Source organism: Trachemys scripta, chromosome 7, assembly GCF_013100865.1.
Source record: "Trachemys scripta elegans isolate TJP31775 chromosome 7, CAS_Tse_1.0, whole genome shotgun sequence".
NCBI classification, from domain to species: domain Eukaryota; kingdom Metazoa; phylum Chordata; order Testudines; family Emydidae; genus Trachemys; species Trachemys scripta.
Window position 1 is genome coordinate 14,700,366 of NC_048304.1, and position 72,089 is coordinate 14,772,454.

At 41.1% G+C, this 72,089-nt stretch overlaps 1 protein-coding gene and 1 long non-coding RNA gene across 4 annotated transcripts in view; one reads left to right on the forward strand and one right to left on the reverse strand.

Moving 5' to 3' along the window:
- Positions 1-22,381: 22,381 nt before the first annotated feature.
- LRRN1 (leucine rich repeat neuronal 1) lies at positions 22,382-56,876 on the forward strand. Of its 3 annotated transcripts, none has more exons than XM_034776391.1 (2): positions 22,382-22,726; positions 52,671-56,876. In XM_034776391.1, exon 2 carries the CDS (start codon positions 52,904-52,906, stop codon positions 55,052-55,054), a length of 2,151 nt encoding a protein of 716 aa, XP_034632282.1. In that variant the 5' UTR covers positions 22,382-22,726; positions 52,671-52,903; the 3' UTR covers positions 55,055-56,876. The 3 variants fall into 3 exon arrangements, with proteins under 3 accessions (XP_034632282.1, XP_034632285.1, XP_034632284.1); XM_034776394.1 differs by lacking the exon at positions 22,382-22,726 and adding an exon at positions 23,963-23,981; XM_034776393.1 differs by lacking the exon at positions 22,382-22,726 and adding an exon at positions 31,116-31,349.
- Positions 56,877-67,747: 10,871 nt separating this feature from the next.
- LOC117880496 overlaps positions 67,748-72,089 on the reverse strand; it is an 80,412-nt gene continuing 76,070 nt past the window's right edge. Inside the window, exon 3 of the long non-coding RNA XR_004646544.1 lies at positions 67,748-67,967. This is a non-coding gene — a long non-coding RNA (uncharacterized LOC117880496). The remainder of the gene's footprint in view (positions 67,968-72,089) is intronic.

Genomic DNA, 72,089 nt, shown 5'->3' on the forward strand with positions numbered 1-72,089 from the left:
TCATAAAAGCATCTTATGATTCCCTAGGAGGGATATAATTTTCTGTTAAATGGCTAAAAAAAAAAATGACTATAGAAAAGTTAGCATTTTGGCTAATTCTATAGAACTTTGCTATGACCCATACATGGGTTTTGGATATGGTTACAAAGATTCCAGTGAAGCCAATGGAACCCCCTGCACAGGGCCACCCAGAGGATTCAGGGGGCCTGGGGCAAAGCAATTTTGGGGGCCCCTTCCATTAAAAAAAGTTGCAATACTATAGTAACATCTATTTGGAAATGTAAAAAATAACCAGTGAAATACATTCAAAAATTAATTTTTAATCATTTGAAGATACACTAAATACATTATTTAAAAACATTAAATGCTTTAATGGTATGTATACATTTGCAATTACATAATGGGCTGTCGCTGGGTGATGGTTGGTGCCAATGGGCTGTCGCTGCCTGGGGGTGGCGCTGCTCTTGCCCAGGGCTGGGTGAGGAGCTAGGCTCTGGATCGGAGGTGCCTGGCTCACAGGGGCTGTGCTCAGAGCTGGGGGTCAGGGCTATGGGGGATGGGGTTGGGGGGTGCCCAGCTCAGAGGGGCTGGGCTCGGAGCTGGGGGTCAGGGCTGTGGGGGGGGAGATCAGGAGGGGGGTCCGGCTCAGAGGGGCTTACCGTGCTGCTTACTCCCGCCTCCCCCCTCTCCCGGAGCCTCAGCGCACCGCGTCCAGGAGCGGCCCTGGACAGCGCTTCAGTGGCCTGGCTCCACAGGTTCTGAGCTCCCGCTGCTCAGAGCCCCGCCCCCTTACCATGCGGCTCTGAGCGGGAGGAGCCCAGGCCACACGGCTGCAGTGCTGTCCAGGGCGGCTCCTGGACACGGCACACTGAGGCGCTGGGGGATGGGGAAAGGTGCCCCTGCATGCATTTTCAAAGCAATAATATGGCCTTATAATTGTGACTCAGCAATTGACAAGTTTTCTGACAAATTAAATTAAACACACACACATGCTCTCTCTCTCTCACACACACACACACACACACACACACACACACACACACAGGTGTAGTTCTGGATGCATAACAGATTTCTCAGTTTGCTGGCAATTCCAAAAAATTGGAAAAATACTGGTTTCCAGTCGAACCAAAAATGACATGTGTTAAAAATTTTGAAAATGTGAAAGGTGAAAAAAAATCATTTGGGATTGAATGAAATGTTGGAATTTTTTTAAAACAAAATCTAAGTGTATATTTTGAATTTGACCATTTTTTAAACATTTTTTGAATGTTTCAATAAAATTAAAGGATATTTCAAACAAAAATTCATTTAGAACAAAAACATAAAACATTTCATTTTCAAAAAAGTCAAAACAAAATGTTTCAATTTGGGGGGAATTTTTTAAAGATTATCCCCTCTCCCTCTCGAGAAGTCGGTGAATTCGTCATGAATTAGCTAAACATTTCAATCATAGAATCATAGAAGATTAGGGTTGGACGAGACCTCAGGAGATCATCTAGTCCAACCCCCTGCTCAAAGCAGGACCAACCCCAACTAAATCATCCCAGCCAGGGCTATGTAAAGCCTGGCTTTAAAAAACTCTGAGGATGGAGATTCCACCACCTCCCTAGGTAACCCATTCCAGTGCTTCACCACCCTCCTAGTGAAATAGACCTCTCCCACTGCAACTTGAGACCATTGCTCCTTGTTCTGTCATCTGCCACCACTGAGAACAGCCAAGCTCCATCCTCTTTGGAATCCCCTTTCAGGTAGTTGAAGGCTGCTATCAAATCCCCTCTCACTCTTCTCTTCTGCAGACTAAGGGTATGTCTTCACTGCCACATTAAAGTGCTGCCGCAGCAGTGCTTTAAAATGGCTGTGTAGTCACGGCACCAGTGCTGGAAGTGAGCTCTCCCAGCGCTGTAAAACCACCACCCCCATAAGGGGAGTAGCAATCAGCACTGGTGCACTGTCTACACTGCCACTTTACAGCACTGAAACTTTCAGCGCTCGGGGGGGTGTTTTTTTTCACACTCCTGAGCGAGAAAGTTGCAGCGCTGTAAAGTGGCATTGTAGACAAGGTCTTAATAAGCCCAGTTCCCTCAGCCTCTCCTCATAAGTCATGTGCCCCAGCCCCCTAATAATTTCCATTGCCCTCTGCTGGACTCTCTCCAGTTTGTCCACATCCTTTTTGTAGTGAGGTGCCCAAAACTGGATGCAATACTCCAGATGAGGCCTCACCAGTGCCGAATAGAGGGGAATAATCACTTCCCTCGATCTGCTGGCAATGCTCCTACTAATGCAGCCCAATATGCCGTTAACATTCTTGGCAACAAGGGCGCACTGCTGACTCATTATCCAGCTTCTCATCCACTGTAATCCCCAGGTCCTTTTCTGCAGAACTGCCATTTAGCCAGTTGTTCCCCAGCCTGTAGCAGTGCATGGGTTTCTTCCATCCTAAGTGCAGGACACTGCACTGATCCTTGTTGAATCTCATCAGATTTCTTTTGGCCCAATCCTCCAATTTGTCTAGGTCACTCTGGACCCTATCCCTACCCCCCGCATATCTACCTTTCCCCCCAGCTTAGTGTCATCTGCAAACTTGCTGAGGGTGCAATCCATCCCATCATCCAGATCATTAATGAACAAAATCAGCCCCAGGTCCGACCCGTGGGGCACTCCGCTTGATACTGACTGCCAACTAGACATCAAGCCGTTGATCACTATCTGTTGAGCCCGACAATCTAGCCAGCTTTCTATCCACCTTATAGTCCATTCATCCAATCCATATTTCTTTCACTTGCTGGCAAGAATACTGTGGAAGACAGTTTTTCACTGTTTTTCTGTAGTCAGACAGGCCCCTGTTGGAGTGCACATGGGCACATCGTCTGCTTAGGCAAACAATCAGGGCTTTGGCCAGACGTTTACCCTTCTCTTTGGGTGATTCTTTCAGAAGCAAGGGGAAATGACATTTTAGATATAAAAAATTATGATTGTCTGAAGCCACAAAAGTTAGTAGGGTGTCTCCAGAGTAGATGTAGTACCTGAAATGACTTCTTAACGTATTTTAATATGGATGGTGAACTGTGGTCTTGTAGATAACACCACTAAATCAGGACTTGGGAGGACTGGGCTTGATTTTCAGCTCCTCCATAGACGTTCTGTGTGACCTTGGGCAAGTCATTTCATCTGCCTCCACTTTCCATCTATAAAATGGAGATAATAATTCTTCCTTCATCTCTTACTCTGTGTATGTATAGATCAATGGGGACATGATCTTGCTTTGGGCTTCTTGGCCCTACCATAATACAAACAACAAATTATGAAGTTGACCAGATTTTCAAATTAACAGTATCCCTTTAAGTGAGACTTTAACACTTTGTTCCCTAGAAGGAGAGCATTTATTTCTACAATATTTACCAAAAATACATCACATTTTGTTTGATTGATGTGAACCTCAGGTAATCATTTTTTTTAAAGAATAGCAGCTTTTTACAGAATACTTTTATTTAGTAAGATAAAGAGGAAAAAACCTCAGAGGTTAGACGAAAAGTCATTTCCTGAGGCAGATGTTTTTAAGTCGGATGAGAACAGCTTGAAACCCTGTCACTCTCATGAAATTTATATTGAATGTACAGTCAACAGGAGAAGCAAAATGAACTATTGTTTTAAATTATTATGGCTGAAGGAATACGTATTTTTGTTGTCAGATTCTTCAATTGATACTGCTTTGATGCTCTATATTTCTTTCATCCCTAACTTAAAAGACCACACATCCTCTGTTTTTATCTGCCTTGGTTTATATCCCTGTAGCAGGCATTCTGGAGCCATTGTGCTATTCTGTCCACCAGAAGGTTCCACCAGACTTAGTCCAAAGGATTTACTGAGCAGCTAGTCCATTGTCCCCATGACCTATTATGAACCACACGGCAAGGCTAAGCTTGTGAACCTCATTCTGACATAACTCTCATGGAAATCAATGTGAGTTTACCATTTCTGGAAAGGTATGCAGAACTGGGCCCAGTAGTGATGGTAAATACACTCACCCCAAGTGCAAGCTGCATTGGGCCAATGTATAGGGCACTGGATGGGGATTTGAAAGCCCTGGGTTCTATTCCTGGTTCTGCCATTTTGGCTGCTGGGCGACCACAGGTAAATTGTTTCAAGTGGGATTTTCAAAAGCTCTCAACACTGTTACACTGGCCAAGTTTTACTGCTGCTGAAGTGAATGCTAAAACTCTGATGCATTTCATTAGAATCTGGATTACTCTCAATGCTTTTGAAAATCCCATCCTTCAAATTTCAGTGCCTTGGTTTCCCTATATGTAAAATGGAGGTAGTGATGCTTACCTCCTTTGCAAAGCATTTTGAGATCTGTGGCTGTGCTATAAAAGAGCTAAACTTTTTGGTTTTAAATTTTAATTTATTATGTAAACCATTTTCATATGTTTTATACAAATTATAGGAGGCAAAATTGAGATTGGATGATTAGCTGGAGTCCAAGTGAGTAATGACAAAGAATCATTCATATGACAGTGGAGAATGGTCTGGATCCTTTAACTATTCATATGTAGATATTTTAACATTTGTGTTTTTTTGGAGGGCAGAGTTTTGCTTTTTTTTTTTTTTTAAAGAAGTTGTAGAATTTTTGCAAAGAAGGGGTAAACATATTGGGGGGCTAGCTGGACTCCACTGAAACACATGTTTTTAACCTTAACCTATTAAATCCAGTTTTCTATTTAAGAACAAATGTTAGTATTCTGAAAATTAACTATTTCATTTAACTCCTGAGTCTTGAAATCAACACAATTTATTTAATGCTAGGCGACAAATTTTGCAGTCCTTACTCAGCCAAATCTCCCATTGAAGTCAATATAAATTCATAACTTCACTTCAAAGTATTCCCATTAAAGTAGTGCATGACGTAAACATTTATAGTGCATTTAAAATAATTCCTGTAAATTATCCCCTCTCATAATATCTTATGCACAGTAAAATATTTGCCTTTTATTACAGCTCCTGTACAGTATTCAAGCCTTACTTCTGTACTTTAAGTAAATCCATTCTCACCCTTGTAGTACAAAATAGTCTCCCATAATGTGATGATTAGTCAACTTCCAGGACTCATGGACTCTTTAGTAGTAAGAGGATGTAGCTTAGCTGATTAAATTTGTACTACAGTCAGGAGGAATCCTTTAATGTGAAGATCAAGGAAGCAATCGTGCACCTGAAAATTTCTGGATGCCTGCTAGGCACTCTGGTACAAGTCTATTGTCTAAGCCAGTTCTCTCTGTTTATGCAGGGAGAAAACTAATACACAAACTAAAATGAAGGGCTTGAGATTAGGTCCCATAGAACATGTAATGCACATCTCATTGTTATACCTAAACATCTCTCTGTGGTATCTGTTTTCATAAACCATTTCAGTGCATTAGAATCTTGGCTAACCTATATTTGATTAGAAGTAAGATTAGCCCTAGTTATCAAATCAACATGTATAAAAGGTTAGCATAAATATGTGTAATTCTCTGTTGGGTATTTATAAGTTATTTTTATTTATCTAGGACAGACAGGGCTAACATTGGCATATAAAATGTATTTTGAGTATCGTACAAACAGAAGGATTTTTGCCTACTTAGCATTACACATTACGCATCTGTCCTACACGATGCCAGCTTTCCCTGCCACTAGATTTTCACAGCAGTAGGAAAATAGCAGGGATAAAGGGATTAAAAAGCAATGATTTTCTGTAAAGCTTTATAGGACACATCTGCTATGATCTCAGCTTACTTGCCTCGTCTACACAAGTGAAACACCAGCACAGATAGACTGAAGGATTAAATGCAGACAAGTGTGTAAAGTAAGGATTTTTGCTGATTTTACTCTCTGCACCCTTTGGAAGGAGGCTTCAGAAGCTGTTATAATCATAGACAATATTTAAGTGTGGTGATTTTTAGTTCGTAATTTAAAAATCAAGGGACCTACTCAGTGCAATTCAAAGGTCATGCTCAAAGTATAATGCTCAGGAATTGCAAACACTAGTGTCCAAGCTTCAAATAGGCAATAACTTGTAACAGATGCCACCGAGGGCTGCATTTGACTCAGTTGCCAAGACAAGCCACATGAATTATAGTTCATTGAATTATTATTTGTATTCAGTCCTTCCCCCAAAGAGATTAGAGTCTAAACAGGGAAGTTGGGGGGAGGAAGGAAGCATTATCCCCATTTTATAGATGGGGAACTGAGGAATAGACAGCTTATACAACATGCCCAAAGTCACATAGGAAGTCTGTGGCAAAACTGGACTTGAATCCCAGTCTCCTGAATCACAATTCTATGCCTTAACCACAAGATGAACTTATTCAATGGATGTAGATATACATCTGGAATACTGGGGGCGGAGGGGGTTTGCCAACAGTTACCAAACAGTGATATCTGAGAAGCCAGTTATTGAAAGTCTACATACAAAGTTTCCACTGTGTGGTACCTCAGAAAGTGCCAACCACTGCACTTGGACAATCACAAGAAACTGTTACAGTTCATCTTTGCAAGTGAAAAAGTCTCTCCAGTAGAGGCAGAAGCAACACAACAATGTCAGCCGATCTCTTTCTGGTATAACTGTTAGATCTTTTATCAAGTTCTGTCATTGGCTTTTCATAGAAGTGTATGAGCTAATCGGGAGTAAGGTGCTGTTTGTAAATCAAATTGCTCCCAAATGTGGCCAACATTTACCACTGAATTTGTATCTCTCTGTTAGCGGTAAGGCACCTGACTCTGTGGTATCTAAACTGAAAGAATGATGAACTGCAGGCAGCATCCCCGGAGGATGTCTTAGCCTTATTGTTAGAAATATTATCATAATCTTTCTCAAATTATTGGAATATTTAGATCTTGGTAACCCAAATATTTTGTTTGCTTGCTTTTGAAACTATTGCTTTCTTTTTAAGAACCAAGAAGCAACTTCCTCCAGGGACACCACATGGATTTTCCCTTTCACCTAGAGGGCAAGAATGTCTCGGGAGTATGCTTTTCTACCATATAGCTCATTAGGACTCACTGATCACAAAGCCCTTCCATCGTCACAGACCAGCTATGGACCCAACCACTCCTTTCTGGTGTAAACTTCACAAGAGCGAGCTATTGAGGAGTCAAAATCTGCATGGATCCCTTCATCGAGTTTCTTCCCAGTGTTTGTACTGGAAGAGTGGAGTCGCCCACTACCTGACCCATGGGATCCCGGGATATCAGTGAGAGACCAAGGCCATTTCTGTAGAGAACTAGTGCATCCACACTGGCCGTATGCCTTCCCCATGTTACCAGGGTTTTCTAGTTACATCTGTCCCAGCCCTCCCCTTAAAGAGACATTTTGCAGAATAGATCAGAAAGCCCAGGTGATATTACCTTACTCAGGTAAGCACAACAGGGCCAGAAATAGCTGACCCTCCTTCTCTTTTGACTGCAAAAGAGAGTTGAAACTCAAATGCATAGATCTTGAAGGCACAAACTGGTCCGGTGATTGGTATTGCAGCCTGAAACTCCAGGATTTAGATGGCTTAGGCAACATCTACATAGCCAGGAAATACATTATGTTTGCCCCTATTTCTCTTTATCCTTTACTTTGCTATTAATTTCAGAGAATATATAAAATCCAATAATATCATATATAAGCAATCTCTGTTCTCTCATGTACTCTCACCTAGAGTTTTCTACATGAAGAATATTTTAACATAAACTGACAAGTTATGTGATATTTTGATTTATAATTAAATTAAGATTATTCATATTAAAAATAAAATACATATATTGCTCCACCCGTCACACATGGAAAGGGCTACATATATAGAGTATATCAGTGTAATCCATTTATTAGTTTATGGGTCCAAAATCCTGCAGGGAATATATCAGATGTACATGAGTACTCCATTTTACTTTTAGATCACCGACACATTGAGAAAAATGTACATTCTCATCTACAGTAGCTCCATATTGCCCACTCATCAAAGGACGGTAAAGTCACCTGATTTATGTTGCCCTTTAAAAGTATATTTAGTGGTTTAATGTCAAAAAAAAGATGCCAGATTGGCACATGTCAAGTTCTCATCACTGAAGAGGTAGCGCAGAGGCAGCACCAATGCAATCTTCCCCACACAGCCCGCCTGATGTGACTCATCCTCTTTGTCTAGGGGCCGTCTGTATGATTAAGTGGGTAGTTTGTTCTCCATTTCTATTCAATCCACAGTCTCTCAGCTGAGACTACTAATTAAAATTAATTGTAATTCTGGTTTGGGGGGGGGGGCAGTTGTTTTGTTTTTTGATTATATGGACACCTGTCTACCTTGAACTGAACAGAAACCACTAATGCTTTTCATATTTGCCACTGAACAGTCAACAGGGAATAAAGACTTTCTGTCATGACCAACTGGGAAAGACATTAAGGTCTTCATATACAGTTACAAAACTCCCAAGCTTTGCAGTCCTTCAAAGTATGTTATTTATTCCACAAGGGCTCTGGAATAAGTTATGCTTAATTAAATAACTTCTGAGATATCTTATTCAGACATCAGCATAAGAAACGTGCACAAAATCATCACAATTTTGGCCAGAACATGTCCCTTTTGGGACCACAAACACAGAAGTCATGTGGACCTACAGAGGCCAGTTCAACAGCTTAGTGTGGAAACGTTCCTGAGTTTCCAAGTTACTTTTATACAAAGATGATTTTTCAACAAATGTGTTCCAGAAAAATATATTTAAAAATGAAAGACCAGATCATCTGAGCTGGCCAAGATAAGCTCTGTGCAAGACTGGGTGGCCAAAGGAAGGACGAGAAAGAAAGTGGTTTGAAGCCAGGTATGCTTCAAATAGATATAGAGCGGAGGATCGTCACTGACTTACCAAACTGTGTCATTTTGTATCTTAAGCAGTTCTGAATCCAAATTAAAATTCATTATTATTTGTATCATATTAGTGTCTACAGTTCCCAATTGACATTGGGACTCTGTGCTTAGTGCAGTACAGACACATCATGAGAGTCCTGCCCTGAACTGCTTACAATCTAAATATACTAGACAGACAAAAGCATGGGAGAAATTATTATCCTTATTTGACAGATGGGGATGGAGGTATAGAAAGATTAAATGGTTTGCCCGAGGTTCAACAGGAAGTCTGGGAACTGAACCCGGACTACCAGGGTCACACCTTTACGACAAGGCCATGATTCTTCCTAATGGTGTTTGTTTTGAAAACTGTTGACTGTTTTCAATAGCCCCATTGAGAGAATCAATGTAAACATTTTTCTCTCTCTATCGGTCGTTTCAGTGATTTCTGTTTAGGGAGAAACTCCCCCTTTTACATCCTCTAAACTGCTTGCTCCCTGGCTCAAAGCCTGCAGTAATTTCTGGACCAAGGAATGTAACTGTCGCAGGCTCCTCTATGCATTTAATCCTCCTCTCTATCAAATCAATGGCAAGCGGTTGGTTTTAATGGCAATAAGATTGGGCCCTGAAGCTCTAAGCTTGATCTCTCATGCGTGTAAGTCAGAAGTGACTCACACTCAATTGATTGCATTGGTGTTATAGGTGAAACTGGCATAAATGAGGCTGGAATTGGACCCTGAAAGATTTTATGATATAGATTGTCTGATCAGTTACTAAATATTAGAGCTGTCGATTAATCGCAGTTTACGCCTGCAATTAACTGAAAACAAAATTAATGTGTTAATTTTTTTAACACATTAATGGCATATTTCTGGGCGGGGAGGGAGTCAGCAGTTACAGAGAGACCTGAAAGTGTCCAGTCAGGTCCAGCAACCCAAGCTGCCACCAGAGGATGGGAATAAAAGAGAAAGGAGGAAGTGGCTCGCATCCCAGCTCCGGCAGAGGTAGGGATCCTGACCCCGCCATGCCCATTGCCTCCTCTCTCTGGGGACCAACCATCCCTGCCCCCCCCCCCCCGCCCCACCTCCCACCGCCTGGGGACCCCCCCCCCCCCCCCCCCCCCGCACCATGTCCCAATGCCCCTGACCAGCCCTTTGCTCTGGGGGGTATCCCATAGAGAACAAGGGCCTGGTGAGCTCAGGCTCCCTGCACCAGCCTCTCCTCTCCTGCCACATGCAGACTCCCTAAGGTAAAATCCACCCTCCCTTGCAAACAAGGGCTAGCTCAGCTGAAGGGAGGCCAACTAGCACAGTAAGGGCAATCGATTTATCCGGGATCGATATATCGCGTCTCATTAAGACGCGATATATCGATCCCCGAACGTGCTCACTGTTGACTCCGGAACTCCACCAGAGCGAGCGGCGGTAGCGCAGTCAACGGGGGAGCCGCGGCCGTCGATCCAGCGCCGTGTGGACCCCAGGTAATTCGATCCAAGATACTTCGACTTCAGCTACGCTATTCGCATAGCTGAAGTTGCGTATCCTGGATCGATCCCCCACCCCCCTAGCATAGACCAGCCCTAAAAGGAGTTTAACAGGAGTTTAATTGCTCTGTTTAACAGTGCAATTAAAACTGTGATTAATTGCAATTAATTTTTTTAATTGCTTGACAGCCCTACTAAACTTATTACTGCATCCTACTGGATGCAGACCTGGCCACAGGGATCCAAGCTTGCTTGTTATGTATCTAAGAATGGAGTCACACATTCTGAAAAACCTCCCATAGGCAACAGCCTGTCTTCTTAACAACATAAGTCACCACAAGCACATCAGCTTGGTACTCAACTCTCCATATTGAATAGAGTCCAGTTCAAGATCTCTGATCTCATATTTATAACCCTTTGTAGGTTGGCCCCAGCTACCGTAGAGATTATTACTTCTTCTGACCCTTCTGTGATTGCTACATCCCCCTGGAACACTGGAACCATAGACCAGAAAGGGAGAAGCTAGAGAATCAGGAGCCAGAATTTTCAGATGACATGGATCTGGAGGCAAACTGCAGGACTCACTCCCATAAGAGAGAGAAATAACTTCCAATCTCATCCCTTTCACAGCTAAATGCAAATCTCATCTATTTGATTTAGCTTCCCTTGAATATGTTCTTCACACATATACACATGTTGCATGCACACAAACCTATAAGCTAATCAAGGTATTCATCCTACAGGCTGTTAAGAAAAAGAGAGAGACTATTCCTGTAATTTCCAGTTTTTATTACCTGGGAGCCATTCAGCTGCGACTGAAATAGGGGCCATATAATTACTTAAGTAGACAGACACACACATAGTTTACCTCAGTCTGCAGTGCAGAAGCCTTTGTGTGGCCTGCCCCTCTAGGAAATGCAAAAAATAAATAAATCACTGAGCCTTATATATTCCGGCCCTATAATACCATGAAATTTGAGAAGTGGACTTTTATTGTCAGTGAAAAGTAATGATTCACCTCTTGTACCAGATATTGCAAAAATGCTCTCATGCATATTCTGCTAATAGCACACAATAGGAATCTGGTGAAACAGGTTTCATGCTTTATTTGTCATGACTTCTGTTCTTAGGGTAGATGACAATGATAGGGCTGCAATTAAACTTAATTTTCTTCAAGGCAAACCAGGATTTCTGAGAAGCTTATGTGGCTTTATCGTAAAATGAGGAAATAAGATTAGCACTCTTCATTCATGAAACATTCATACCATAAATCGTTTGGGGAAGGATGCATCAACCAAAAAGAAAAGCTGCAAAATTAATAATAAATAAGAGATGTGGTATGGGATACTTGTCTGAAATGAATGACCTGCTTTAAAAAACACATCTCAGTATTGTTTCAGGTCCTGGTTCTAGAATTCCCTACAGCAGGAGATCAAGATGTATTCATGTCTTGACTCCTTTAAAGAACAGATATGGCAACTGTTTGCACCAGCCTTTCCTCAATAGAGGCAGCAACATTTTGGCCAGCCAGTCCTCTTCTTCACAAAGACAGCTCATTGCAGAAATAATACAACCCCAATCAGCAGAGAAAATGGTCTTTTCAGGTCAAAACTGAGACTTTAATTCTTGCATTTGGAACCTAAACACCACGGTGACTGGTGCACTCAATATATATACACTCAAAAAGGTTTTGGAAACTCTATACACATGACAAGAGGTGCAAAATTCTGTGAACAACTGCATATGTCATTTGTGCATGCAATTATTATATCTACATGCATACCGGGGTAAACTGTATACTAATGACCAGTTATACATATAATTGGTCACTGGCTTACAGTTACTTACAGATAATTTGCATAGGCTGTCATAGTAACTGCATGCACAAATCAGCCAATTTTGAACACAAATACATGCTAACAGTTTAGAAAATTGGGTCAAAAGAAAACCTAGTAGTGTTTCATCTCACTAATATAAAATGTCATCCAAGCTAAGGAACCTGTAAGCACAAAATACTTATTTCTCTACTTAACTTGCAAATCAGTCTTCAGTAACATTCATATTTATCTTGCAAAAATCCCAACAAACCATGGGCATTTTTAGAGACTTATTTCTTTTCACTCCAGTTCATAGCAAATACTGTTGTGACATACAGCTCCGGGACCCTGCAGTGAGGATCTGTGTGAAATATGCTGCCCTCCTTTCTTGTCTGGAATTCCCATTGATAACACTAGGGGCTCTCCTTATGGAAATAGGCAATAGAAAGTCACAACATAGTTCAGAGATGAGAATTATGCACAGACTCAGGCAGTTAAGCAGCTTAGTGGTATGGTGTCTTTTCAGAGAAAAATTTCAGTGGCATGCATGTTGAAAAGTCAGTGAGGGGGCTGCATAGAGTATTGTATTATTAGTCTGAAAATAAATCCTTTTCTGTGCCATCAGACATTGCTTAGGGCATGAACAAGGTCCCAGCAACAATTACTGTCAATGTCTACCATATAAATGTATTTATTTACAGTTTACAGTATGAAAGGTTTTGCTTGCTGTTGTTTTTATTTAAATCAGCAGCTATTCACAAAAGCAGCATTGAGAACCCAGATTTAAAAATCATGAGTCAGGCCCAAAATCATGAGATTGTCTTTGAGATTTTAATAAATAATACATTGTAGGTTCTTTAATTTGCTTTATGGGTTTTGAGCCTTTAGGTTTCATGTTTTCACGTTTTTCTGTGTGATCCTGAGGGCTAGAAACGCTCTCTCCCTCTCTTGTTAATGAAAGCTGAGATTCTCACATAATAGCTTGATTGCTGGAGCTTTAAGAAAACCACCAACTATCACAATACTTGTGATAAAATCATAAGACCCAGCAACATTGCCAAAATACTCGTTCCAAAAGCTAGGCAAAGTGCATGTGAGTAATTCTTTGTCAATGCATAGCTGCTATATAGCCCATCATCCAAAACCTTGTTATGCAGCAGTGTGAATGGAACATACATGAACTGAGATCTGTGGCAAGTAGTGAGTACATGACCTTCATAATTTCTACCTTCCCACCACCTGTAAGGTACAGCTGAACCTCTGGCACTGCAAGATGACCCAGTGATGTCTTGGAAGAAGAAAGTAGGATTGACCTGCTAATGAGCTACACAAGTGAGTAGACAAGCTTCATAAGCCCTGTCATATTCCTGTATGAAATATGGACTGGCTACAGAGACTGTTTCTGAGTGAGATACACACCAGATGTGTTCATCATAAGAGACCTTAATGCACTGCCAAGTATGGCTTAAGATAACTTAAATAAGGTTTTTACAGACAGTACCACCTAGTGGCTAAATGGTATAATATGGTTTAGCATTCCATTACATCTCCCCCTTTTAAAAACTCCACATTCCTACCATTTACTATATTTATACTATCAGGAAATCTTTGAAGTTCAGTAGGTATCAGTCTGTTAAGTATCTCTGAATCATACTGGTTTTCTAATTACATGACCCAAACACGTAACAACTCGGTCTTCTGGCTATCCATTAGTGGCAATGCCAGCAAACACCGGGACCATACGCTGCCATGCTTTGTTATGCAATGATTCTAGACTACGTGCTACTGGCCTGGCGTGGTAAAGTGTCCTACCATGGCGGGCGGGATAAGGCAGCCCTCCCCAGAAACCTTTTGCAAAGGCTTTGGGAGTACATGAAGGAGAGCTTTCTAGAGATGTCCCTGGAGGATTTCCACTCCATCCCCATACACGTTAACAGACTTTTCCAGTAGCTGTACTGGCCGCGATTGCCAGGGCAAATTAATTATTAATCATTTAACATGTTTGCTTTTAAACCATGTGTAATATTTACAAAGGTACACTCACCAGAGGTCCCCTGTGTGCCCTCAGGGTCTGGGAGCACGCCTTGGGTGAGTTCGGGGGTTACTGGTTCCAGCTTCCAGAGTGATAAACATATCCTGGCTGTTGGGGAAACCGGTTTCTCCGCTTCCTTGCTGCTGTGAGCTATCTACATTATCTTCATCCTCATCTTCCTCGAACCCCGAACCCGCTTCCCTGTTGCGTGTTTCTCCATTGACGGAGTCATAGCACACGGTTGGGGTAGTGGTGGCTGCACCCCCTAGGATCGCATGCAGCTCCGCGTAGAAGCAGCATGTTTGTGGCTCTGCCCCGAACCTTCCGTTTGCCTCTCTGGCTTTGTGGTAGGCTTGCCTTAGCTCCTTAATTTTCACGCGGCACTGCTGTGCGTCCCTGTTATGGCCTCTGTCCTTCATGGCCTTGGAGACCTTTTCTAATATTTTGCCATTTCATTTACTGCTACGGAGTTCAGCTAGCACTGATTCATCTCCCCATATGGCAAGCAGATCCCGTACCTCCCGTTCAGTCCATGGTGGAGCACTTTTGCGATCCTGGGACTCCATCATGGTTACCTGTGCTGATGAGCTCTGCGTGGTCACCTGTGCTCTCCTCGCTGGGCAAACAGGAAATGAAATTCAAAAGTTTGCGGGGCTTTTCCTGTCTACCTGGTCAGTGCATCTGAGTTGAGAGTGCTGTCCAGAGCGGTCACAATGAAGCACTGTGGGATAGCTCCCGGAGGCCAATAACGTCGAATTCCGTCCACACTACCCCAATTCCGACCCGCAAAGGCCAATTTTAGCGCTAATCCCCTCGTCGGAGGTCGAGTAAAGAAACCAGTTTAAAGAGCCCTTTAAGTCGAAAAAAAGAGCTTCGTCGTGTGAACGTGTCCAGGCTTAATTCGAATTAACGCTGCTAAATTCGACCTAAACTCATAGTGTAGACCAGGCCTCAGAAGAGCAAGGAATTGATCCTCATCTTGTAGGCTTTTCTTGTCTGTCTGTACAGCTCTCTCAGCCTCTCCATTTGCTAGTGAATAATGTGGGCTGCTAGTAATATGATCACAATCATATTTTGCTTGGAATGACAAATTCTACTGCAGTGAATTGTGGCCTGTTGTCTATCACTAATTGTCTGAAATACCAAAATGAACAAATTTGCACTTCAGTTTCTGACTACTACTGCAACATATTACGTCTTTCAAGTACACTGGAAAAGTAGTTCACAGCAACAAGGCAGTGATGTCCTCTGAACTCACATAAATCTGCAGCCAGTCTTTTCCAAGATCTCCCTGGTAGGGGTATTTGTACATTGTATGGTTCAGCATTCTCTGAAGTTGATTTATACTGGATCTCCTTTCAGAAGTCCAATAACAAATCCTCCATCAAGTTCTTCCACCTTTCTCAGCAGACCCATCACGGCTGCCACATGGCAGCTGAGATGGTTGTTGGTCTTTGATCACATACACTCTGAAAGCAAAGCTTTTGTCTTTGTAAATTGTTTCTGTGGTGAACTGGCCCATGCAGTTCAGAGTACATCCAGAGCTAATCAGGGCTGTGTCAGCTGACTTCAGCTTTGTGAGGGGTTGAAGTTGATTATAAGTCCCTTCTGAGATGATTGCGACATCGAGTCCAATTTTAAGCCAATAGCCTTTCCATGAATATTCAATTTCACGCTCCAGGCAGGCTGTATGTCATCACAGGTGAAAGATCCCTCCCCAAAAATGGCTCTTGATTGTCTGTAATATGAGTCAACTCCCTGACTGCTTTGGTGTGGCAAACAACTACAAAACATCCATATTTTGTGCATTTATTACAACACATGCCTTTGGCTGGACATGCATCATCTCTTTAGGATATTACTTTTTCCACATCCTTATGAACCTAGGCTGAAATTTGTCCTTCTTGGCCTCGGAGTTCTCTCTCCTTGTCTTAGGGGCTTTATGATAGTGACTTTTAACACTCAAGTGTTTGTTTATAGCTTCTAACCCAGTCTCATTTTTTTAAGTTGCTCCTGCCTTTTGTTCTGCTGTTTGACTAGTTCAGACTGCTTTGCTATCTGTATAACTGTGGCTAAGGTTAAGTCTGTCTTCAGTGATAGCTGCCATGAAAGATTTTTATCTGTTAACCCAATCACAACCTGTCTCTGAAATGTGTGTGTTTTGCATTCCCAAAAGCACAGTTTTCAGACAATGTATGCAGAACTCTTATTAAACATTCAACATGTTCCTTGGTTCTTGAATTCTCTGGTGAAAATATAGTCTTTCATAAACCACATTTTTCTGATGTATAACATATGTATCAAACATAGTTAGAATCCTTTCATAGTCATATTTTTTCAATAAAGTCAAAGGATTTAAAGATGCTCTCCCTGCTTCCACATAACAAATTAAAGGAGATACCTGTATATCTCCAGTTTCTTTGTGGAGCTTGATTGCAATGTGAAATCTTGCAAAATACTGCTTCTAGTCTGCCCACTGTGAAGGTTTGTCAAAGCTGAAGTTCTCTGTGGCATTGATGAGTGACATGTTGATGAGATCCTGCAACCTTTGTTGCTTTGTTCCTTCTGTTTCAGTTCTTAGTTTATTTCTGATACCGTGTCATATTCCTATACCAGAAATGGACTGGCTACAGAGCTTGAGGGGGAAAAAAAAGGAGCCGCAGAGCATAGGAAAAATTGCTGGGGGCTGAGCACTCACTGGCAGCTACCCGCCCCAGCTCACCTCCGCCTCCCCTGAGCGGGCTGCCGCATCCTGCTTCTCCCCCCCCCCTCCCCCAGCGCTTGCGCCGCCATACAGCTGATTCTCGCAAGCCTGGGAGGGAAGGGGGGGGGAGGAGGAATGTGGTGTGCTTGGGGAAGAGGCGGGGCCAGGGAGCGGATTTGGGGAGGGATCCAATGGGACAGGGAGGGGGCAGAGTTGGGGCGGGAGCTGAGTTGGGAGGGGGGCACAAGCCTCCTCCGCCTGTGCGCCGGAGTGCAAAATATCAGGACAATTCACGAACATCGGTCGGGACGCGGGACAAACAAGTAAATATCGGGATGTCTGGTCACCCTAGCTGAGATTAGTTTAAATCAGGTACAGTATTTTACAAACAGTGCCACATAGTGGCAGAACAGTATAGTACACCTGAGGTTTCTTTTACAGGCCCCCTCATAATAAGACATGCCAACCCCCCCCCCCACCAAAAAAAGGCCAGAAATGGGCCTTGTTTTTGGCTTACTTGGCTTGTGAGTTGCTTGCTGGGCTTTTTTTTGGCTTGTAGCTTGTTTGGCTTGTATTTTTTTTTTTTTTTTTTGATCGGCTCCCGGCAAGCAGGGGCAAGGGGGGCAGAAAGTCAGTGGTGCACAGCGGGCCCACCACAGTCCCAGACTGCACACCGATCTAGTCACATAGAGTGTTGGGGTTCTTAGGGACTGGCTTGTTTTGGCCTTGTTTTGAAATGGGATTAGCTTGATTTTTGACTTATTGTGAAAGTCAGGGTGCTTATTTATCACATGAAAGTTGGCAACTGTGCGAATCATTTGCAAGGTTTAGCACATGGCCTGTATGGAAATGTGCTTACTGTCTCTTATACTCCTAGTCCAGGTTGCTTTTTCAAACTGAAGCATTTTACTGATTTTTTTTGCTGGAATCACCACACAGTTTACACAAGTCCCACTGCTGGAAATGTTTTTTCAGGTGCACCATACTCTGGTGCAAGCAACCACACCTTACTCTCCATAACTGTGCCCTCCTAACTTCTTTAGCAAAGTTCCAACCTTTAAAGTGACAGACTGCTGGAAAATATAGCCCTGGTCTTCCACCCAGTTCTGTATAAAACAGACACTTCACACCAAAGAAAACAGGTTACGTTTACACTAGCGTACACATGCTTACTTTTAGCAGTTCGTGCTCATTAGCAGCTGTGTAATTTAGCTCACACTGAAACACGCCATGAGTCTTAAATGATAAATAAACACAAGTTTTACATTTGTACTAGCTGTACAAATAAAATGTGTCAATGCATGGGACCATCTAGGAGTATCCAAACTGAAGATAAACACGCTGCAATCATCCTCATTCGCTTCACAACCAGACATTGAAAACCCTGGTTTAGAAGCTGACTTTTGAACACTTCACAGGTTCCTCATGCATGTCATGCATATAATTTAGAATAATGAAAGACTACATATGGTCACGTGGATGTGTACATGAGTATTTTGTTGCTCAGGAAAATCAAATATGGACAACCTTTTTCCTTATAGCAAGATTCCTAACATACCCACAGCTGTTTTCTACCTCTGTACATACACAGGGTTCTACTAATTAAAATACAGAAAAAATCTTAGAGCAAAAAGGCATTGTTAGCTTGAGTGTGAAAATAAAATGTAAAATAGTCTCCCAAAACAAGTAATGCATGCAATAAGCCTGCAAGGAATACCTCTCTCTGTTGGATCTGCCTATTTTTGCTTTATGCGCTTAAAAAAAAGTCATTTTTGTGTAAATGGGGTATAATAATTGTATACATCTAACACTTGGAGAAATAAAGGCTAAAGTTATTCTATTTCAAAAGAGATAATAAATCCCCCCAAAAGAACCAAGAACAGAAGCTGTTCACAATATAAAGGATTTTGCAAGAAAGCTTCAACTATTATATCATTTCTATACCAAAAACATGTGATGGATGGTAGAGTTGTAACATGTAGAGTGATGAGAATTTAGAATGTTGGGAAAGGAAAGAAACATTTGGAGGCCATTTATGGGATTCTTCTGAAAATTCAGTTTCTTTGCATATGAAAAACTTCACTGTACTTTTAATGTGATCTGAATGACCTTTTTGGATTTTGAGAAAGTGTTCATTGCTTCAATGGGAGAGCTGAGGCCTTTAGTATGATTAACCAAAGGCCATATTGACTATGTATTTAACTTATCTTCATCTCATTTTAAAAGAGAGCTTTCCTTGTTATAAATGGTTAAAGTGATTTTTTTAAACCAGTTCCTGAGAAAGTGCCATATTAGTATTTCCATAGGCAAAAGCAACTAAGTTACCTCATCTTATATGTTCGGACACTTTATCCTGCCTATGTTAAACATATTGGGACAAATTCTATCTTCAAGTAGACCTACGCAAGACCATGCATTTAAATGGGGCTGCTCAAGTGGAACCCAGGGTAGAACTTACCTAATTATTTGCATGGTATAATAAAAGGGTTCAGACAGTCAGACTACATGTGTAAAAGTCATACAGTAGTAAAAGTTGGTTGGATCAGGGCCGGTGCTACTATTTAGGCAAACTAGGCAGTTGCCTAGGGCGCCAAGATTTGGGGGCGCCAAAAAGCAGTGCCCCAATTTTTTTTTTTTTTTACAGTGTTCCTACGCCCCCTCCCCCGCCCCACTTCTCCCGCCTCCCAGGCTTGCAGCGCCAATCATCTGTTCCGCGCCGCAAGCCTGGGAGGGGAGGAGAATTAGAGCGGGGCAGTGTGCTCATAGAGGAGGCGGAGCAGAGGTGAGCTGGGGTGGGGAACTGCCACATGGCTCCCCAGGAGGGGGACTGCCGTGGGGGGGGGCACCTCAGAGCAGAGGGGGGGAGCTGCCGCGGGGGGGCAGCGCAGGGCGGGGGGGGGGGCTGCCGCAGGGCTGGGGGGGCAGCGCAAGGTGGAAGTTTCTCCTAGGGCACGAAACTTCCTTGCACCGGCCCTGGGTTGAATGGCATGCAAAATGGGGGAACAAAGCAATGTAGCACCCTTCAGGCATCCGTTTTCATTTAAGCCAGAGTGATAAATGAATATCAAAAGTTTTGGAGAAGGGCTACTTCACATTAAGCTGCCAAACGTGCAATTTACCTTGAGGGTCCAGGTCCACCAGGGAAATGCTAGTGTGACATTGTCTACTCAAGCTCTAGTGCTGTGTGGCATGGAGCAGAATGCTTTGTGCTGCATGCAAGCTCTCTGGAGAGAATATCTTGACCTCCTCTTTTGAACCTCCTTATATTTAAGGACATTCCAGCCTTTTTCTGGATCTATCTGGCTGGTGTGATCAAATCTCACACACTTTGAGTCATGCCTGAGCCAGAGCTACCTCTGAAGCACTGTCTTGGAGATTTTTAACACAGCATTTAGCCCAGGCCCTAACCAAGTATCATTCACCTGCTGCCACTCTGCTAAGGAAATCACAGCCAGCTTGCATGGAGAAATCTGTTAGCAGTTCAGTGGACAAAGACAGGGGTCAGTGGTGGAAAAGGAAAGATAAGGAACAATATAAGTCAATGAGTCCAGACTGAGAGAATCAGAAAAGAGGAGAGAGAGGAAACGGGGAACAAATGGGAAGCTGACATACTTATTTGAACAGCTTCTCAGATTCAATTTGCTTGTAGGGCTGAAGTTCGAGCATGCTTCTTTTTTAATCCCAGCTAATTCACCAAGCTCCTTTTTAAGCAGTCATTAATGATACATGGATATAACATCAGTGAGTAATGTTATCTCACTTTCCTGTAAGATAATTTCCCTAACCTGTAAATGTTCTTTGTGCCTCAACTAGGAATGCCCTCCATTTATGGCTTCCACATACAATGAGTTTTTGCAGTACAACAGTTGTTATTTAAAAAACAGCATTAGCCAACAGTTACTGCACAGTGGTGTCTTGAGTGATACAAGCATTTGCCCCTATACTCGGAACGGGAAATAAATATAGTGCTGATTGGCAAAGATTGAATTCTCAGTGGCCACCATTGTACTTCAAAACGTACCACATCTCAGCATTAGCACTACTCTCCTCCATATATTGTTTATTAAATACATCATTTTGTATTCAACCTAGATGAAAGGCAGGAGTCAAATGGCACTAGGTCATGGGTGCACTGTGAGCTAATTCCTCTGGTAGATGTAGCTTATGCTTTAGAATCTGGGCTTTCATTTTTAAAGAAATAAGAAGTCTCTAGACCTTAGGGCTGCAAAGACAGCCTTCAGCATGTGAACCAATTCTGTGATCTCTGCCTTTGAGAGACAAACTCCCAACAGCTTGAAGAGAGATGTGAATTGGCTCAATGCATTTCCAGGGATGTTAGCACCAAAGCCTAATGACAATTTAAATATCAGCATTGGTAACTATTTGACTGATCCAAACAAGAAAGCAGAGGCACCCTATAGTATGAAAACCTGCTCACTCTAAACTAGGAGTGGCATCTGACTTTTAACTTCATGCATGGGCAGCACTTGGGTTGTGGAAGAACTTGGTACTTATGTTTTCCGAATCTGATCCCTGATACAAGGGTGCTCCACAGACCTCACATCATTAACAACCCCAGGGAGAGACAGACACTCGCCGCCTTTGTCTGAAACTTGACTGACCCCGCCTTTGCATCTCCCCCCTTATGCTGGCCAAACCCCACCACTCAGCAACGCGCTCAGGCTTTCATGGGACAAAGAAGAGAGCGCCTGAAGAGGCAGAAAGAGGCCCGGAGATATAGAAATGTTCCCTGGAGCAAGAGCCAAAACCACCCCTAGGGACCAAGAGAGACAGGGGCCCGCTCCTGGCATGAGTGTGACGGTGAGGGAGAGGGGGACACACACATCCCTCTTCAGACACCAAAGCGTTGGGGAGCCCTGAATCCGGGGCCCTTCGCCAGGGGCCAGCTCTCCAGCAGCAGCCCGCCTCCATAGTGAGATGACTCTGCTTTGCAGCCCTGCCGAGGCCCCGCGACAACACACAATGCACCGCACCCCGAGCTCCCCACAGGGCTGCTTCTTTGCACAATGTGACACGCACCCCCTCCCTCCCGCTAAGCGTACCGCTCCGCCGCACAGCGCCAGCCAGGGCCCCTTTGTGCAGCCCATGCACCGGCTCGCATTGTCCTCCCGCACCACCGAGCAGCGGCAGCTCCCTCACCACAAAACAAGACAAGGGAGCGGTGGGGGGAAGATGCTGCTCCAGTCCCCTGGTTCCCAGAGCAGCAGCGGGAGCGCCCTGCCTGGCGGGCCCCACGGAGCAGCCGCGCACGCTCCCCCTTTGTTACCAGCCCCTACAGATGGTGCCCGGCTTGGGTCTCGGGGGGAGGGGAGGCAGTGTAAAAGGGGAGGGGGGGCAGCCAATCAGGACCCGGCCCATCAGCTGACCTGCTTTGCTTACACCAGGTGCACGCTGGCTGCGGGCAGCACAAAGCCCGGCGGAGGAGGAGGGAAGGCGGTAGCAGCAGCAGCGGAGAAGGAGGAGAGGAGAGGAGAGGAGAGGAGAGGAGAGGAGAGGAGAGGAAGACCGAGGGACTGTCTGGCTGAGCAGCAGGGTGTGGAGCGGACACCGCAGCCAGCATCGCTTAGGGCTTGGCCGAGGCTTTGAGTTTTTTTTTTCCCTTCTACAAATTGTATCGCGCTCCCCGCACGCCCCGGGGGCGGGGGGGCTGGACCCTGAACCAAAAAAATCCCAGCCACGTCCCCCACCCCCTTTCCGTGAACGGGGCATCTCCTGCCCAGGGGTAGCGGCTGGTGGATGGGCAGCCAGCCTGCTCCCAGCGTGCGGCTAGGGGCAGGAGTCGGGGCTTAGCATCCGCCGCCCCGCACCCTCTGGGTAAGTGTTTTCTCCTTGGCAGGGGAGGGCAGGCTCGCTCGGAGCTGCAGTGGGGAGGGGAGGGCTGGCATCCAGCAGTGGGGGCTGCCAGTGCTGAACCGGGGGATGGGGGGGGTCAATTTATGACGAAACCTATGTTAAGTGGCCACCCCGGGGACAATCGCAAAGACCGCTTTTGTCTCGACCGCAAAATCGCCCTGAAAACCTTGAGGCTACTTTAAAGCGGTCGCCCACAGCCCAGGCTGACGCAGCCGGCAAAGGGTTAAGGTTCATAATGGGAATATAATAAACGTCCCCCCCCCACCACCCCCCCCCCCCCCCCCAGGCTGTGATCTCCACACGTGCTAATAGGTGTGGTGGTTCCAGGCGATCTCTGCTTCTCTCCATCCTGCTAGAGGACCAGCAGGGAGCTGCTGCTGCCAACTCTATGCCAGACAGTCAGACACAGTGAGGAAAGTTTGCCAGGCAGTGTCCTTTGTGCTGGGAGGGATGTGGGGTAGGGGCGAGGGAGGATGGTGACAGCAGGATCAAGGGGTTCCCTGTCTTCCAAGGAAATCCCAGTCAACCGGCTTTTCTGGTTAGGGATTCAGCCTCGAGGTTCTGGTCCTTTATAGAAGCAAGAGCCCTCCAGTGAAAAGCTGGCTACGGCCAGGTCTGCCCTGTACATGGCTAGGGTATTGTTTGTCGCCACCAAGAAAGTTACAAAGGGTAGTAAGATTTACTGCATGAATAGTGATTTCATAGTGCATTAGGATAATCCAGGGGGACGGAGCTGTTTCTAAGTTTCAAACCCACAAGGGTAAACAAGAAAATGGATAAGATGGTCTTTAAGGAATGTTGCCTGCCATTCAGGTGGGCTTTTGGTGTCCCCCTTACTCATTTTTAAGGCACTTTGCTTTCCTCTAGGCTACTCCAGTTTTGCTTTTGTTTTATGTAATCATTTTTACTAGTTTCCACCACCTACATCATGTACTTGTCTAGTGCATTTATCTCACTGGTAAACTACTGAAATAAAACTGACTACAAGTCATGTATGAAAAAGTAGAGGAATGAAGTTTGATCACTTTATGTATGGAGTGAAACTGGTGCTGATTGTCTAGCAGGGGCATGTATGTCTCTAAATCTCTGATTTGCATGCAAATGTGAGTGTATCCTGGCAGATGTCTTGCCTCCTCCATTCACATGAAGGAATTTGAAACGACAAGGAGTCTTCAGTTTAACAATAGACCTTCAGAAAATGGAATAAAGGCTCTGTGTAAGTTTTTTTTTCTGTTTGGGAATTGTATGAATGGCTGTCACTTTTATCTGAAAGCCAAATTCTTTGATTGTTGTTTGCAATGAAATATTGGAGTCATGACTGCTCCATACCTGTATTAACTTGTTTTGGTAATATTTAAAAGTCTGAGTGGATGAGATGGATGGTAGAGGTAGGGAAGGAGAGTATGATTTGCAATTTCAGCAGTAGCAGTTTACTCCTATATAGAGATTTTTCTGTACCATTATATTTTAAAAAACACTTCAAGTGACACAATTTTGCCCATGTGTACAATTTTCTAATATTGCACATCACAAACTCAGCAGATGAAAATGCACTAAATCTCACTGGCCTCAAATAGGGCCAGATCCTGATCTGGTGTAAATTGAAGCCAATGGTGTATGCAGATTTGCACCAGCTGAGAATCTGCCCTTTTTTGTATTTTATATATATATACACACACACACACACGGCTGATTTAAAATAAAGTACCGCACACATTCCCCTTTCACATCATTATAACTTAATGTAACAATGCAGGATGCTGAAAATCAATAACCTGATTCAAACGGCCACAAACCAAGGACTTTTCTTGTTTTCTCCAGTATTAGCTTGATAGACAGCACTCTGTGCACTGTTCACCTCCCAGCATTGTGAAGCCCAGTAGGACAAAGGGCTTGCAGCATGAGCTGCACGTGAGTCTGGGTGAATATACCTACTAACATGCCAAGAACCAGTTGCCTCTCCTTTTGTTGGAGTCTCATAGGCTGTTCTCAAGAGTAAAAGGGCCCATTCACTGAAAGGGGTTAACCCCTGCATTCTAAAACTTCATGGACGGAGGCATCTAAAGAGAGAGAGAGAGCATGCATTGTATTCAAGTGTTGGATGTTTTGAGGAGGAATACAACAGATGTTAGTCTGCTATTTTACATGTTTCCTTAAGCTATTTAGTGCTGGTTCAATGCATTTTTCCCACTAGGCAATAGGGGGAAATGTAACCATAAAACTTAAATAAAAAATGTTATAGTCGAAAGACGATACAGATGACCCAACTAAGCAGTTATCATTTTTGCCTTAATGCTGCACAGTATTTACCAAGTTACAAATCCTAGCATTAAAGCTCTTCTGTGAATGTTTGTCTTTCTTCCTTATGGACATTTCTAAATGAGACTATAAACCTTTTATTGGAAAGTAAGTAATTTAGGTGCACATGAAACAATCCTGGAGACATTTAAAATGGCCAAAGCCTTACATCAGATGAGATCTCATTGTTATATTAAGTGTTTTAATCAACTAAAATATTTTTCTTCGAGTCCTATAAATTGGAATTAAAAACTTAAGAAAGATACATTTGGACAGAGAAAAACAAATTAATTCATTGGGGGAAGGAAGCATTCCAGATAATAAAATAGGATTTGTTATATCTGATTAGACTATTGGCCTATGTAATCTGGTATATTGCCTTTGGTAGGGGCAAATATCTGATGCTCCAGAGGAAGTTGACGCCCTCTTCATTCCATAATGCTGCATGCATATATAGTACCATACCCTGAAAGGAAGAGATTCCTTCCTCATCCCCCACTGTGGGTGTTCAGTTTACACTCTGAAGCTTGAGATTTTTTTCAAGAGCTGAAATTCATGGAATTGCCATGTAACGAAAATACTTGCTTTCACAGTTCAAAATTTATCCTGAATAGATCTTTATACCATCCTTATAAAATATACATATTCTAATAACTTTATTGAACTTTAAAAGGATCAATTACAGTGATGAAACTAAAAGACTGCTTGTACCAATCATTGAGATGAGTGACATTATATTGGTTAGACAGGGAAATAGCTATATTGCAAATTTCGTGGCATATACGGTGATCTATGTTAATCAGTTAAAAAATTAAACTAATTATGGAAGACTTTCTGCAACAAGGTAGCAAGTTCACATGGAAAGCAGACAGATTTCTATTTATTTTTTTATTCAGATTGCTTTTGAGATATATAGCAAGATCTTTGGTAGCAAGATCTGTTGGTTTTTTGGTTTTGTTTTTAAAGTTTTCAGTCTGGGCATCTTATTCCAACTCATGAATACAGTACAAGCATTTCTCTCAAGAATAGAGCTTTGATTAATATTTAATTATCATAGTCTTATACATGCAAGTAATTGCTAGCTGAATTATTTCAAGCACACATGTTTTGTTTTCCTGCACTCAAAGCAGCATTCACTAAAGTAATGGACTAACCTTGTTGTTTTAGTTTGATGCAATATCAGGGCACTTTGGAGACCAAGGAAAACTTTTCTTTAATTATATTTCTTGTGTTATGCTTTCTCAGTACATCAGCAGCATACTGCAACTGTCAACATTTAGAAGCTCTTGACTTTTAGGGAAAACTAGTTAAACACCTTGCATGAATCATAACTCAGGTACAATATTTAAAATACAGTTTGCATAATTCATTAAAATATTTGTAGTTCTATGACTCTGCTGTTAATTTTTGTGACTATTAAGGATGATGCCACCTCCAAACTTATTTAAACAGATTTTAATTTCATTTTAAAATGCTCACTACTGCAAATGGTGACCTTCGTAATGAAGGTCGTGGTCAGATTGTTTCTAATGTATCAAAGATTACTTCTGGGCCTCTAGTTTATTTGCATGATATTAACAAGTAAAACAAGCTCTCTCCACCTTCACCCCCCCGCCCCTGTTTTTATTCATCAATATCATTACAGATGTCAACCACAATATTTCAGCATTCCATGGGGTACTTACTCAGGCAAAACACCCCATTATGGACCTGATACAAAGCTCATTAAAGTCAATGGGAAAATACTTCCTTTGACCTCAGTGGGATTTGGATTGGGTGCAAACTAGGTAAGGACTACAGGATTGGGCTAGGGCATCAGGAAGAGATGAAACCAAAGGGGGGGGGGGGAATCAAGTGACATTTATAAGAATTGCATTTTATAGCATTATTCAAACAAATACAGTATCTAGCAAGTTGCAAAGATAATGGAAATGTTCACTGAACAATCAAAGGTCCTTCAAGAATTAAAAACTATTCTTACTCTGACTTTTATTGTGATGTGTATATTTTAACTTAAGAGCTGTCTGTTATTTGAAGCCCTGATTAATATAAGTGAGTTATAATTTTCTGACCCAAGCTATCCCAGTTCACATATATTATTCTATTGGCAGACATGTGGTCTCCACAGCTGTCCCCTCATTTGTGTATGAAATAGAAACACTGGTGGCATTTGTATTGTTCACGTAACTATGGTAACCTACATGTGTGATACTTCATTCTTCCAAGCTAAAGGTTGTTTTGTTGTTTTGTTTTCTGGCAGACATTTTGTAGGCATAGAACTGAAGAAAAATCTATATAAAGTTTCTGGAAGCATATAATTCATTTCCCATTTTTATCTGTTTCCATAACATTAATTCACAGCAGTCCTGTATTTCAAATGCTAATCGTGCATCTTCACCTAATTAAAAGCCTCATTCTGCAAGGTGCTGAGCTCATAGACTGGTGAGTGTCACAGAAGGTGCCAAGCAATTAGCAGAATGAAACCATTAAATACCATGGCATCTAAAGTATATTGAGCTTGTTTTTCTACCATAATATATCTTGCAGACCTTGTCTGTCGCACTTTAGGTTTTTAATGTTTTCATAGATGTATGGATGCTAAATAAATATGCCGTTAGGAAAAAGTAAACACGAGAGTTGTAGGAACACTTTTCTTAGCTACAAGTGGCTTAGGCCTGGTCTACCCTGAAAAGTTAAGTTGACCCAGTTAAATTGCTTAAGGTTGTGAAAAATCCATACCTATGAATGAAATAGTTAAGCTGACCTCAGTTTAGACAGTACTAGGTCAACAGAAGTTGCCTCAACCAAGCTACTGCCTCTCAGAGAAGTGGATTGCCTATGCCAAGGGGAGAACCTGCTGTAGCATTTCAAATGTTGACAATCCCATAGTCTTAACATCTAGCAAAATTACAACAAAATGGGGGAAAATGAGTGACAGTAAAAAACCAAAACCCCTAATCTACACTAAACCAATACTGTCATATCACAATACTAATAAATTGTGCTTCCCAAAGGATTGGTCTCTATTCTGAAAAGCTAAGAGACTCAAAAGACTAATTTTTAATGCAAAATAGACCAATGAACATCTGGTTTTGAAAGACATTAACTTTGTCTTGTCTTCTTTGTGGTTATAACTGACTGAGCTGTTGTAATCCTTTAATCTATTGAAAGCAGTTAATCAATAATAGAGCATACCTTTTCTTAAGCTAAGAAACAAAACAATTTTTAAACTACATTTTCTTATTCATTGCTTCTTAAACAACCACTTTACTACAAATCTGTTTACGTTGGCCTTTTGTGAAGTTCGATGGCTTCTCTCAGTTTTTAAAAGTATGACAATGAATGCCCAAGGTGAGATTTTCAGAACCACTCACTGTTGACCTAACTCTGCTCCTGTTGGAGTCAATAGGCATTCATTGACATTAGGGGGAGCAGAGTTATGCCAAATGCTCTTGAAAATCCTGCCATAAAATACTCAATATACTTTGGGTAACTTTAACTTGTAATTTGCAAGTTCTCAGTGGAAAATTTCATTTCTCCAAATTCTGTGGTGCAGTTTTCTTTTGATGATGCACACCAGACCTTTGGTCTAGATCTTGCTATTGACTTAAGTGGCAAGAGAACAGGGACCAAACTTTATTTAGAACACAGTCTCAAGATAGGCAAAATATACTTGATCTAGAAGGTAGATATAAAGTTTAAGGAAAGGCAAAGTAATTTTAAATACTGGTCTTAAATGTTTAGCAGGACATTGTTTTGAGATGTAATGGCTCTAAACTATGCAGGAGTTATGAAAGTGCCCTAGAGATAGTCTTTCCTTTATTTTGTACAATAACCTTGATTCATAATCCACTTTTCTAAAATGCCAACCATCATTCTTTTTATGTGAGCATGGTTTGATACTTTTTCTCTGCTGCCTCACAAAGTTTAATACCAAAGGGGGAAAAAAGACTCACGGGTTTTATTTAGGAATTGTTAGCATCTCATTCTGATATTTAATTTAATAAACTCCTGTGAATACATCAATTTATATGGCTGTCACCTTTGATTAGAGACCTGGAGAGAAACTGCTGTTTCTACAGGGAAGCAGGAGATCCCAAGTCAGTTGCTGTACTGAAACTGCAAGTGGATGAAAGTGACAATAGGGGCTTTTCTAAATATAGTTTTTTGATTATATGTATTTTAAAAAAAAGAATAACCTAAACATTCACTTCCAAAAGTGCTGGTCCAAACTGTGTTCAGAGTTACATGGCTGCAACTCCCAAAAGGCTTCAAACAGAAGTTGTGCTCATGTAACTTAACAGAATAGGGTTCCCTGTGATTAGTAATCTCTTCCACATTACTTGTTTCATGGATTGTTACATAGCCTATGACACTTCTTAAGCAGTTAACATTTATCTGTGTATTATAGCAGTAAGTGTATAGCCGGACTCTCCCTACCTTTATGCTGCAGTTTATTCAAGAATATGCGCTAAGTGGGCCAAATTCATCCCTGAGGAAACTCTATTCAATTCATACAGTGAACAGTTTCAGAGTGGGAGACTGGCCAGTCCTCGCTTATAGACTGCTCCCCCTCCCCAACCTGAAGGAAATACTCACCAGCAACTACACACCACACAACAAAAAACACTAACCCAGGAATCTATTCCTGCAAAACCCCTCTTGCCAACTCTGTCCCCATATCTATTCAAGGGACACCATCATAGGACCTAATCACATCAGCCACACCGTCACCTGTTCACCTGCACATCTACCAATGTGATATGTGCCAGCAATGCCTCTCTGCCATGTACATTGGCCAAACCAGACAGTCTCTACACAAAAGAATAAATGGACACAGATCAGACGTTAAGAATTATAACATTCAAAAACCAGTTGGAGAACACTTCAGTCTCCCTGGACACTCAATAACAGACTTCAAAGTGGCAATTCAACAAAAAAAAACTTCAAAAACAGACTCCAGTGAGAAACTGCAGAACTGGAATTAATTTGCAAACTGGACACCATCAAATTAGGCCTGAATAAAGACTGGGAGTGGATGGGTCACTACAAAAACTACTTTCCCCATGCTAATTTCCCCTTACTGTTACTCACACCAACTGTTTGAAATAGGCCACCCTGATTACCACTACAAAAGTTATTTCCCCCTCCCCCCGCCCCCGTTGATAATTGCCCTCTTCCACTTTAATTGAATTTTCTCATTTAGAACTGACTCCCCACTTGGTAAGGCAATCCCATCTTTTCATATGCTGTGTATTTATAGCTGTCTACTATATTTTTCCACTCCATGCATTTGATGAAGTGGATTTTAGCCCACGAAAGCTTATGCCCAAATAAATGTGTTAGTCTCTAAAGTGCCACAAGTACTCCTCATTGTTTTTGCTTATACAGTGAAGATGCTGGAGGTTCACCAGGGCTGAAATTGGCTCATGTGACTTAATAGCTGTGTCTCATGCATATTTCCACCTCAGGTTCTCTTGATGTTCAGTATTTCCATGGTGTTTTATAGGGTTGACCAAGAGTTTTTGTTGTCACAGTTGGACATGTTGATAGACCGTTGCGGAGCAGTTTTATGCACATATCACTAATTCTGCCCCAGATAGTTTTTAGGAAACCTAGAAACTGTGTATGTTCCCTTTCCCCCACACAGTTATTCATTTTCATGGGTTTTTGCTATGACATATGCAAAGCACAGATGCCAACTTTCATGTGGTAAATAAGCACCCTGACTTTCACAATAAGCCAAAAATCAAGCTAATCCCATTTCAAAACAAGGCCAAACAAGCCAACAATCCTTAATAACCCCAACACACTGTCACTGGATATCCCCGGCATGCAGTCTGGGTCTGTGGTGGGCCTGCTGTGCATCCCTGACTCTCTTTCCTCTTTCCCCCTGCTTGCCAGGAGCCAATCAAAAAAAAGGAAGCTGCTACAAGCAATAAGTTACTATTAGCCAACAAGCAACTCTCAAGCCAATTAAGCAAAAAAAAAAAAAGCCCAATTTTTGCATTTTTTTCCCCCACAGGTTTGGCATGTCTGATGCAAAGTTGACTCAGATACATCTGGTCCCTGCAAGAGTCTGATGGTGATTGACATCAGAAAGAGATGCTTTCTGGGACGTTTGTATTAATCAAATTAGGAAACTGCTCACAGCACCACCTTAGGGACTCTAAGATATGGCTTATGTTATCCCACCAGAAGACGTCTGTTAGCTTGGATCTGCATCTGTAAAACAGATCTGTCCCTCTGACTGCAATACTTCAAATGGGACCACTAATCCCACTTGGTGAGAAGTTTCAAGACAATTAATAGGGGGAAATGGTCTTGCTTAATCTAAATAAAATGTTTACATGGTTTCTCCACCATACTGGAGATCTGCTTAGCTTATGTTCATTGAATTCAGTCAACAGAACTTCAAAATCATTAGCCAAGTTTAGATGCAATCTTTGGAGTTTGTTTTACTTTCATGAAAAGTTGACATGAGGCCCAATTCTCCACTGACTTTCACTCCAAGAAGCCCCACTAAGGTCAGTGGAGTTTCACAGGATATTCATCAAAGCAGAATTTGCCCTATAAAGTCTTCCTACTTATAAGCTTACAGTCCTAATCTAGCACCCAGGGAAGACTGTGCAAAGACTCCCATTGATTTCAGGGGGAACTGGATTAGATCCCAAAGCTCTGGTTCGGTTTAACTATTGCGCTAGGTTTCCAAGCAAGTTCACAGATTCACTTGTCAGCAACACACTGCAGGATCAGGGCCTAAGAAATTAAACTAGCATAAAAGCACTTTGCTAAACAGATCAGGAAGCAGAAAGCTTATAAATTGGTATTTCTTGTACATTTTGTTTTGTATTTGCAGATAGAATAGTTGTGGTTGTCCAGAATGCAGGAGATTTAGATTTTTTTGTTATTATAGAAAGTCTAAATCAAAGCTGTTAAACGTGGTAACAGTACATGTAGTCTATCACAGATGTAATAACTCCTATATTTTGTGTTTGTTTTTTATGGATCACTTGCTTAAGCAACACCCAAAATACCTAGTAAATGCATAACTTGCTAATGTGCATATTAGTATGAAGATCATTTATTCTGATAGGGCCTTCATCAAATTTAAATTACAAATATCTATTACTAATTAGAAACTGACTAAGTATTGACATTTTAAAAAACCCACCATCCTACTAATTCTAGATATTGAAGAAGGTAGTTGTAGATCCTGATTTCACCTGTGGGTAAACAAAGCTGCTAAATGAACTATTTTCAAGAACCAAAAAAAAGTTTGCCAAGAAACGACAACTTAACGCTTTAAAATAACTTCATTACAGTACAAGATACTTTGTGCACTCAGACAAATGGTCTTTGTCCACTAATTTATAAATACATTTATATACAAAACATTTCAATGTCTGGATAAATAGTCTCAATTAGGTAAAGTCTTCACATTCTGGTTTAATAAAAAATAAAGCATCAACAGTTTAAAATCTTTACTGCAAAGTATAAATTGCTATTTCTGTCAATTCCACCAGTTATTGCTCATCCTATATATTTCTCAGAATTTTAAATAAGCAATTATATTTATGGGAAACTTGCTGACTTGAAAATGACATGCCTGAGGAGCAAAATTTGGGAATAGTTTCTATGTCCTTGTTAAGTGTGTGCATAATATTGGATATACAAATTCCCCTACTCTCTGTAGGTCTGTCTTTAGATTATGAACTACTCAGAACAAGGATCATGCTTTCTTTTCGATATGGAAAACTCATTACTTGGCAAATTTTGGGTGCTACTGGAGATGCAGTATGATAAATATTTGCTTGATGTTTTCTCAGTTTTCAGTTGAGATGGACTTGAATCTTTTAGATGACGACTGTATGTTACCGGCCATTCCCCCCTCCCACCATGATAGCAGTTAAATTATTGGTGGAAATCTCTCCCTCCCCCCCCCCCCCCCCCCAAAACCCCCCTCTTTTTAAGTAAGGTACTGGGTTTAGTTTAAAGCAGGGGTCGGCAACCTTTCAGAAGTGGTGGGCCGAGTCTTCATTTATTCACTCTAATTTAAGGTTTCGCGTGCCAGTAATACATTTTAACGTTTTTAGAAGGTCTTTTTCTATAAGTCTGTAATATATAACTAAACTATTGTTGTATGTAAAGTAAATAAGGTTTTTGAATGTTTAAGAAGCTTCATTTAAAATTAAATTAAAATGCAGAGGCCAGGACCCGGGCAGTGTGAGTGCCACTGAAAATCAGCTCCCCTGCTGTCTGCGGCATGCGTGCCATAGGTTGCCTACCCCTGGTTTAAAGTGTTATATTACCAACAGTGAAAGAAGAACCAGGAGGTTCTCCAGGGGGAAAAAGAGCTTACGCAGAAAACTTCATGTAGAAAACTATTCAGAAGAAAAGTGTCCTAAGGCACTAGTAAAATAGGAGGAGAAATTATGCTACCCAGTAACTTGACGAGAAGTTATTTTCACTAATATCAACTCAACTTTAATCCAGTGTAGTAACAAAAACAAATCAGAGGCTGCTTAATGGAATTGCTTCTATGCTATCTTGACTTGGTTAGGTTCCAAATCCTGTGGCTTGGTGTTAACAACTTATATATTGGATCTTTAAGCACCTACCATGCTTCATCTGTTTATTTTCTTACGGGTGTATTCACAGTATTGAATGAGCAGTCAAAAGCCTCCATGCCAGCCAATTCATTACACTGTTTTTATTAACCTACATATAACAAAACACTATGTAATATGGGACCTGATCCTGTATTCCTTGCACGCACACAATTGCCAATGAAGTCAATAGGAATGCAGGATTCACCCTCTACAATATAATGTTTATACATAAGTTGCACAGAGACACACTGTAAAAGTAAAGCTTTTGATTTTATTTAAAGTTTAATCACTATGGTCATTACAAAGTAATTATTTTAGTACAGCCCTATAAAGAAAAAATAAAATTACCAAAGTGCAATTTAACAACAACAACAAGGCTCTGCCCCTCCTTTTTTACTTGTTTGTTGGTACAAAATCTAGGCTATAAAAGTAAATGAACTGTTTGCTTATTATCATTGCAAAGCTTATGTGCTTCCTATAGCCATTGCCATTATGATGTCAATCTTATAAATTCACACCGAAACTGGCTCATTGATTTTTATTTTTTTGGCAACTTTTTCTAGCAAAGATATTCCTGGGTACCACTCACTGTGGTACGAACCACCTACAGACTGGCTCTGCCCAAGCAGATGGGGAACCCAGATAAGTCACAAAATGGAAGCCTCCGCTAGAGCTGTGTTGGAAGCAAAATAACCATACTGGCAGGGAACCAGAGGGGGAAGAGAGGGAAAAGCTATTGTCTCTGGCTTAATGAAATGCATGTGCAGTTCAAGCACACACATTTTTCTGTGGTCCAAGGCATTTCTCACATACACCATATTTTTATTACTATTTCTACCAATAAAACTATCACTCATCAGATAAACTAGGCAAGGTCATGACATTCTTTTCCAGCACTCTCTCCCAGCTCCCTAGTTCTCCTTTTTCTTTTGTAGGCCACTGATCCTCTTTGTGCATCCTTTCAGGTTATGAACTGTCTAGGCCAGTGCTTCTCAAAGTCGGGCCGCCTCTGGTGGTGGTCTGGGCTGGTTTGTTTACCTGCCGCATCCGCAGGTTAGGCCAATCACGACTGCCACTGGCCGCAGTTCGCCGCTCAGGCTGGGGGCTGCGGGAAGCAGCGTGGGCCAGGGAATGTGCTGGCTGCCCTTCCCACAGGCCCCATTGGCCTGGAGTGGCGAACTGCAGCCAGTGGGAGCCGCGATCGGCCGAACCTGTGGACGCGGCAGGTAAACAAACCGTCCCGGACCGCCAGGGGCTTTCCATGAACAAGCGGCAGACCGGCTTTGAGAAGCACTGGTCTAGGCTACCATTCAAAACCCAGTAATCCTAGATTCAAATCTCCATGACCAGCCTTGCATGAAATAAACACGTAGGGGCATAATGCACCCCAAAGTCATTTTGGGATATTCTGTTTGGTAGAAGACAGTGCCTAGCTGCTTTCTCTGCTGGGACTGTTGAGAAAAACTTGTCACAGAAGTCCAAATTTAGGTGACTTTCTGCAAAATGTGGGCTTTTGTTTTCTTCTTTCCAGTGAAAATATAAGTCGAGCAGTTTCACCCAGTTCCTGCCTGGGTAGACTGTGAGGAGGGGGATGAGAGAGCAAGTCAAACTCAGTGACTTTGGGAAGTCTCTTCTTCCCTTCCCGTGGTATGCTCCCCCCTCCCCATCATTGCTGTCCTCCAGCAGGGGCCAGTGGTGTGGGAGTTTGCAGCAACATCAACCCCTACTGGCTCAGGGAACAGGAATCACAGTTAAACTACTGATTATGGCTCTTATACTTGTTATCCTCTCCACCAGAATCTATTCATCATCACATTTTTAAGGTGGCAACCACTATACTATCTGGATACCATTCATACAAATAATTATATTTTTCTAACAGTAGTACCTTGAAACCCCAACTGAAATTAGGCCCCACTGAACAACATGTAAGCAGGTGCACTGCACCCATGCAAAGCCTCGTTGACTTGACTGGGACCTCTGCACATTGCCACTTGCAGGAAAGAATACACAAGAAAGATAACATTTGAGGCAATATAATATCCACATTTTATGGATGGAAAACTGAGGCATGGAAAAATGAAGTGATTTGCACACCCCACGGGAAGTCTGTGGAAGAGCTGGAAATTGAACTCCGCTCTCCAGAGTCCCAATTCAGCACCTTAACCACCAGACCATCTTTCTTTTCCATCTTCAATGAATCTTAACAAAGAAAATGGAAAACCTGGAGTGAGAGGAAAAAAAGTCAATTCAGAAGCCAGGTGGATGCAATCAGACAGTTCATCACCCAGAAGAGTTTTTCTGGTTGGGACTTTGCAGATGCTAGTGCAGAGTAAAAGAAAACTCATCTTCAGTTGTGTCCCTGCTATGCTGTAGTTACAAGACCTCAATTGTGCAGTCAATAAGACTCGGAGCAGTAGCTCTCTGCAACAGTGCTCCTGCCTCCTTTTTTACTCAACGAGCAAAGCAAGTGTTATTGAGTAAAGGGAACAGATTGTCTAGTGTTAATGGTTACATCTTGCACATAATATATGAATACACAAAGCAGAAGGGGGAGGATTAAATTGTTCAGGGTATTTCAACCATGCTGAATGCATAGAAAGTATACGGAGTCCACAAACCGTGTCACTTCCATACTTCTGCAGCATATTGTTTTGCATCATCATATATGCTTTGCTGTGTTCTTTAGTGCAGATCTGCAAGTGTAGTAATGGCTAGAGAAAGGGGCAAAACCTGTTTAAACCTAGGTACCAGCATTGTCTTGACATGAGCACACAGGACCATTTCTTAATGAGCGAAGCGTAGGTTCCAACATGTCAGTCTTAGAGGAATTTACTCCCTAGAAGAGGGACCATGCCCTAAATAAGGAGTAATGAAATTGTAAAATACAAGCAAAATGACTGAGTTACTGGCTTAGTGGATCTGGGGGAAGCAGTAGATGTAATATCTTGATTTTAGTAAGGCTTTTCACACAGTCCCACATAACATTCTCATAAGCAAACTAGGGAATTGTGGCCTAGATGAAATTAATATAAAGTGGGTGAAAGACTGTACTCAGAGTAGTTATCAATTGTTTGATGTCAAACTGGGAGGGCATATCTAGTGGCGTCCTACAGGGGTCAGTCCTGGGTCGGGTACTAGTCAATATTTTTATTAATTACTTGCATAATGAGTGCTTAGTATGTTTATAAAACTTGCAGTTGACATCCAGCTGGGAGGGGTTGCAAGCACTTTGGAAGGCAGGATGAGAGTTCAAATTGACCTTGACAAATGGGTCTGAATTCAACAAGGTGAAATACATTAAGATACATGCGAAGTACTTCACTGAGGAAGGAAAAATCAAATGCACAGTTACAAAATGGGGAATAACTGGCTAGGTGGTAGTACTGCTGAAAAGGACTTGACAGTTATAGTGGATCACAAATTTACTGAGAATCAAGAATGTGATGCAGTTGCAAAAAAGACTATCATCATTCTGGGGCACATTAACAGTAGGGTTGTATGTAAGACATGGGAGGTAAGTGTCCTGCTCTACTCAGCACTGGTGAGGCTGCAGCTAGAGTACTGTGTACAATTCTGGAAGCTGCAATTTAAGAAAGAGGAGGACAAATTGGAAAGAGTCCAGAGGAGAACAAAAAAAATGATGAACACCTGACCTATAAGGAAAGGCTTAAAAAAGTGGGCATGTGTAGTCTTGAGAAAACAAGACTGAGGGGGAATCCGATACTTAACATATTTGAAGACTATCAGAGGGGTAGCCGTGTTAGTCTGAATCTGTAAAAAGCAACAGAGGGTCCTGTGGCACTTTAAGACTAACAGAAGTATTGGGAGCATAAGCTTTTGTGGGTAAGAACCTCACTTCTTCAGATGCAAGTAATGGAAATTTCCAGAGGCAGGTAAAAATCAGTATGGAGATAACAAGGTTAGTTCAATCAGGGAGGGCGAGGTGCTCTGCTAGCAGTTGAGGTGTGAACACCAAGGGAGGAGAAACTGCATCTGTAGTTGGATAGCCATTCACAGTCTTTATGTACATAGCAGAGGGGCATTGCTGGCACATGATGGCATATATAACATTGGTGGACGTGCAGGTGAATGAGCCGGTGATGTTGTAGCTGATCTGGTTACGTCCTGTGATGGTGTGGCTGGTGTAGATATGTGGGCAGAGTTGGAATCAAGGTTTGTTGTATGGGTTGGTTCCTGAGTTAGAGTTGTTATGGTGCGGTGCATGGTTGCTGGTGAGAATATGCTTAAGGTTGGCGGGTTATCTGTGGGCGAGGACTGGCCTGCCTCCCAAGGTCTGTGAAAGTGAGGGATCATTGTCCAGGATGGGTTGTAAATCACTGATGATGCGTTGGAGAGGTTTTAGCTGGGGACTGAAGGTGATGGCCAGTGGAGCTCTGTTGGTTTGTTTTTTGGGCCTGTCTTGGAGCAGGAGGCTTCTGGGTACATATCTGGCTCTGTTGATTTGTTTCTTTATTTCCTTGTGTGGGTATCGTAGTTTTGAAAATGCTTGGTGAAGATCTTGTAGGTGTTGGTTTCTGTCTGAGGGGTTGGAGCAGATGCGGTTGTACCTCAGCGCTTGGCTGTAGACGATAGATCGTTGTTTAACGAGGGAGATTGTTTAATCCACATCATTGGAAGTTTTTAAAAACAGGCTGGACAAACATCTGTTAGTGGTGGTCTAAGTTTGCTTGGTCCTGCCACAGGACAGGGGGCTGGATTTGTTGACTTCTCGAAGTCCCTTCCAGCCCTACATTCCTTGGATTTTTATGCTCACAACTACAGCTCCGGTGGGAATGCCTGCTCTCAGATTCTTACTATCCAGATCTCAAGACAACAGCCTCACCTGCTCATCCCAAGAGCTCTACACTTCAGCCTACTCTGTTCCTAGCAGTCACTTGAATTGAGAGAGGAAAAGGGTGGGTTTTGAAGTTAGATCCAGACTGAGTGGTGAGTAGTAGTGCAGAAAAAAGATCTCTTCCTCCCCATTCAGGTAGAGTATTCCAGCCCATTGGGCTCTGACATGTGCATTCCTCCTCAGAGGAGGAGAATTCACCCTTACTGTCTCCAAAGAATTCTCAGAAGATTGCGAACAAAATAACCAGAACTATTTTATTGGCTTTTTGAAAACCTCATTTATGCAGAGAGTTTTACAAGAGATTTTAGTCCATTCATCTTCTAATCACCTGGAATAAGGGTATTAACCATAGCTTTGATCCTTTGCCAGTGAGTTTGGGGGAGGACTGATTTCAGTGAGAACAGGATCAGGCTCCCATAAGCAGAACACTAATAGGACTGTGGGCAACAAAAGCACAATGCACATTTTCCCAGTGCTTATCTTACCATCGATCAAAATGAATGTAACAGATGCATAGCCACTCGGGACACTGGGCTTCAAACTTAGAAATATCACTACTATACAAATGTATTTTGCCTTGCAGGTTTTCATGGCTTTTGAGTATTTGAGGGCTTTTTTCTTTCCTTTTTTAAAAAAAGAAAAAAAACCCCAAACAAACAGACTACTAGTGCATATAATTTGACAACCCACTGTTTGAAAGCACTTATTATTCTTGATGTTTCTAATATGACTTGTTAATGCTAATTTGCCAGATATTTTCAAATGGAAGACGACAGAGAGGCACTGTTGCAATTCCATGCTTGAGTTAGTGGCCCATCAATATACAGTAGCTATATTCTGCACAGCACCCTCCACTGTGCTTCTACTGAGCGTACGAATGAGAAGAATCTGTCTCCTGTGAATGTACTTCAAGATTTTAATGGAAAGTACTGTATCTGATGTGAAAGCTAAAAACCAGCCACAATAAACAATACTTAAAAGTGTTGTTGGATTTAATATTAATATCCATATTAGGAACAGGGCAATCTTTGCATTTCTTCTGTTGAGATAAAGAATCTAGTATTTTTGGAATAACAGATGGAATTTGCTAAAGGAGTTTTTTTTAAATACAGCAAATCCGCTTCTTTGGGGTATGAAAAGTATGAACACTTAAGATTTTCCTGCAAACATACTAAAATGAAACATTAATTTTATTCTTACGGGCTGTGTCTATGAAAAAACAATAAAACACTGTAATTTAAAAAGTGGGCATTATTTGGAAAGAGATTTTTTTATACCTTAAACATCTTTTGGGATTAAGCTTCCTACAGTTTTCATCCTATTAATTCATGCTTTTTACGCTCTTGTTTACTCCTTTGCTTCTATTAGCAAGCTGACATTTTCAGATTTAAGAGCTACAGTATGCTCTTAACAAATTATGACTGTTACTTGCCTTATTTTAAGCTTGACATTGTCTTAAACTTATACATAAATCTTATGAACAGTTCTTTTCCCCAGTCCTGTTTGAAATATTTAATAATCCTTTATATAAAGTTTTTTAAACAGGAATACTTTTGTGGCATTTTTGGACAATCTTTTGAGTAGTCAGGACTGCATTTTGACGTGATGCTTAGAAAAAGTGCCCTTTTAATAGGCTAGCCATAAACATCCTGAATGCATATATAGTTTAAGACCTCGATCCTGGTTGCCTATTCAGAGTCCCTTTGACTTTGGTGAGATGTAAAGGTCATACTTTTGGAAATCTCTTCCAGATTGGGGCCTAATTATGGCAATATAAAATATAAAATTTAGGCTCAGATTTTTTTAAAGCTGTGCACCCAGCATGTATGCATGGTAACTGCACAAATAAGTCACTGGTTGGATAGCTATGCAGCTTTTGCATACTGAAAACAAGCCTGTCTTAATTAGCAACATATCATTGCCTTTTCTCCAAAAATGGCAACAGTTGTTTAAAAAGACAGGGAGTGATTCCAGTCTCACTCCAATGGAAATCGAAAACAGTCAGTTGAAGCCAATGGAGTTAAACTAATGAAAAGTAATGAATACGGAATCAGGCCTACAATTTACAGATAAGATCACTAAAAAGATACATGGCAACAATCTTGCAATATTTCTAGAGAGTGACCACTTAGGACCTATTCACACTGTGCCATGGTGCTGCGATCCCTCTCCTCCTGACCAAAAAACACCTTGTGAATTCCAAAAGTTTATACTCCTTGGGGAATTCTGCGCCACTGCGCAATGCAGAATTTTGCAGAAATTAACATTGTGCGTGCAGAATTTCTTTTCCCCCACAGAAATGGGTTACAGTGCTGCTAGCCACCACTAGGGGCTACTGGACCACACAGAGCCCAGCTCACACATAGAAGGCACTGCTGGGTGGAAGGGAGAGGGAGATAGAGGGTTCCTGGCAGTTGCAGTTCCCAGCATGCCCTGAGGGAAGGAGAGGGCGGTGCTCAGGAAACTCTATGCAAGCCTGGGACAGAGCAGCAGGTTGTTTCTCCCTCTGGGCTCCTGAGGAGAAAGGAGGCAGATGTCTGGACTCAGGGGGGCAGGCTGGGCTCGAAGGGGGGTGGGGTTGTGAAGTGGACAGAGAAACAGGAACTGGGTTGTCATAGGGGTTTCTTTAACACTTCACTCCTAGGGGAATTTGTGTGTGTCTGTATTGTTACAGACATACTTGCTGACAGGTATTTTGAAATAAATTATCAAAATAATTGAAATTCGTGTGATTATGTAGTGTTATTTTGACAAATAAAATTTTGCAGAATTTTAAAATATCATGCGCAGAATTTTTAATATTTTGGTGCAGAATGTTCCCCAGGAGTAGACAAGTGCGTGTTTTAAGTGGAAGCAGACAAAGATGTTGCTGCTAGAGTTGGTAAACTTTCTGGATAGCAATTTCACATTAGTCAGATTCAGTTTGCCTCAGCCCATATGGCAGCTGGGTCCCGTGCTTTTGTTCCAGAGCCTTAAAGATACCCCATCTTTTCCTTGTTACACATCCCACTTTTGATTCCCCCTGTGTTACCCACCATCTCAGTGCCACTGCATAGTGGCCATGACTAGTTGCTGTTGAATAATACAAAACCTACCTAGATTTAGTGAGCTGTTTCTGCAAAATTCCTTTCCATGCTAACCTGCATCTCCCAGATTCGAGTGTACAATGTGAGTAGTTCTATTGTTTTTATACCATATAAATTGATGTTTAAGTTCACTGGTCACATGTGGCAGTGTCATGTAACGTCTCTTCCAAATTAACTTAATGACTGTAGTACTCATCAGTCCAGGACAAGTTTTCCAGCACTGATTGCTATACTGAGAATGTACCAGACAAGGGCTTTATAAACCCCAAAGGAAAGAGATAAATAAGTGACCACAATTCATTAATGCAGCATTTAGACAATTTTCTGAAAGACTGACTGTGTGAGTTAGGCTAACCCCCAGGCAAGTTTAATTTATGCAGCTGCTAACCCAATCATACACTGACTTAGCTGCAATACAAAGAGATTTTTTGTAAGGACAAACTATTGTTGCAGAAATTCTTCAAGCTCTTAGCAATAATTGTCTATCCTTTAACAGCAAAACACTCAAATCTATTAGTGCTGGGTGACTTTTATGTGAAGGTGCTTTGGTTTTTACCTTTCAATTTATATTTGCTGGGACAAATGAAAGAGAAATGGCACCCTTCATTAAAAGGCTTTTTTTCCCCTCCTAGTAGGGAAATTTTTAATACCTATGGCTTGATAGCTGGCACTAGCAGTTGATTATTAACATTGTTTTTATTCTTTGTCATTATACCAACCTATTCGTACACATTCTGTATATACTGCTGTTTTGTTGACTTAAGTGCACACACACACGTCACTTGCACAGCTAAATCGATTCCAATGCCAGTCAGTTATTCTGTATGCTATCACCTCATACATCTTAGCAGAACTAAAATTCAGGGTCTTTTGCTCCTCCCACTAAATAACCAACACCTACATAGGTCCTACCATTGCAATCTCTGTTACCTTATGAGTATTAGGGCTTTTATAATTTGCAGGATACCACTATAGGGCAATATATTCAACACACACAGTAGTACATTGATCCCAAATTAAGTCTCTCCAAGGTACCTTGTATAGTACAATGTCATAATGGGAATGCATCCCCTGTACTACAGTTTGCTAGCCCTGCTCAGAGGCCAGTTTTGGAATTGCTTATTGATACACAACATAGGCTTTTAGGCACCTGGGTACTGATGCTTCCATGCAGAGCAGCTCTGCTTCCCATAGTAACATCATTGCTCCCTAAACCTATCCTGCAGCAGATCGGTCACCCCCCTCCTCCCCCGCCCCTTCCCTGAAAAAGCCTGCAAAGTGCCCTTTGTGATTTATGGAGTGGCAGGAGCATTTTATTTATTTATTAAAAACATTGAGATATGAAGGTGGAAGTATGGTGAAAGACTAAAAACTATTGGAGTATCCACAAAGTCACATAATATTGGCCTAACCTGGCAAAATGCTCAGCCCATCCTAGTTAGCACTGACAACCAGTGGTTAAGATAGCGGGTAGTACAGAAGAGCTCAGCTCCTCTTTCTGACAGCTGTCAGGAATGGCTCCCCATCCAGTTTCCATCTAATTTAACAACTGCCCTCTACCTCATGAAGTTCAGTCAGAGTTGAGGATACGCTCCATCTCTGAAAAGACACTCGCTGTCTTTCATATTCAGCCCTAACTGAAGACAGTTATTGACCTCGCTTATGTTGAACAGAATATTTCAAGTGGTGTCTTCACTATAATTGTTTTCCTAACTTGGGTTCTCTTCCAGCATATCCATTTTAAAATGAGTTTTCTCTAGGTATGTTGTCTCCATATTTTCATGGGGGAGACTTAGGTGATGAATCTGCCAGTTCCTTCCAAGTTTGAGAATGCACTTTTGAAAATAAAGAGAGGACTAACATTAAGCAGGCTTTGCCTTCAGCTGAATACTTTTTGTTCTGATTTCTTAGGACTCTGCACATCATCTATTTTCTTATGAGAAATTTAAATGTAATATTCCTGAAAATCATCCCCTGGAATCTCTTGTTCCATTTGGGCATTTATAACACACTTCCTTCCTGCAGCTTTTGAGTGCCTTGCAGAATCATGCTACTACCAACAGGTAGTCTAAACATTGGCATTAGTTGCCTTCATCACTTGCACTAGAGAAGGGATCTCTTGTTGTTTCATTTTATTTTCTTCGTTTTTTCCAAACTTATTTTTTTCTATTATGGTTGGAAACATCATAGTGAGCAAAAAAATAAAAAGGGGGGAGGGAAGTGTTTACACTTTATTCTGAAGAGATGGAATTCCCCAGCCTCCCAAGGTGACTCCAGCTCCCACTCATCTCACTTTGAGTGGGTTTTTCAAAAGCACCTAATTAACAGGCACAAGTCCCACTGAAAATCAGTCACATACATAAGTAATTCTGTAGTGTATAGCACCATAGAGTCCCATCACAATGAACAGCAAGCACATGAGTTACTGGCCAGCAATCTTCCTTCAGGTTTTGTGATCTTCACATAGCCTTGAAGCGTGCCACACTGCATTCCCATCCAGTTAGCTACACCGCTGAACCACACTCAGCAAGGGAAGCCTCTGCCCTGGCACCAATCCTTGCAGAACTTGCTTCAGCTCTCTGTTCATCCAACCCACATGTCCCACAAAATCAAGTTTTCTCTCTCTCATCATCTTGATGATATCTGGTATCACTCCAGTTAGGCTGTAAATTCAGGCAGTAACCTCCTCGTTAGTTGTGTGCAACATATAACTAACACCTAGCAATTGCATTTCAGTTCAAGGCTCTTTAATGTCTTCTTTCTTTAATGTTCATGTCTTGCATGCATATAGCAAGACACTGAAGACAAGAGACTGCAACAATTTCATTTTATATTTCATGGCATTACCTTTTGCTTCACCAAATAGGTCACTAGAGCAGCAGTCACAAGTCCAATTCTATGTCATATCTTTAAGTGGTGTTTAGTTATACAACCCAGTTATTTGAAGTGCTCAATGCCTCCTGACATTTAGGTAGAAAATATCTGCGCCTTTTCATCAGACTTAGATGTCACCATTGTCTTTAAAACGACAAGGTGGATGAGATCGTTTGAGCTACACAGAGCTCTTCTTCAGGTCTGGGAAAGGTACTCAGATGGAACAGATTGTTTACCATAAATAGTTAACCTTGAATGATCCTGTAGGGCACAAGTTAACTACTTATGCTAAACAATCTGCGTAGCTCAAAAGCTTGTTTTTCACCATCAGAAGTCAGTCCAATAAAAGATATTACCTCAACGACCTTGTCTCTCTCATATGCTGGGACTAACATGGCTAAAACAACACTGCAAACATACCTGTCTTTATCTTTGTCTTTTTGTGGGATAGCCTTAGACCAAAAGTCTCTGCATCTACCACTAATTTTTTCAAACAATTTTTGCACTTTTTTTTTTCTTGCCACAATCCAGTCAGATTTCATCAGGGAAGCCCTGATGACTAATTTTTCAACTACCAAGAATACGCCCTCCTGTAGGTTTCCATCCATGGCTTTTTAAAGATTTCTTCCAACACCACATTTGAATAGTAATAGTAATAGCATACAGCCCTGCCTGACACTTATCCTCAAGTCAAATCAACTACTTTGCTCGTGCCCCATAAAGACCAAAGCAGTTCTGTTTCCACAGAGATTTTGTATCAACATTATATTTTCACCAACTCCAGCCAACAGTATTGCTCAAAAGGTTTATGCAATATGCTATCAAAACCCCTTAGCAGAAGTCACAAAGACATGGACCACTTTCTCCTCATTCTCCAGTGCTTTCTCACATAGCAAATACAGATTGAATATTTGCTGCATACCTTTTGTTTTTGCCCAGAGAGTTCTCTACCTTGGGAACAATTCTCTTCAGAATGATGCACAGCAGTATTTTGCTAAAGTGTGTTAATAGGATTGTATGGTAATTTCCTTTTTATGAATAGGAACCATCAGGGACTATGTCCATGTCTTGGGCCATCTTACGGACTCCGTAATCACATTAACAATGTTATGATATGCCAGGATGAGTGTGTCTCCACCACTTTTAATTAGTTCTGCTTATGTGTTATCCAATCCAGGGGCTTTATTGCTTTTCAGTGTCTATACAGCTTCCTCAATGTCTTCAATCACAGGGGGAGCTTCTCATAGAGATCTCTTCTGCCATGTTCACTTCCAATATCGAGTTAATTTTGCTCATAGTCTATAGTTATCAGCAATATTTACCCCAAGTGTTTGGTGAAATGGTATTTTTCCTTCAAGGAAAACTTTTGAAAAGAGTCTTGATGGTTTGATAGGTCTTCCTAGCAGCATTTACTGCAAAGGAGTTTTGTGTATCAGTGCACTGTTATTCAAGCCAATCTTCTTTTGCCACTTTGAGTCCATCTCTTTCTCATGTCATACAGGAATATTGTTTTTTGCAGATCCATCTCTCATCCTTTTTGCTCTTAACTGCCTTTGTTGATCACACAACTCTATAATCTTCTCTGTGATCCAAGACTGCTGCTTTAGGGAAATGGATCCTAGGAGTTCATCCGCGGTCACTATAATGCTGCAAAAGATAGATCAGATATTGTGCTCTATGTTACCTATGCAGAGGTCAGCAGCTTTTAGCCTTTGTTCAATCATCTTCTTAAATTCCACTTGTTGGCTGCTGGTCCCAATATAGGCACATGATGGAATTTTCAAAATGATTAAGTTTGCCCTAAACTGCCCTACAGTGGGAGCAGATATACGCCAATACTGAGTCCTTTTGAAAATCCTTTCCAACGCTTCTAGCTTCCTTATTTCAAGTTTCCCCAACTATTTGTTTCATGGAGTTAATAACAAGAATAGATATATAAACATTTGACAAACAAAGATGTGTGTGCATACAAAGCCACTCTAAAAACCACTGTGAGGCAAATCAGAGCGCAATCTTGCTGAGTAACTGCAGCTTCCATTGTAGTCACTGGGAGCTGAAATCTAGCACATCACGGGATTGGACCTATTTTGAAAAGATCAATAAAGATGTTTGTTTGCCTAGAGCAGTTTTTAAAAACGAACCCTACAATAGTTTCCCCATATTAGGCAGGGGAAGTCATTATGCAGAAACGCCCTGCAGGGGGACTCCATACTGGTGTGTGCCATAGAGTTCTACTCTGCAGTCTCTCTCCATAGGCAGTAGAGTGAGGGGGCGTGGAACCAAGCTGCAGGAGTGAACAGTACATCTGCCTTTATGTAGCTCAAGAAACGTAAAACATTCTGTGCAGAGTCAGCATAAGGACCCCAACTGCAAACAATAATCATCATGCAGATGCAAAGCCATGCTGTGCCAAGCCTACAGGTAGCACCCATCACCATGGTATCTAGGCATGATTGGTTGTTGGAAACACTAAGGGAAATAATACATGGATATAAAGCAGTAGAACAAAAGCAGAGTTTCCATTCATATTCCTATTTAGCTGTTCTCCAGTATGCTTTGCTTTTTCCATAATTACTGGTTCCTTGTTAAGCTCAGCAAAGTGGCACCTTTGGTTTTAGTTTTCAAACTCCTATGACTTGCTGCCTTCCCCCCCCCGCCCCCCATCTGCTGATTTACACACTGGTCTCAGGACTGTCATTCGCACAAGCATTAAAATGGGCTAGGGCATCTGAAGCCAATCAGAATTTGCTTTTTGATTACATTGGATTTTCATGTATAGCTTCATCCAAGCTGCCCTAGGGCTGGATGAGATTGGAGCCAATAATGTGCAAGTCATTTATAAAGAACATTTTTCAGTGCGGGGAAAAAAAGAAAATTAAATCTATCTGCAGTAGAAAATAACTTACCTAGAGAAGAGAGAAAGTGTCACAGTTGGCTTCTAAAGCCATATGTCTACAGTGTTTAGAAACCAAGACTCCATTCAATAAAATCAGAAATGTACCCTTACACAATATGGGCTAGAAATATAATGTACAAATGATGGGATATAAGCATTAAACAAAGTTTGTTTTTGCGGTTTATTCAAAATTCTAATGAAAAAGCTAATGAAGTCTTTATAGGTAAAATTTTAGACGTAGATACATGTAGCCAAAGTGGGGGTAAACCAATCATCTGGACTGAATAACTGTCATGCTCTTTTTCTGCTTGTGGATATTCCATGAGAAGATTTAAATTTCCTTAAATAAATTTAAATAATCAATTCAACAAACATCCTTTAGATTTTGTGTTTTAACTCTTTGAATCAGACATGTATATTTGAGCTGTATTGCTTACTTGAGTGGTGATGCTCCTGTTTCCTGACTGGACAAGCAAACTAGCAATACTGGTTCAAATATTGATGCCTGTGACCTTGACATTCACTTTCTCTGAGCATTTTTGCCTGTAAGTACCTTTGCTTGAATGTTCACAGGAAATCCTACAGAAGCAGTACAAGAACATGGCAGAAACAAACTCATTTAAATATTCAAATTAATATTAGCAACTATTTTTGGTATTTAAATTGTAATTTAAGCCATTAATTCAATTCTTTCAGATAGCTAATTTTTATTATTTCAGTGTAAAATTAATCTGAGAGTGCTGTTCTGACAGACTTTCCCTCAGTATGTCAGAGTTAGTTTCTAAAAGATTGAGAAAACGGTCCTTTAAGTTAGAATTCTGGAGATCTCCCGTACCTTCTGCAAATAGGCTGTCACTGCCTGCCAGCATCTGATCACCAACATCTCCCCTCCTTAAAAGAATGTAAAGCAAAAACTGGTACATCTCAGGCGCTACTGTTTTAAGTTAGAATAACCCCAAAGGGAATACTCTATCAAGCGTTCAATAAAAACAGTTGAAGCTTATCTGAATCACAAACTTGATACTGTTCACCACAGAAATATTCTACTTCCAGATGACTTTTTGACCTTTATTTCCTCATCCAACTGCTATCTTCCTAATAATACAGTTTGGAGCTTCCCCTTCATTCCCTCCTCCTATGATTAAGAAAGTAATCTCTCTCCTTGGGTTGGAAACTTGAGATTTTTAACCCATTGTCTGCCTCTCACTTCAATTATATAGTATATGCTATAGAAGGGATTCCACAGGAGTGAACACTTGGAGCAGAATTGCCTTGTCTGGTTTGGTGCACACTGCCAACTGCAGTTGTCTCTAAAATCCACCCACGCCTGAAGGAAATGATCCCATAGTTGTTCTAGATGATGTTGTGGTATCCTCCCGCACTGAGGATACCTCTCGGGGGTTGAGGAGGGGGGAGAGGAACTCCAGTTATTAGGATGAGACAGGTATTAGTAATGGGTGATTTGATCATTAGAATGAAGTGTAAAAATATAATTGGAAGGCCAAATAAGAATTTGAAGAACAGCTAGCCAAAGACTCAAAAAAGTAATAGCAAAATTTTTTTGAAATACATCAGGAGCAGAAAGCCTTTTAAACAACCAGTGGGGCCACTGGACTATCGAGATGCTAAAGGAGCACTCAAGGACGATAAGGTCATTGCAGAAAAACTAAATGAATTATTTGCATTTGATTACCTGTTCATTCCCTCTGGGGCACCTGGCATTGGCCACTGTCGGAAGTCAGGATACTGGGTGTAGTAAGATGAGGCCCTGAAACATAAGCTCTTGTGTCAGAGGCCCAGTCTGAGGCCTGAAGCCTGAACCAAAGTACTTCCAGGCATTGCTAAGCAAAAGCTGTGCTGTGAGCCAGAAGCAGGCCTCACTCACAGAAGTTGGCGAGAAGAGGGTTGCTAGACACAGGTGCATTCACATATAAGCACTAATAAGAGGAACTTGTGCCAAGATGGCACCTGGACAGCCCGATACAAGGACACTCCACAGACCTAACAAGGCAGGTGCATCTTAAAGACAGGACAGCATGATGGATAGATCTGTTTGTCTGAAACAACATGATCAAAGGGGAGACAGCACCCTAATGAGCCAAGAGGCTGTACCTCAATACGTCAGTAGGGATGAGTAATCTGTCCTGTAACTGTATAAAAGTAGGTCCCGGAGTGCGCATCTTTGTCTGGCCTAGGGGGCAGTAGAAAGTCCCACCACTGACTGAGCCGGTCCATTGCCAGGGGGCACAAATTCGTAGTATGTCTTGTACAGTCTACGGGAAACTATTACTGTGCTTCGTTTGACAATAAAACTGGCTCGGGTTCCTTCATACCTTACTAGAATCTGTGGTCTTTGGGGGTTCTCTTGGGGTTTGCTGTGTCAGCGATCTGCACACAGAGGGAACACGCACGCAGCCGACTGTTATTGAACAAGAGCAGAGCACCACACCGATAGCTACTGACAACATTGGACTAGATGGACCTTTGGTCTGACCCAGTATGGCGATTCTTATGTTCTAAGGGATATTTCTGAAAACCATTACCTGGTTTGTTTATATTGTGGCAGCTTCTAGGGGCCTTTACTAGGTTGAGGCCCCAATGTAATGTGCATAGCACAAACATAGAAAATGGCATTCCTTGACCCAAAGAGCTTACAGTCTAAGAAATCTTACTAAAGATTACAATCTAACAGTTTTACTAAAGAATGGCATACTATTTCTCCATTTCCATTTGCCCTTTATTTCAAATATAGTCGGTCTATATCTGCTTTCTAAGTAAAGGTAATTAAGATAAGTACATCTGATTGGGAGTTCTCTCATCCACAAGTACCCTGGAGTATGATTTCCCCAAGCATCCTTGGTTCTGGTGAACATTGTCATAATCCTTATAGTATGAGCCTAAGCATCTCCTAGTAAATTCCCAGAGGACGAATCTTGACACCCTTACTCAGTTTTGCCCCATTCCTTACTGGGGTCTCATTGATTTCAATAACTGTATCTGCCTTATGTGGTAGACTGTCAGTACCTTTACAATGAGTTTAAGAAACTTGATCTGCGTTCTCCAATTGCCACTGAGTAACAAACTTAGGTATAGCTGAAATTCCCACCATAAGTACCACTAGAGAAAAGGAGTCTATATGGTAGCATCATTGCCACTGTAACACTATAGGTCTCTGAACTGGAGAAACAGAATAGGTTAGTGTTGGAATGAGACTTGTGAAGAGCTGAAAATAAACTATGCCCTGAAACTTTACTAAGGAACCTCAAGACATTGGCTGGTTTGGTGCTACATGTGTCTACGCGAGAATCTAACAATTAAAGTCCTCCTTCTACCACCAAGATTGGGGTTATACAGAATACTGAACTTTGATTGCACACACAAAACTACATTCACAATATACAGAGGAAATTATCTATCACTAAGTTTGCATATACAAAACATTCCATTATAGAGTTTTGGTTTGGGTTTTTTAGAAAGCAAACATCAAGAAGTTTTCTGTCAAGAGCCTGGCATATGCCTTGAAGGCACATTTAATGACTCAAGAAATTTTAATAGAATAGGTTTCCCAAATAATGTCAAACATTTTACTTTAATTCAAAGGCTCTCTTTTATGAATAACTTCAGTCTAATGTGACACCTACAGTTGGCAAGCTTTGCATAGTAATTAGGAAATGCTGTGAATACTGTACCCACAGATGCTCAATGCAATGCAAACAGCTACATTTAGGAGATGTTTTGTCAAATACTGGGCTCAGACAAAGCCCTCACAGAAGTTGAGTGGGAATGGTTTCTGGGTAAGGACTGCAATATTAGGTTCCACAGTTTGTAGGCAGTAGCGATGATGACAATCTGGAGAGGAGATAGTTTCCAGCAATAGGGAGAAACCTCTCACAGTAAGAGAATGAAGATACCAAGCAGGAGATCTTTTGTAGAGTTCTATATGTAAGATACTGACAAAGTGTATGTCATGACCCTGATTCATTAGAGTACAACAGCCTACTTCTGTTTCTAGCTAATGGAGTTCCGTCTTTATCTCAGGTGATCTGCAGTGGGATGGTACAGTTTCTAGATTCAAATTTTGAAAGCCCATATGGGAGGTTGTTCCATATATATTTAAAAGAGCCTTTTCATTAACAGAAACACATTAAATGGATACTGAGGATAGTATATTATATAGATTTATCTTACACTGTCCAACCTATTGGAATAATGGATCCTATCATCATAGGGGAGATCCAGCCATTGATATTTTGGGTCAGTGGAAGCTAAAATAGGAGGCAACTTCCAACCATGTGGGGAGTCTGAGGAGGAGGAAGAGAAGTAGCTCAGTCATTATGAAGTTTGTGCTCACTATATGACACACAGAAATAAAGATCAACGTTTTGAAAACTAAAATAAAATGTCATTAGTCCAATAAACATTCATAATCCATTCATTGTTTAAATATCATATTGGAAATTTGTATTTTAAAAATTATTTTCCAGGCTAACTTGTATTTTATCAGTTTTGTTTAACCTCTTTTTTGTACATCAAATCTATTTGCATTTCTTATGCAGACTTGGAGTTTCTGATATACAAGGGTCTGACCTCCAAAATTTTCATTTGGATTTGACTCCCTAGATAAAATCCAATCACTATTGTTTTGAGTGCAGTTAGATCCTAAACCAGTAGACCCCATTCTCAGGAACTGGGTGAGATCAGCCCAGGATGATGGAAGTCCTGGAAGATTTTTCCAATGGTCAGTTGAAATTTGAAGAGAACATCTTGCAAGATTTCAGTGCCATTGAACCTAAAATATTACATTGGCTTGGCCTTGAGCCGAAAAGTGAACACAAGCCTTAAACCTAATCAATACTGAGTTCAGAACGCTGATTTCCCTGGCCTACCTCCAGTTCAAAACACATTTTAGTGGATTTCAGTATCTTTAGTGTTTTGCAAGAAAAACAAGACAACACGCTTCAACGTTAAATTTTCAGTTAGTCTTTTTGTGATGTATTTGTAAATTAAGTGTTTTGTTTTCTAATGGTTATATATGTTTTAATGTTCAGTCAGCTAGGAATATCAAAAATAGTTCTAATTTGAATCAACTGTAGAAAAGAGCTTCTACCGTACTTAAGTGGAATTTTCATTTAAGGAATTTGGAAAATAATTAATTTAATTATTTTAAATAACTTTGTCTAGAGAAGGAAGAAATGAAAGGAATGTACATGAAAATGAACATATGAAATGTACAAAAATGTATATGAAATAAACATAACATCTGTCCTAATCTGCTTTTCAGGCACCTCTCCAGATACTGATTTGGGTTAACCAACTCATGCAGCAGAGCTTTGTACAAACACTCGGAACAAAGGAGAAGAGTGAAGAGACTCTGAAAAGCATCTTCCATATTCTGAATGTCCAAGGGTTCCAACCTAAACTTTAATTTTTACTTTTTTTTCTTGATACTGATTTATATATTCAGTCTTTTGCTATTTTAAGGGGCTAGGCAGTTGAACTTACTAGCAAACCAACATGGCTAGGATTAGATTGATTTTAATAGCTTGCCTGTTGGTGCTAGAATTGCTAATGAATTCAGTAACTGAGCCTTCCATACAGAACAATGAATGTCCACAGCTTTGTGTATGTGAAATCAGGCCATGGTTTACACCGCAATCGACCTACAGAGAAGCTACAACAGTTGACTGCAATGACCTTCGTTTAACAAAAATCCCCAGCAATCTTTCCAGTGACACTCAAGTTCTTCTCTTACAAAGCAACAACATTGCAAAGACCACAGATGAACTCCAACAGCTTTTCAATTTAACAGAGTTAGATTTTTCACAGAATAATTTTTCTAGTATCAAAGATGTGGGGCTCTCAAATCTGACTCAGCTCACTACTTTACATCTGGAGGAAAACCAGATAACAGAGATGACTGACTACTGCTTGCAGGACCTTTGCAATCTTCAGGAACTATATATAAACCATAACCAGATTAGTAGCATCTCTGCAAATGCATTTTCTGGCCTGAGGAACCTTTTAAGACTTCATCTTAACTCTAACAAATTAAAGGTTATTGACAGTCGTTGGTTTGATTCTACTCCTAACCTGGAGATCCTTATGATTGGAGAAAATCCAGTGATTGGAATATTAGATATGAACTTCAAGCCACTCTCAAATTTAAGAAGTCTGGTTTTGGCAGGTATGTACCTCACTGATATTCCTGGAAATGCATTAGTAGGCTTGGATAGTCTTGAAAGTCTTTCCTTTTATGATAACAAACTAGTCAAGGTTCCTCAGCTTGCTCTTGAGAAAGTTCCAAATTTAAAATTCCTTGACCTCAACAAAAACCCAATTCACAAAATCCAAGAAGGTGACTTTAAAAATATGCTGCGGTTGAAAGAACTTGGGATCAATAATATGGGAGAACTAGTTTCTGTTGATAGGTATGCACTAGACAACCTACCTGAACTTACAAAGCTTGAAGCTACCAACAATCCAAAGTTGTCTTATATACATCGTTTAGCATTTCGTAATGTTCCTGCTCTGGAAAGCCTGATGCTGAACAACAATGCTTTGAACGCAGTCTACCAAAAGACAGTGGAATCCCTTCCAAATCTGCGTGAGATCAGTATTCACAGTAATCCACTCAGGTGTGACTGTGTCATTCACTGGATCAACTCAAACAAAACCAATATCCGTTTTATGGAACCTCTATCAATGTTTTGTGCTATGCCACCTGAATACAGAGGACAACAGGTGAAAGAAGTGTTAATACAGGATTCAAGTGAACAATGTCTTCCAATGATTTCTCATGACACTTTTCCAAATCATTTGAATTTGGACATTGGCATGACAGTGTTTTTAGATTGTCGAGCCATGGCAGAACCCGAACCAGAAATTTATTGGGTAACTCCACTTGGAAATAAAATAACAGTTGAAAGTCTCTCAGACAAGTACAAGCTGAGTAGTGAAGGTACCCTGGAAATCTCGAATATTCAGATTGAAGACTCTGGAAGATATACATGTGTTGCTCAAAATATAGAGGGGGCTGATACAAGAGTAGCTACTATAAGAGTGAATGGAACTCTTTTGGATGGTACACAAGTGCTGAAAATATATGTCAAGCAAGCTGAATCTCATTCGATATTAGTTTCTTGGAAGGTTAACTCCAATGTCATGACCTCCAATTTAAAATGGTCCTCAGCCACTATGAAGATTGATAACCCTCACATTACATACACCGCGAGGGTCCCAGTTGATGTACATGAATATAACCTCACTCATTTGCAGCCATCCACAGATTACGAGGTCTGTCTAACTGTATCAAATATCCATCAGCAAACTCAAAAGTCTTGTGTTAACGTTACAACAAAAAATGCAGCTTTTGCCCTTGACATTTCCGACCAAGAAACCAGTACCGCCCTTGCAGCTGTAATGGGTTCAATGTTTGCTGTGATCAGCCTTGCCTCCGTCTCTGTTTATATTGCTAAAAGGTTTAAGAGAAAAAACTACCACCATTCATTGAAAAAGTATATGCAAAAGACCTCGTCAATCCCACTGAATGAGCTCTATCCTCCACTTATTAATCTCTGGGAAGGTGACAGTGAAAAAGACAAGGATGGTTCTGCAGAGACCAAGCCAACCCAAGTTGACACATCCAGAAGCTATTACATGTGGTAACTCAGAGGATATTCTGCTTCTGGTAGTAAGGAGCACAAAGGCTTTTTTGCTTTATTCTGCAAAAATGAAAAGTTGAAGACTTTTGTATTTTTTTGACTTTGCTAGTTTGTGGCAGAGCGGTGAGGACAGGTGGATATTTCAGAATTTTTTAGTATAGCGTATCGCAATTGTTTGACACAAATGGCAGCTTCACCTAGCTTCCAATTTTTTTTTTTTTTTTTTAGTTGTGCTAAACTTAATGCTGTTCTAACTACAGTACTGAATAAAATTAATGACAGGCTGGGGTTACCTTGTGATTCACCGCTAGCACAGCCTCTTTCTTCTGAAGCCATCAGTAGAGAGTACAGTATCCTGCAACAGCTAACATACAGTTTTGAAATGGCATTGAACCAGTTTTATAACACTCTGGTCTAAAGACTCAAACTGAGAAAAGAAGACTAGATCTTCAGTGATGTTAGTTGACTGTACTGTAATGTTGTATCAACTGATTTGAATGTTTTTGACTTTAAACAATGACTTTTTTCTTTTTTGTAATAGTTGAAAAGGCTTAGGTACACCTAACAGGCAATAGAAATATGTACATCTGATTTTTTTTTTTAAATGTAACGAACTAAATGTTAATTATCTTCTTTTTATTATATTTAGTAGACACTTTTAAAGAATACTAGCGTTTTGTTGTGCTTAATCCACCAACACATGGTATATAATGAAGGCAAAACTATAATAAATTACAGTTTTGTTCTGATTTTTTTAAAAAGTCACAATAATGTATTGTTTTTAGTTGCCCCTAAATGGTGATCATGTTTTAATATAAATATATCCAAATTATTATGTAACATGGGGGAGGGGGTTAAAGTCAAATTTCAACAGATTTTCAGTTTTTGCTCTAAAGAAGAAATATCTATTTTAACTGGGATGTTTTTTCTGCACTGTTTTTCAATATTAATAACAAAGTACTGCAGAGTACCTAATCAGAAAGATTTCAAGAGTAAGGGCTGTAACTGTATCACATGGAAAAATCAAAACTGCCTTAGCACACGGGGCTGGACTAAAGGACCTCTCGTGGTCTCTTCCAGCCCTATAGTTCTATGATACAACTTAGGTACACATCAAGAAAATACACTGAACATAGCACATTTTCCTTTCTGTACACATTTTTGTTTATATTATAAGCTAAGTTATACATGAAACAAGTGTTTGGCTATCACTGACAATTAAAGAAGAAAGGCAACTCAACATCACTAAAGTCAATTATAGTTGAATCCACAAATGTTTACCTGTTAAAAAAAAATCCATGTTATTTGGATTACTGTCTTTTAAAGGATCAGTTAGAGTATTTACAACTCAGATACAATATCTCGTGGAATGGGGGCTTATCAGCCAATATCTATTTTATAGACTTTCATATGTGTAGTTCAAAATATTTTACCAAATTACAGAATAGGTTAAGATGGTACAAAATTACAGAAAACAGTGGTGTGAATACATGAATAATTTAGAGCTGGATTTTCAGATGCACTCAACCTTGGCCTTTCTACTCTCATTAAAATCCTTGACAGGGACTGTTCATTGTGAGGTCACAAAGGGGACAGGGTTTCTAATGAAGCATCAATTGTAGTCATGCCAGATGCCAAGTGAGGAAGCTGAAACTTTTGTGTAGTATGTTAATTTTCCACCACCCCTCTTCTCCTTAGCCAAAAGGCGGCTAAGTGCTGACTCTGCAATGATCATTAACTATATGCAATGTGTGGGATGTTTTTGCATACCGATGAGCTATTTTTGAGTTAATGATGAGCACAAATAAATTGTCTGAATGCTGGAATCGTAGTTTTAATTTTTTTAAAAAAAATCTTCAATAACTCAAAAATCATATTTCCCCGAAACTTTCGTATGAAACTATCCACCCTTGTCTCAAGTTCAAAGAATTCTTCAGACAGTTATGTCTGAATATGAGAAATAAAGTCTCAACATCAACCTAAGCACTAGAATAAATTGCCTAAGGAGGCTGTGGAATCTCCATCATTGTCTAACCTCCTCTTAAAAATCTCCAAACACCTGTCAGGGATGGTCTACTTTAGTCCTGCTATGAGTGCAGGGGACTGAACTAGATGACCTCTCGAGGTCCCTTCCAGGCCTACAATTCTATGATAATCTTTCATATAAGTTTCACTGCTGCAAAAACTTGAATATAATAATTTTATATAGCTAATGTATAGCTTCCTCAATCTCATATTTTAATTAAAGAGTTTGGTAAAACTATTGGTTTTTCATGTCAAAAATCAAGAACTTATATAAAATTCTTTATAGTTGTGAATTCTCAAATCTTTACCTACATGGCTGCTGTATATGGGTTTTTTTAAGTGTTTCTTTTACTTGTGGAGAGGAAACGAGGTGGGAACTGTGTTAATTTTGTCATACTCTACTACATCTACTTCTTTAATGTCAATTTCTGCCTCTTTCTGATGGGCAGCTTCAGAGCAATAAGTACCACCTTGTATACATGCAGTTGTAATCTAGAGCTGCCACTGCTCTGATAGCAGACTATATTAATTAAAATTGGGATCTGCTTTGCAGTGGAGATGCACTCTTGGTTTCTTCAATGTAAAGGACACAGTAAGGACAAGGTTGACAGAAAATTATGGCTTCCCACTTGAGTGGCATCAGCAAATAGTCTTCACAAAATAATTCACTAAGGGCTGGTCCACACTAAGCCCCCAGTTCGAACTAAGAGACGCAACTTCAGCTACGTGAATAACGTAGCTGAAGTCGAAGTATCTTAGTTCGAACTTAAAGGTACTTACCACGGGTCCACACGCGGCAGGCAGGCTCCCCTGTCGACTCCGCCTACTCCTCTCGCAGAGCAGGATTACCGGCATCAACGGCGAGCACTTCTGGGATCGATTTATCGCGTCTAGACAAGACGCAATAAATCGATCCCAGAAGATCGATTGCTTGCCGCCGAACCAGCGGGTAAGTATAGACGTACCCTGAGCAGGTGTCAGATGCTGCAGCATAGGCCTCCTCACCATCTCTTCAGACTTCTGCAGCACTGCATAGCTGTATAATGATACTCAAAGTATAAGATGACCACAAAGTCAATGGAATTGTACCTGAACCTCCTACCTGAACTGGTGCAGGAACAAGCTAATTTGTGTCTACAGCTTTTGCAGTGTAATGGGCTATGAAATAATGTTCAGTGTGTTTTCTGTTGAGAAATCATGGGTCACTGGTAGCACACACAGACCTCATCCTGGATGGCTTTTCTTACCTTACTAAGAAACCATGACATCAAGGAAGAAAGGGCAGGAGAAAAGTCATGCAGTAATTTTGTCATGCTGCTTCTTCAACATATTTCAATTTGTAATTTTTCCACGTTGCCCATGCTAATGGGCACAAGTCTCTGGGTGAAAGATCTGGATTATTACACCGATGAATTGAAAAGTGAGAGGCACCAAGTGCATGGGGCATGTTATCCACAAATAGCCACTACCTATATGTAATTCAGTCTAGTAACTCAGCCTGAGAAGTTAAGATATATCTACACTGCACTGTATGCCTGTGCTTGAGCCCTGACTCAAGGCTAACCCCCCCTTGCACCTACATTGCAATTACAGGGCTGGAGGGTCCAAGCTCCAGTCAAGCTAGGACCCAGGGTCTGAGTCCTATTACTTTGCAGTGTAGCCACAGTCTTGCTTGCCTCAGGCCCTGGGTGTCATCCAGAAGTAGCCTACAATTCCATGAGAAAACTTTCTCAGTCTTCTCTGTCCCAATAATCTGCAGTCCACTCTATTGAAAATGGAAGTCCCCGCCCCCGCCTCCTTGGCAAATGGTAGCAGGTCAAGTTAGTGTTAACCCATTCTGCTCTCATCATTGAGCTGTAAGCATGCCATCAGAGAGCTTCCTAGGTTTGCAATGGAGAGCGAACTGATCAAGCCTTTTGCAAAGCGACATGCAGGGTGGACAGTAAAGTTTTCTCACAGTGCACCATCTTCCTAGGGCTATAGCGGCCACATTTTGGGACTGGGTGGTGCTAGGGATTCTGGGGTATAGTTACTTTGACTCAGATCTGCATACTGCAGTGTGGACACCAGAGCCCTAAGTTTAAGCAAGAGTCAGAAAATTCTAACATAGGTTTAAAATACAATGTAGATGTTCAAGGCCAGGGTTCATTAACATGGGTCAGCTGCCTCAAGCCCCACTAACCCTGGGCCTAAATTGCAGTGTAAACATACCCTTAGTCACTGCTACTTGGAGAATTTTATATAGTTCTATGGAGACTTAGGTTCTGCTTATAACAGAATTAACTGGTAAGAGATTAGTCAGACATGTTGCACCTGATTTTAATAAATGACCTTCACCTTTGCCTATACAATTTTGGGTTCACAATTTCCTGTGGGCATAAATATAAGTATCTGTATGTTTACCTGATTGCATTCAAAATGCATTTGTGTCAGTTGTTCATTGTAGACCCAACATACCCCCCTCCAAAAAACACACACACACACCTGGAGGTTGAGTTAAGCCACTTTAAAAACATAGCTAATAATGTGTTTCACCCCATGCTGTTAGCTTTCATTTGGCTAATGATTTATAAAATGTCTGTGGGCCAAGGATGAATATTTCACACACAACTGTAATCTTTTACAATTTTTTGCTAGTAGACTGTGCTATGATTGAAGTAATTCTGTTCTTAAGAGTAACTAGATCCTACAACTTGTGTTCCTAGGTATGTTAGTAAAAATACATTTTAATATCACCTAAATCATAATCCTGCTAGAATCAGAGGGCATTTTTGCCCAGGGACCAAAAAGTACACATGCAAATATACTGATAGGTACATCGTTTCACACATGATTGCATAAAGACTTCAGGTCTCCTGGTTTCTAAATCTGTCCTGAAATGATGCTTGGTTAATACACATTCATGTAGTTATTAAAAACCTCAGTTTATGGGAAAGAATGATAAGGTTGCAACTGTATGGTCTCTAATTTGGACAGTTCGGGCACTTAGTATGTAGATTTGAATGATCTCAGCTGTAGTTTATGCTTTTGAATGTTTGATACCCATTTTGATTGACTAGAGATTTGTAAGTGAACTGTTCAACAAAGTAGAGATGGGCGTATCTCTCATACCGTGATTAACCAGGTTTCTCATCAGGGTTGATAAGTGATAAAAGGAGTTTCCCCGTTGTAGGGGATGGTACAAACACTTTCAAGATGGACAGGCTTATGCAGACCTCTTGTTAACAGAGCTGGCCACTGAGCCCCACAAAGGAGAACTCAACTTTTTTAAATCTCTAGTCCTCTTTGCGAAGATCATCTTGAGGACATGAATCACTACAGCCCAATGCAATTAGAGTGCCAATTGTAAGTGGAATATGCAGCTAAGCACCACTCCTGCAGCAGCAGGGGGGCTAAAAGCACATCCCTCTGTGCATAGAGAACTGATCATGCTGGACAGAAAGTGGTGGGGGGGGGGAGAAATGAATTCAGTAAAAACTGTTTCCCAACCCGCAATAAGAGGGGATCCGCTTGTTAAAATCGTAAACTCTCCCTGAATTCACACAGTACTAATGTCACCACACAGCTGCTGCAATGGGAACTCCCCTCTGCATTCCCCAGCACTGCCTCTACATGCGTGTAGGGAATGCACCAGGCAAAGTCAGTAACCACCCAGGAGCAAAGAGTATTTTACGTAGGAATGCCATATGTTTTTGAGAGTGGGGCTTTGTTAAAAACGTTGACAGCACATCCCTTTAAAGGGGGGAAGCTGCAGCTCCCCAAAACTACCTTGATTAGCTCTCCTACTGTTACACCAAAGAAGCTGACATTTTGTCTCTCTCCTGGTTTTTTCCTCCACTTTAAATCTATTCTTCCTTTCCTGTTTCACCCACTCATGTCATTTTTCACACTTGAAATTCACTGTGGGCCCTCCCTGTAATCCTTCACGTTTCTTCCATAGTCTCCCCTTTCCCAGTCCCACCATTCCCCTCGACACGCATTGAAGGAACAACACTTTCCCCCTACCCATGAAACCCTTTATATCCATTTGTAGCAATGAGATGGACAAGATTACCGTTAAGGGCTGTTGGTTTATATTTTGCTTTGGACTCATTTTCACCCATTCTGATCCTTGTGCTACTTTCGTCTTCTTTCCAAGGTCTCCCCTTTGGAGACCATGATTGCTGCTGATTATGTCAGTAAGAATCAGATCAAGAGCAAGCCAGCCAGCATGCAGAATTTTAATTTTAACCTTCAGCCTCCCCCCTGTATTGTAATCCACAAAACTTTCACTTCCACTTAGCAAAAAAAGCAGTGCTTTCCCTCCTCCTCCCCGCGCCAGCTTTTCCATCCTGAAAATACTTGAACAAGATGAGACTCTAGATAATTTCCCCACTTTATTGTGAAGAGAAGGGAAAGGCTGATTTTTCTTTCCAGGTAGAGGAGAATGGCCACAAAGTCTTAATTTTGAGTTGCCATACTGAAATACCATGTACACAAAGCCGACACCCATGCTATAACAATACAGCTGCAACAGTGACATTTGAAATACTAAAACACACATTGGCAAAAGCCGGTAGATACATCAGTTACTCCAGGTAACAATTTTCAAAAGCACCTAAATGATTTAGGCACTGAAGACCCATTGACTTTATTCAGGCTGCTAAATACGTTATAAAGAAAAGGTGGATGAGGTCATATCTTTCATTGGACCAGCTTCTGCTGGTGAGAGAGACAAGCTTTCAAGCAACACAGAGCTCTTCTTCAGGTCAATGTAAGATCAAAAGCTGGTGTGTCTCACCAACAGCAGCTGGTCCAATAAAATATTACCTCACCCAGCTTGTCTCTAATATCCTGGGACTGACATGGCTACAACACTGCAAATGCACTAGAAGGTTTTTTTAGGATTTTGCTTGGGTGCTTTTGAAAGTGTTACCTTTTGTAAAATTATAATGTTTGAACATTTCTGTGCTACTCTATATTATTCCATATTCAAAGCCATTGAGGACCTGATCTTAATCTCAGCTACATGGGGGGAAAAAATACAAAATTCCTTTTCAATCACTGGAGTTGAACTTGATTTTCACTTCCCTAGATGAGATCTACATCTGGTTCTGAAAACTTCAGCTGCAGATTTCTGCTGCCCACAAGCATAACACTGGAATAAGAGTTCTTGTCGATTTTTATGATAAATGTTTTTTTACTAAGGCCTTTTCCATTGGCTTAGAACCTCAGTGTGGTTTATCCTAAGGCTTGGTCCACACTGGGGCGGGGGATCGATCTAGGAAACGCAACTTCAGCTACGAGAATAGTGTAGCTGAAGTCGATGTTTCCTAGATCAAACTAAGTTTACTTACTGCGGGTCCACGCGGCACAGGCAAGCTCCCCCGTCGACAGCGCTTCCTCCTCTCGGCGAGCAGGAGTTCTGCAGTCGACGGAGGAGCGCTTCTGGGATCGATTTATTGCGTCCAGATGAGATGCGATAAAATCGATCCCAGAAGATCGATCTCTACCCGCTGAATCAGGCAGGTAGTGTGGACCTAGCCTTAGAGAGGACAGTTGGGGTCAACACTGAAAATTGCAGTTTTTTTTAATATATACTATGGCTGAGTGTTATTTTCAGTTTTGGACAAGCATCTTAAATGTGCATTTATATGAAGACCTGAATGGACAGTAATCCAAGTCTGCAATATATTTTTAAGGTTATATGGAATCCAACATTTGCAATCCTGGCATTTCAAATTGAGCCATAGAAAGACCATGTCCACATGAAGATTTAGTGCAAACAGATTTAAATCTGGAACACACGCTTCCCTGCCATGCACTGTCAGTATGGACTCTGCTGCCACACACCAAAGGTACTGTAGTGTGCTTTAAGCTATGATGTTTCATGCAGCAATAGGTTAAAACACACTACAGAACTGGTAGTGTACGACAGGCTACAGTGCTGTACATTCATACCCTGACTTCCTGCACATTAAATCTCAGTGTGGACAATCCCTAAGTATGCAGATTTAATACTTCCTTTGTTTTCAGGCACAAGTCTATCATTTTACATCTTATTTCTAATTTTAAGAAGTGCACTCCCCAATGCACAGACAAATTCTGTACTATATACTTTATTCAGTGGCTTTTATTGCTTTCACTGCAATTTAAGGCACTCCCAGTGGAAAACAACAGGTTTACAGAAAAGAACTACTGCCTTATATCAATGTTTCCATTAAAACTAGGGAAAGAAAGCCAACCCCATCAATTTGATTTGGAGTTTAAATAGTTCTTACATGGTTAAATGTGTAGGGTGATGTGCCCTGCACACCAAGAGTCAAACTATGTAAAATGTGGCAATGAGCAATAGTAACATAGGTACCATGCACATTATCCTTTCTGCTTAAAACCATGTTATTAGCCGCAGGCTTTCAGCCATTTCTATCAGCTGTGCTTTTGGTTTGATGGTGAAGCTGTACCATTTAACAAGGCTGGGATTATTAGCTGTGCCTACCATCTGAACACTATGGTTTGTACAGCGGTAGATCATATGAAATAGTATCATTAGTCACATTAAGTGGTATCTTGCTCTTTGAGTATGTGTTGGGCATAGGTCAATGGAAGAAGAGCAAAGGTAGCATTAAGCCAATTCTGCAAGTCTTTGATCTTGGGGAGTTCCTCCTCCATTCCTGGGAAAATATATAGAGCAGCCCTGAGGCCACTCTACCTTATGCTTAGCTACCAACAGCCTCAAGGGATTGTTCCTCCAATCAAATATCAGCTGAGCACAGAGGCAACCTTTTTTCTGGCCATGTCCCCTCTGCTAGGGACCAAAGGGGGATGATGTAGGAGCCACTATTCCTTCCCTACACCACTCATGGATTTCCTTATGGGGGAACATCTCCATATGGCTCCTCTCTGGCTGCTTTTGTGACAGATTTCTGTTACCAATCTGCCTGAGACATCAAGTAATCAGGCTGAGGCCGCAGGATCATTAGGGGAGGAGATGACAGAGCACACCACATGTCCAAATTTTAAAGCTTTATTAATAAAATAATAAAATAACAATGGAGATCCTACCTGAGGCTGGGGATCCTACCCGAGGCTGGCTAAGAAGAAAAGAGGGGGAAGGGTGGATGGGAGTTCTTGTTCTGTGCACAGGTCATCCAGGGTCCACTGTTAATCTCCAACTTGCTTCGGCTCTCAGGAGGGTTTTTAAGCCCTGGGTTCTTTTGGGGGCAATTCGTTCAGGGACCTCTGTTCCTGGTACCAGTCCAAACCGGTTCTCTGTGGCCTCCTCAGCTTTCCCAAAACACATGCTCCAGGGACGCAAAAACGGTTGTTTTCCGCCATGCTGGCCTTCGCTGTCTCACTCGTTTTTGACGCCCCTGCAGTTCTGTTCCGCTGAATCCTCCTTTCTCATGGCTGGTCAGGGTGGAATAGGCCCCCAGTCTTTCTTCCTCCCTCCCTTTGGCCTCTCGCAACCTGCAAAGGAATCTTCTACTCCACACTCACACCTTTAACCCTTCCCCAAATGCCTTGTGATGCTTGCAACAGCGTTAGCAACATACAATGCTGATCTGCCTCCCCAGGGGACTCCCAGAGGGAGGGGGCCATTGGGTTGTAACTCTTTGCACTGCCAAAACAATGCAAAGAAGCCTTAGCCAGTGTGAAGATTTGACCAAATTCTTTCCATTCCTGAATGGCAGATGTTCCTCCTGATAAAGGAACTGCACTCAGTCCTAACTAGGACTCCTTCCACTGCAAGGACGTTGCCATGAGCTGTGCTTCAACAATGGGACAAAAATGAGAGCATGATCTATGTTGGATTGTTTCATGGCAACTAGGCAACGTGACTGATTGATATTGTTTTTTTCAACTGTGTTACCTTGTGCTCCAGAATCTAACCCACCATTTAAAAAAGAAATCTCGAACCCTTATAGTTGCAGAGATAGTTTTCAATACGTGAACTAAGTGTCAACTAATGCAAGATTTGCCTGAGTCTGGCACCAGCCTCAAACAATAACCCACAGAGGAGTAAACTGATTCCTTTCATCTTAATGAAGGGTCAATACTACACTCTATTATGATTTAGAATGCTAGCATTCCTAACTATTAGACTGCTCATCAAAGCACACAAGAAGAGGGAGGATCACATTAATAAGATCTGACGGAGTGGCATCTCATTTTAGTGAACAAATCTTGGTTTGTTGGTGGAGCTTGGAAGAGTATCACTACTATGACGCCCCCGTCCCCAATTTCTATCACTGAATGAGACCGGGGCAAGGGGAAGAAGTATAGCAACTTTTCCAGACTGACTTAGACAGAGCTTAGTGAGTGATTAAGCCGCCTAAACCGAGGTGCAGATGTTTAAGTGAGTAGCTGAATAGCATTTATAATGAGCGTCTTAAACTGTAAGAACTATTTGGGGCAATTCTGAAGACTCTAAATAGCATATTAAAATTGTTTTTGTGGAAAATGATGTAATTAGTGGCTATTACATTGCTCCCTGTCTTCTGGCCTTGCAAATGTCTCTTATCTCGTGGGGATAATGTTACAGAAATAGACCCAATACCTCCCACTATCGTCAAGTGTCCGGATTTGTTGACAAAAAAAAATCTGCTGTTGGAATTTTACAACTAAAATACTCCTGAGGGTTTTTGGGGGGAGGGATAGGTTAAAGGGCATTCTCCCTTTAACTACATCCAAATTATAGGATGTTTTATTTGATTGTTGTTTTTAAGGAGCTATAATGTATAAATATTAACTCATGCAAGCTTTAATATCTTAAATCCAAAACGATTTTCAGTAAACTAAAAAACACATCAATTTTAATCACAAAAATGTAGGGAACAGAAATGAGCCTTCACTCAAACTGACACATTACAGACAGTATCTCACTTTACTGAAATCTATGTTAGCAATTAGCAACTAACATCCGTTGGAGACAAATGATCAATAAACCCCCAGCAGAAGGGAGTCAAAGTTTCATTGTGCCACTTACAACATTTAACCATATAATAAATTCAGAACATTTTCATCTACTGTAGTGGTATGTTTCCTAAAATAATTAGAAAGATAGTCAAAAATTGAGATACAGTACATCACAATGGGCACCATTATTATTACATAATTCTGAAGAAAAAGCAAAAAAAAGTCTTGATCCTCAGAAATATAAATTGTGAGAGTACTTGACATATTTGTCATGTAAAAATCAAACATAAGCAAACATATTACAAAGGTATTTTGATCACTTATGGACACAAGAGAATTTTTAAAAGTGATTCAGGGATTCTGTTTTTTACGTATTGGTCAACAACTGGTGAATTTTATGCACTTATAAACCAAGAAAATAGTTCTGGCGATAGCCAGATATAAGCATTATGGAGTCCAACCTGTTTTGTAGACTTTAGGCACTACCATAAAATAGATGTTTAAATAAATAAATAAATAAATATTATTCAAGTGCATGTGATGTTCTGTTAATGCTTTTGAACTTTGACCTGCAAAATACTATTTCAGTCAAGATCATACACCAATCAGAGATCATAAATTTTGGCAAACAATGCCATTTCTGAGATATGGAGAAATATTCTCCCGGGTTCATGTTGAGGCCACAAAACTTGCTTAATTTGTGGACTAACTAGATTTGACCATAGTCCTCCAGACATAAGAAAATAGTGCTTTCAACAATTGTTCCAGCATACTGTCAGTGTCCATGCCCATGAAGTGTAGGCATAAACTGTCATGTGTAAAATGATGTTATACAGAATATTGGCACATTTGAAAATATTGACAAGATTTAGGCCATTATCTGTGTCTGTCACCACTCCCAAGAGTTCAAAAAATTGAGATACAAGCTGTCAAGGCTGAATACCCACTCTGTCACTCTGAGTGCAGAAGGTGGGGTCCCGCAAGGATTTTAAAAATTAATACTTGACTCTTCAGGCTTGTATTACACTCCCAAGTTACAACTTTTCTCTGACCTTGGATTGGTAAAAACTGCCACCACCCAAACACAAAAAAACAAAAACAAAAAACCTTGGAACCCAGGAAGGAGCACTTGGGAATTCCTCCCTGTGGGGTATTCTCAAGCCCTTTCACCCCACCCCCCTCCGGGGAAGAGCGGAGAAAGAAAACAAAGGAAATTAGCTGTGGCTACCAGCTAACCAAACAACATGCACAAACCCCTTAGGACAAAAATCCAATCCTGTTCCTAAAAAAGGTAAATTTTATTAAAAACAAAAAGGAAAAAATTACATCCGGAACTTAGGCTTTTTGCTAGCTCTTAAAAGAAACACTTCCAAAAATTAAGCACCCAAACTAGCTTTCTTGGGGGTTCAGCTTAAAGGTTACAAGCAAACAAAAACATCTGGGATTAGCACAGAGGAGATCCATAAGCCAAAATAAAGAAGATAGACCTGATCACGTCTAGCTAAACATTCCTAATTTACTTACATATTTGGGGGGTTCCAAATAAGTAATTCTAGGTATGATCTGATGAATTTTCATACCTGGTTCAAGCCTTACACAACATTGCTGCTCTGTCTCCTTCTCCGGAGAACAACAGACCAAGGGAAAGTTTCTTTCCCAATTTTAAAAAGTTCTACCTTCCCATTGGCTCTTTTGGTGCCCACTCCTTTTCTTTTACCTGTGGGCATGTTAACAGTTTACAGATAAAGCAATCGGAGAACAGACCAAGGGGGATTTTACAGCTAACTGGCTGGCTGGGTGTCCATCAAAGGGAGCGAGTCCCCTCTCTCTTCATGTATCACACAAGCTCTTTTAGAATGCTCTTTCCCGCCTTATTTTTCAAGTCATCTTTCTCCAAGTTCTCCTGCAAAAGTTGATTACCTTCTAAAAGGTGATCGATGGCTTCATTCTGTGGGCACAGATTCACAAACTTGTGTTGAAGGAATTTGCCAATCCTGGAAAAGGAAAACAAGAGAAGCAAAGGAGGAACTTGTTCTGAGAAATATCAAGCAAATTTCTGCAAATTGAATAGATCCAGGCTCACCCAGGTCTCTGCTGTACTACAGTATATCTTCATGCCATACAGAGAGCTAGAACAGTGATGAAATTTCTAATCTTGGAAACCCAAGAAAGTTATAAACTGCCAAATAATTACTAATAACAAACGTAGGTGGCCCCTGTACAGTTAATTACCTTGACAAATGGTTCTGCTATTCCATCTCCCTAAGCAGCATCCTCATCTCCCTGCTTGCAATTGTTTCATTTTTTAAATGATAGAAGAGTCATCAGACTAGAATTTTTTTTAAGTTGGTTGTGGAAATAATTGAATTATAATTTACTGCATGGTAGATAATAACTGTCAATTTAATAATTTGCACTAGAGGGGAGGAGAGAGCTCTAAGATCAATACTCATTCCCAAAACCTAGAAATAGTCAGATGGCGTGAGTTCAAACAGAGATTTTCACCAGCTAAATTACTCAGGCAGAAACTAATTGCCCTTGAACTTTGGACAAGAGCCATCAGACTTTGATACCTAGACTGTGCTGAAAGCATTTCCCTGAGCCCCAGAGAATGGATGGGTATGCATTCTTCATAGCAACTGGTTTGCAAAGGCATCTAATTCTGGCTGCTGTACTGGAGACTAGAAACAAAGTGGGTGAGGTAATATCTTTATTAGACCAACCTCTGTTGGTGAGAGAGACAAGTTTTCAAGCCACACAGAGCTCTTCTTCAGGTCTGGGAAAACAATCCGAAGGAGAGCTCTGTGTGGCTCAAAAGGTTGTCTCTTTCACCAACAGAAGTTGGTCCAATAAAAGATATTACCTGACCCACCTTGTCTCACTAATATCCTGGGGCTGACATGGCTACAACTACACTGCATACAGTATTTTCAGCCCTCTGGACATGAAGTCAAGTGCTTTAATGCAACTGAAGCATGTACACAATAGGGAGCGGAAGCATGACTGAATGTAGAGGTAAAATGTGTTGGTCCAGTACTGCAATTTAAACTGGGGCTGGGTTTTTATTACAGTCCTACAGCATAGTGGAATACACCACAATCAGGAGGCAGGCAATTTGCAGAGATAGCAATTGGTGCTCCTATAAATTATAGATTCACACTTGATGTAAAAGGAAGAGGAGGAAAGACGGTGTTGGTAAAATGCATATCCCAATTCAGAACATTCATGATCCCAAGGTTGGGACCTTGGAGAATGAGTTGGACTGTCAACAACATGAAATAAGTTGCTGCACATAGGTAACAGGCTAATACTGAAGTCTTTGCCAAAACGCCTATGGACTTAAATGTAACATAGGGGCCAATAATACAGTCACACCCCACAATAAGGCCCCCCGCCATAACGCGAAATCGCATATAACACTATCACAATTTGGCCCCAGTTTAAGACATACAGTAATACAGTATGTACCAGTGGTCCCCAACGCCATGACACCTGCCGGGACATGGATGTGCCCCCGCCTAGTTCCAGGCAGGGGAGAGAAGCCGCGGCCCCGTGCCTGCCGGGAACAGAGCACCGGCGCCCGCAGCCCTGGAGCTCTCTGTCCCAGGCAGGCACAGGGCCACGGCTTCTCTCCCCTGCTGGGCACTAGGGGCACTAGGCGGTGCACATCAATGCACTGCCTTGGGGACCACTGACGGGCTTGAAACCCCGCTATACCACGACCCCGCATTTAGCACGATGTAATTTTTTGGACCCCAAACATCGCGGTATAGCGGGGTTTCACTGTACTTTTGGATAATACTGGTCTATGGTTTTCAGTCATTTCTCCCTTCTTCACTTCCAGATTGGAACATCCAGACCCTTCTCCAAATTAACATTTATTTAATAAAATTCTGTGGTGCCAATAAATCCAATTGCCTCCATCATTCCCTGCAATGGGCATTCTCAGTGGAAAATAATTTTCCTGGCTGTCATAGGAAATATCCCTTTAGTGCGATATTCTTCTTGAAAAGTGCAAATTGGATAGTAAGCTACTATGTTGTTTTTTTTAATGGGAAAAGGTTTAGGCACTTCGTATGCTTCCTCACACAACTGTAGCCATGGCTCTCAATCTTGATCTGCAACACTCCTAGCCTTTGTGCTTCCTTAATGAAAGCTGCCAGCTAGACTGGTCCATTTATTGACTTGAGAAGAATTAGAGACCACAAAGCCTCCTCCAAACTCACACTCAGTTGCAAAACACAAGATGCAAAATCTGGTGTCCACTGAAGAAAGGCTAATAAAAGAATTCAATGCACCCCCTATTGGAATATTCCAAAATTCTAAACAGGTGAGAAAGCCAATATCATGGTCACATTGAGCAAACAGCCCATAAATAGGGAGAGAGGGGGTTCACAGTAACTGCTAATACAACTGATTAGCATGGATTGTAAATTTAACTTCTAACTGTACAATTATTGGATGCCTTATAGACTGTCTTGCTATGTGTAAAGGTTGTTTTGCATTTAAGGAGGACTGAATGTTTGATAAGGTAAGAAAAATAGCACAAATATTGTATTTCAGGAAGAAGAGAATAGTGCACACAATGAGTTGCCTCTCTGTTTGGAGCCAACTATTTGGAACCTTGTGTGAATGTAACAAACATGGAAGCTCCTAATATTGCAACACTTTGTACAAATAGCAGTGTATGTTTCAGTTGTTGACCGTATGCAAGATGGTCCCTCCACTGCATGGCACAGAGCAGAGCAAAGGAATGGAAAACAGAGAGAATGGAGAAACAAGGCTTCAATACATATTCCCTCGTCCCTGTGGAAACCCTCTGTGATTTCCGGGTTGGATCAAAGCAGAAACCAACAAAACTCCTCCAGCTGCCTCCTTTTACCTTCCCATGTAGTTTTCTATGGGAAGGGAGGATTTATACCCATGTACCATAATTTGTAAAAGCCAAAATTTCCACACAAATATTTGTTTGCCACAAGCATGTGTGTGACATCCACCACCTTGGCCAGCAACTGGGAGCTGGACCAGACAACTCCAGAGCTAAAAGCAAAAGCTGCTTCAGTGTGAGCTGAAGAATCATGGCTCTCTAGCGGTAACAATAATTTTCTTTGCAGATCAGGCATGGAGGGGAATCCTTAACACAATCACCAGTGGGTTACACTTGCACATTCACTCGGTCAGGGAATAGAAATGATACCATGTGGCTTGTCTGATCAATCACTACTAAGCAACACAGCTCAAATTCCAAACAATCCAGAGCAAAATAATTTTAAAAGATTTTCATTGAATAAAATCCAGTAATGGACGAATTCGAAGAGCTCATGCTTTGTTCATGGATATTCTGCAAACAGAAAGAGAAGCCAAGTCACGAACTAAAGTAGTTGCAATTTTTTGTTCACCTCTGTCCTCTACTCTACACACCTTACAAGTGTCCATAAAGTACTCAGCAAGGGCTAAAAACAGGGGTTACAATAATAAGCTGTAAAACTATAAGTATCAGATGAGTAACTAAGGAGCCATTACTCCTTTGAGCTATTCAGCACTTCTGAGCCCAAGGCACATTCTTCCGTCCTGTGCGTCAATAAAGTCCAAAAACTTATTCTAAACATTTTTATACATGGAGAGTTGGGATTTCTAGTTGTATTCATGTTTGGGCACGTTAAACCTAATGCATATACTGACTCTCTTTTGAGAGATTTTTTTACAGGATGAAACCTACAATATGTATACTCATTCATGCGTAGAAAAAAAGACTATGACAAAATTGTACATTGCACAGAGAAGATTTTTTACCAGTTAATTGGAGTCTTAATATAAATGCAAAACCAGGCATGTGTAACATTTTAATAACCGAGAACACTTGAAATGGCAGAAAATATCACCAATAAAATAGACTCTTGCTGCATTTCAAGTGTAGAAGCAGTTTTGGCATTGGCTGTGTCATTTATCATCATGCACGTAGTAACAGAAAGTCAGGCAGCTATAGAAGAGCTGAGCCCAGTACATTTAAACCCACAACAACAGCAGCTTCTGATAGCATATCACCTGGTGCTCCACTTACTGTACTTGCTTCCCATAGAAAAATGGGTCAGATTCAAGGTTTTGGTGTTAAGCTT

Excerpts from the sequence above, each read along its gene's own strand:
- LRRN1 (XM_034776391.1), top strand. The coding sequence starts at position 52,904 with ATGGCTAGGATTAGATTGATTTTAATAGCTTGCCTGTTGGTGCTAGAA.